Consider the following 72,089-nt stretch of genomic DNA (forward strand, 5'->3'; position numbering starts at 1 on the left):
CATTAAAAGGATGGTCAAAGATATACCATGCTAACATTAATCAAAGGAAAGCTGAAGTGTATGTACTAAAATCAGACAATTAGGTTTCAGAGCAAAAAATATTCCAAGGATAAAGAAGGTCGTTTCATAATGATAAAGGGGTCAACTCATCAAGCAGCCACAAAATAATCCAAAACATTTATGTACCTAATAATAGAGCTTCAAAGCAAATGAAGCAAAAATTATAGAACTGCAAAGAGAAATAGACAAATCCATAACTATAATGGGAGATTTAATACGACTGCCCGATAATTGAAAATTGCAATCAAAATGCCAGCAGGCTTTTTTGGAAATTGGCAAAATTATTCTAAAATGTATATGGAAATGTAAAGAACCTAGAATAGCCAAAACAACTTTGAAAAAGAACAAAGTTAAGGTGGCTAACAACACCTGATTTAAACACATTAAAAAGCTACAGCAATTAAGACATTGTTGTAGTAGCATTAAGTGAGAGAAATGGGTCAATGGTAAAAGAGTAGAGATTTCAGAAATACATCCATGCATATAAAGACAATTGATTTTTGTCAAAGGTACAGTGCGTTCACTGACGGAAGAATGGTTTTTTCATCAAATCATGCTGGAACACTTGGATATCTATGACAATGTCTTATGTTGAACCATAGGCAAATATTAACTCAAAGAACTAAATGCTAAACCTAAAACAATAAACTCTCTCAATGAATACATGATAGAAAATCTTTATGTCTTTGGGTTAGACAGACATTTCTTAGATATAACACCAAAAGCATGATTGGAAAATTAAAAAATTGATCATTCTACATTTAAATATGTTTTCAAAAGAAGTGTTAAGGGGATGAAAAGACAAGCCACAGGCTGGGAAAACATATTTGCAAACGGCATATCTCATTAAGGATTTGTATGCAAAATACATAAATGATTCTCAACAATGAGAAAACAACCTGATTTGAAATATCAATAAAAAATATAAACAAACTTCAGCAAATAAAATATACAAATTGCAAGCAGGCACATGACATGATATGCAACATCATCAGTCATTAGAAAAATGCAAATTAAAGCCACAGTGATGTACCAATACACACCGTTTAGAATGGCTGCAATTAAAAAGTCTTTCCGGGGGCGCCTGGGTGGCGCAGTCGGTTAAGCGTCCGACTTCAGCCAGGTCACGATCTCGCGGTCCGTGAGTTCGAGCCCCGCATCAGGCTCTGGGCTGATGGCTCGGAGCCTGGAGCCTGTTTCCGATTCTGTGTCTCCCTCTCTCTCTGCCCCTCCCCCGTTCATGCTCTGTCTCTCTCTGTCCCAAAAATAAATAAAAAAATGTTGAAAAAAAAATTAAAAATAAAAAGTCTTTCCATCATAAGTGAAAGTGAAGCAAGTGGAATTCTCACCCACTGCTGGTGAGAATGTAAAATTAACTAACCTCCTTGGAAAATAGTTTGGCAAGATCTTAAATTTCTTTTTAAATTAAAAAAATTTTAAAAAAGAATTTTTTTTTTGCGTGAAAAATTTATACATACCCCTTCCAGCTAATCCAGCCATTCCACTCAGGGTATTTACTTAAGAGATATCCTAGCATATGTTAATACATCTACATTCATAACAGCTTTCTTTGCAATAGTCCAAAACTGTAAATAATCTAAATGCCCATCCATGGATGAACTAATAAATTGTTATATATTCATACAGTGGAATACAACTCAGCAATAACAAGAAATGAACTACTGATAAATGCAGCAACATGGATGAATCTCAAATAATTAATGCTGAGTCAAAGACAAATAAAAAGCATTTACATTCTTTACTACAAAAGATGTTTGGAAAACAATATGTATGTGCAAAAGAATGAAATCAAACCGTTATCTTACGCCACATGCAAAAAGTAACTCAAATGCATCAAAGACCTAAACATGAGAGCAAAAACTATAAAACTCATAGAAGAAAACATAGGGGAAAGGTTCCATGATATTGCATTTGGCAGTGATTTCCTGGATCTGACACCAAAAGCACAGGCAAAAGAAAGAAATAGATATATTGGATGTTATAAAAAATAAAAACCTTTTTGCGTCAAAAGACACTATCAACATAGTGAAAAAATGACCCATGAGTGAGAGAAAGTACTGGCAGATCATATATCTGACAAGGGATTAATATCTTAAATATATACAGTAAAACCTTGTGAGCAATAATTTCTTGCAGAAACATTCTTATAATCCATTGGCTAAGTTGTGATCATGTGACATTCAGCATCACATACTACATGTATTGGAAGACATGGTTCATTTACCAAGTAAGTTAAAATTTATTAGAAATGTTTTCTCATCTTGCAGAACACTTGCAGAACAAATTACTCACAATCCAAGGTTTTACTGTGTATATGTATGTATGTATAGATATATATAGATTTTTTTTTTTTTTTAGTTTGAGACAGTACACAAGCAAGGGAGAGGGGCAGAAGAAGAGAGAGAGAGAATCTTAAGCAGGCTCCACACTCATCATGGAGCCCGATGTGGGGCCTGATGTTACCACCCTGATATCATGACCTGAGGCAAAATCAAGAATCAGATGCCCAACAGACTGAGCCACCCAGGGGCCCCAATATCCTGAATATATAATGAACTTCTACAACTCTACAATAAAAAACAAATAACCTGATTTAAAACTGAGCAATGGACATGAACATGTATGTGAATATGCAAAGAACATTTAAAAATGGCCAAAAAGCTCATGAAAAAATGTTTGATATCCCTAATCATTAAGTAAATGCATACTGAAACTACAATAAGATACCATTTCATACCCATTGGGTTGGCTATTATAAAACCAAATACAAATAGAAAATAAAATATGTTGGAGAGGATGTGGAAAAAGTGGAAACCTTGTGTACTGTTGATGTGAATATAACATGGTGCAGATGCTATGGAAAATAGTATGAAGATTCCTCAAAAAATTAAGCACAATTATCATAAGATCCAGCAACTGAACTTCTGGATATATACCAAAAAAACCCTGAAAGCAGAAACTCGAACAGGTATCTGTCCACTTAGGTTCATAGCAGCATTATTCATAATAGCCAAAAGATGGAAGAACCCAAGTATCCATGAGCAGATGAACAGATCAACGGAATGTGATATATCCATTGAATCCAACAACGAAATATTGTTCAGTCTTAGAATGAAATTCTGAAACATGTTACAACATGGATAAACCCAGAACACATTCTGATCAATTAAATAAGCCAGTCACAAAAGGCCAAATATTGTGTGGGCCACTTATATGAGTTATCTAGAAGTAGTCCAATGCATAGAAACAAAAAATAGAATGATGGTTAAGGAGTGAGGAGAAAGAGCAGAGTTTCTGTTAGTGAAGAGGAAGAAAGCTCTGGAGATGGATGGTAGTGATGGTTGCACATCCATGTGAATGCATTTAATGCACAAAAACTACACTTAAAATGGTATAAGTAATTTTGTTATCTTTTACAATTTTTTTAAAGAAGAACATACTCTATGACTCAAACCAGTCTACACATTGGTAGAAAGCAGATCATTGGTAGGCTAGGAATGTGGGATGGGGAATTATGGAAGAGAGGGACTATAAAAGGGGCTCCTCTGTGGATGATGAGTATGTTTCTTTACTTGGTAGTGGTGACACTTTCACGGATGTATACATATCCAAACTTATACAACTGCAAACCTTACACGTATGAAGCATATTATGTATCAACCACACTCCAATAGACCAGTTAAATTGATTAAGAATAAGTTGACTTTGAATCACAGATATAAATGTAAGGGCTAAAAGTATAAAACTCCTAGAATACATAGAGATAATTTTTTATGACTTTGACCTTGGCAAAGGATTCTTAGATATGACACCAAAATGATCAATGAATTAAAAAAAGAGGTAATTGAACATCATCAAAACTCAAAACTTTTCACTTCAAAGGAGACCATCAAGTAAAAAGACGGCCCAGTGAATGGGAGAATATATTTGCAGATTACACAATCAGTAAGAGACTCATGTCCAAAATATAAAGAATCCTCATAACCCAATAATAAAAAGATAACTAACCCAATTAAAAACTGGGCAAATGACCTGAGTTGACATTTCTCTGAAACATCCAAGTGGCTTACAAACAAATGAAAAGGTATTGGACATCATCAGTCATCAGGGAGATGCACATCCAAACCAGAGTAAGACACCACTTCCACAGATTAGGGTGGCTGAAATCAACAAGTCAGATAACAATAAATATTGTTATGGATGTAAAGTGTATGCAAAATAGTGGTGGGAATGTAAAATGGTGCAGTCACTTTGGAAAATGCTCCAGCAATTCCTCCAATAATGAAACAGAGAGTTATCTTTTGACCCAGCAATTCTACTCCTAGAAATGAAAACATGTCCACACAAAAACTCATATGTGAATGTTTATATAAGCTTTGTTCATAATAGCCAAAAGGCAGAAACAACATAAATATCCATGAATGAATGAATGGATAAATAAAATGTAATATTACATAATATTATGCAGCCACAAAAAGTAAGGTAGCATTGATCTATGTTACAACAGATGAATCTTGGAAACTTCATACTAAATGAAAAAAGCCATCCACAAAAAACTACATACTATATGAGTCTATCTGTGTAAAATGTCTTGAACATGGGAATATATAGAGAAACTAGATTCGTGGCTACTTAGGGCAACCTAAGTGTCATGGGGATTGGGTAGTGATAGCTAAGGGGTACAGCCTTTCTTTGTGAGGTGATAAATTGTTCTAAAATTCACTATAATGATGGTTACACATACCGTGAAAAAAACTAAAAACAAATGAATTATACACCTTACAGGGGTGAATTGTATGGTATGTGCCTTACATCTTAATAAAGCAATTTTCCAAAAGAATAAGCAGACTTGTATGTTAACATATTCATGATAAAATGTGGTTCTGCCTCTTTCTGTCTAAGAGGAGATGATCCTAAATATAGTTTCACCAGTCAGGATGTGGTAGTTGATGCTGTGGTAACAAACAAACCTCAAATCTCATAAACTTAAAATGGTAAAGATCTGTTTTCACTCACATGTCCATCACTACTTGGCTGGAAGCTCAGTTTTCACCCTCATTCCAGGATCCAGGCTGCTGGAATTGCCACAGAATGAACCGTTGTCTGGAAGAAGGAAGAAGAGAACTCTGGAGGGTCTCAATCTAATAGCTAGAGGCTTTGCCTTAAAGTTCTGTCACTTCTGCTCACAACTCATTGGCTGAAAGTAGTTACATGTCCTCTTCTTGCCAAGTGGAACCACAAAACTCAACTCCCCTTTTTCCCATAGTGTTGACAGTGTTGATCTCTGCCATAGAGATAATATTCATGAAGGATTTACTATGTATCACAAGCTGCTCTAAAGCCTTCTGTATATCATCTCACAACTCACCACTGCCCCCCCCAAAATCTTTTTAAATGGACACTATTATTATCCTCTACCCCAGTATTTTACAGAAGAAAAAAATTAAGGCATAGAAGATATTCCTGAAGTTAGTAAATTAACTAGTAATTGGTATTTGAATCCAGACACGGGCACCAGACCTACATTCTTACTTCAACACAATGTTGCCAGCAGCTATTCTCATATTTCCCTTCCTCCTACTGAGACACAAATCTATCACAAAGTCCAAAAAGGTGTAAGAAAACTGCACTAGCAGCATAGATTATTAAATGACAACCGATTAGAATTCAGATCCCCCAGTTTCTGTCCAGTGTCTTTTGAGTAGATGGATGGTTTTCCCACTGTCCTCAGTAAAGCCCGGAGTTCAGAGAAGCTTCAAACAGAGCATCTCTGCTTTATCCTTTATGCTTCCTCCACATGTTTACATTTATTTCTTGGCTGACAAAAATAAAGTTGGGAAAACTACACTTCTCCACTCGTGTCTCCATTCCTGATAATCCAAGAGACAAACCCTCTGCAAGAACAGCTTCACACCAATGTATACACCAGTCTCCTTTTCTATTTTGGTAGTTAAAATGCTTACTTTTAGGGGGCACCTGGATGGCTCAAGCATCCGACTCTTGATTTCAGCTCAGGTCAGGATCTCATGGTCGTGAGATCGAGCCCTGTGTCAGGCTCTGCACTGACAGCGCAGACACTGTCTGTCTTTCTGCCAGTCTCCTGTTTGTGCACTCTCTCTCAAAATAAATAAATAAACATTTAAAAAAATGCTTACTTGTACATCACGGTAAGGGCAACTGTTTTGATAAACACTATTATCATGTGCAGCATTGATGAAAGCAGATACTAACTTGGAAAAATTTTTAAATATACAAATCATACAAGGGCATCATTAAGTATAGGAGATAGGACTTGGCAGTGAGTTATATCCACAAGAACCCGGCTCAAGAAAACCAGGGCTTAGGAATGGCACCTTTGATCTTTCTGTACAGCATGTTTCCCAGTCTTCAAAGCATTAGTGCTGTCTGCAAGGCCTATAACAGTGCCAACCATGTAGATGATGTCTTATATTACTTGCTGCTGAATGACTGAGCACTTGGGGATTATTCAAAGGAAGGCTTTTAGGGTCACCAGGAAATGAAATCAATGGGATGGATAAAGACACAATTCCAGCGCACCACTAAAGAAACTGCATTCTCCTTACGTTCTTAGTGTTTCTAGCAATATGGATCCTGTTAATTATTCCAAGTCAGAGCAGACATTGGAACAGGTTGATCTCAACTGAGAAATTTGGACTGCACTCCTGGCATAAATTGGTACAGTGAGGGCCCACCAGGAGAAAAAAAATGGCACCCTTCCCAAAAAGCATGCAAAAGAGAAATGTCTTTTTTAAGTTGGGGTTCCTAAGCACCCCTCCTCCTTAGCAATAGGAACAAGTCTAATGTGATAATAACCTCTCTCTGGGGTGGCATCTTAAAAGGAAACAAGCTTCCCAGTTCTATGACCTGTTGGAAGAGAGATCCCAGCAGGGATCGGGAGTCTTGGGGAGTGCCCTCCAGCACTGTGAAATCTTTGAAGAGACCCAACTTTGAAGAGTGCCTTTCTCCCAGATACTGTGAGCATGCATACACAATTAGGGAGAAAACCACCTAACTCTGATTTCCAAACCCATCTCAACTTTACTCTAGATCTCTCCTTTGATAAAAGCTGCCCAAACCCCTTCAGAGAGTTTTGTGAGGCAGTGAGGGAGACCAGAGAAAGCACATTTTCATCAGGCCGTTATTACGGGAATGCTGCCAATGGGAAAAATAATGGGCAAAGAAGGAAAAATTCTGATTATCTGACCAAGAGGCGTGAAGCATCTGTGGCTTGGGGCCAAGACATGGAAGGGAAATTAAAGGATAAAATAAATCAAAGATGTTGTCACTTTACCATGTGTTTGAAGGAGAGAATGCTGCCTGCTTGTGCTGTCCCAAGGTTTTCTGCAAGTAACATATTTTGAGTTCATTTTTAGCTCATTAACACAATTTTCTTTCAAGTGTTTTAACATTCACATTTCAATTCAACTTGAACTTCTCTCCCTCCTTTTTTTCATTTTTTATTTTTTACTTATTTATTTATTTTTTTGGCCAGTGGTAATTTGAGCATTCTCTATGGGACCTTTCAGTTATCTTGGAGGCTTTTCCCTTGACAAAGATAAAACAGAAAGACTTCAAAAGACTTTAGAATCAAGGGGATGTCACCTTTCATATGGGGAAGGAGAAGAAGTTCAAAGCTGGGCTCATATAGGGCTGTCCTTCAGAATTACAAATAACAGTCACCAATGCTGAGCATGTGGGATAATTATAATAATTTTATTAATAGTACAAACATTTCTCAAATATCACTCTATTCCAGGAATTTGCAGTCCAACTTATATTCATGATCTCACTTAATTTGGATGAGCAACATGGTGGTCTGCTTTCTAAAGGATTCCACTCAATTTAAATGGCTTTCCAAACAAGAAGTAATTTGGAAATTATTTTATGGTTTACAGATGTTAGTTACCAATGTGATATGCATGTCGTGGGGTCATATTTTAATATATCAACCAATGTGTTTTTCATTCCCATAATTTCATTTTATCCTTTGGCCATCCTCCATGCAAGCAAGATTACAATGTGCTCAAGGCCTTGAAGCACAGTTAGTACAACAGTCAAGGAAAGCATTGGGTTTTTGAGCTTTGAAAGCCCTGCAGATCTGACAACATAAACAATAGATGTGGGAGAATAATTAAGAGGCACCTCTTCCACCTCCAGGCCGGAAGCCAGACAGCTTTCATCTCTGTGATCTCGAGAAGCAACCCTGGATTTAACTCCTGGGTAGGGTACGGGGGAAACCTCAGGTTAACCTGGAGAGGGCTGAGAACTTATAAGACCTGTGCTTTTTTCCCTGGTCCACCCTGGGGAAATGACCCATCATGTACAGCATCTTCACCCTCAGCACGGTTTGGGAGCTTTAATGTAGAGATGGTTACAGGGCATATCCAGGCAGGTGAGCCTGAGGCGTCATCAGAAATTTCCTCTAGGTTTCATATGGCTTCCAGGAGAAGCCAAATGTTTCTCTCATCTCTGGGCGGTCATGCAAATAGCAGAGAGGAAGCCAACCCAGAAGGCCTCAGGGTGAGGATGGAAAAGGATGAGCAGAAAAGACTTAACAGAAATGCAGACACTTTAGGGCACACCGGGGTGGGCAGGAGATACCATCTTAACTCCATATCTTGGTACTGTGTCCTCTTCCTCTCTCTGGCATACAGGCTCAACTCAGAGCGATATATTGATTGAAATGACCCTTGAATGACTGGAATTCATTCTCTGCTTCCTGGAAGAGTGAGCACTTGAAAGAAGTACCAAGCTGAGTTGTACCAAAATAAGGAAAGCTGTGTTTCTGCACATTGGGTATTCACACCTGCACACATCCCTGTTTCCTGCTGGCTCGGGGCTCAAGCGTGATGTGTGCGAGAGGAATTAGCCATCTTGTCCATTAACCCCTGAGGGAAGTAGGGTAAATTGTATTACCTTTCTGAGTTTCGGTTCCCTCATCTGCTCAGCAAGAGAACTAGGTTGATAGAAAATGTCCTGTGGAAGGGCCTCAGGGGTTTCCTGGAATAGTAAAGGAAGGTCACTTTGTGGGACCACCTTCAAGATTCCCCTGAAGCAATCATAGAAGATTATTAAATACAGAGAATAAACTGAGTGTTGCTGGAGGGGAGGTGGGTGGTAAATGGGTGATAGGTACAAAGGAGGGCACTTGGTAGGATGAGCACTGGGTGTTCTAGGTGATGAATCACTAAATTTTACTCCCGAAACATTTTTACAGTATAGGTTAACTTGGATTTAAATGAAATGTAACATACATACATACATACATACATACATAAATAAATAAATAAATAAATAAATAAATAAATAAATAAATAAATCAGCAACAACAACAGATTCCCCTGCAGCAGCCTGTAACTGGGGAAGGTGGTTTTAATCTGATTTGGTTTTTTTCTTTATGTATCAGAATGAAAATACTGAGAGCAGAGTTCATGGTTCTCATTTCATGGCATGTTTGCATCATAGGGTCATTCCTGATGTTTTTCTATTTCACCTTTTCCCTTTCTCCCTGCTCTGCACTCCTATTCTGCACAGTAATACTGACAGACTCATATACTTTCAGAAGCTCCATCTTTTAGTCTGTTTACATTGAGGATTTACGTAACATTTTAAAAAATTTTTTTAATGTTTATTTTTGAGAGAGAGAGAGAGAGAGAGAGAGAGAGAGAGAGAGAGAGAGAATGAGAGGGGGGAGGGCAGAGAGAGATAGGGAGACAAAGAATCTGAAGCAGGCTCCAGGCTCTGAGCCATCAGCACAGAGCCAAACACAGGGCTCGAACTCAGGAAAGGTAAGATCAGTACCTAGGCCAAAGTTGGACACTTAACCAACTGAGCCACCCAGGAGCTCCAGATTTGTGGGTTTTTTCTTCAAGGATTGATTCCAGCTCTATATAAAGAAGCTTAAAAATCACTTCAGGAGTTAATGATTTCTAAGGTCCTCTTCACCTTCTACAAGCTATGAAGATGTTCTGGGGTGGATTGTGACCCTCCCTCCAAGAGATCTATGAAAACTCTGACCCCTGGTACGTGGAATGCAACCCTGATTGGAATTAGGGTCATGGCAGATGTGATTAGTCAAGATGAAGTCATGCTGGAGTGGGGTGCTCCCAATAACACTGTTGGCTTTGTAGGAAGATAGCCATGTGAACACAAGAACACATAGGAGAATGCCTTGTGATGACAAGCGCAGAGATTAAACGGATGCAGAGGTATGTCAAGGGATGCAAAACACTGTCAGCAAACTCTCAGAAGCTGAGCAGAGCAAGAAAGGATTCCTCTGCAGGTGTCAGAGGGAGCATGGTCCTGCCAACACCTTGATACGTGGATGTTAGACTTTCAGCCTCCAGAACCACAAAACAATACATTTCTGTTGTTTTAAGCCATACAGTTTGTAGTCCATTGGTATAGCACATAGGTTCCTAGGAACCTAACACAGAAGGGAAAGAGGAAATAGTAATTTTCATATATGGTAATTCTGCTTCCCTGTACCCAGCTAAAAAGGAAGTGCTTTAACATGCCCCTCGCTCTTTCTTCCTTTTGCTACATTTAGTTTATTGCTCTTCTCTCTTCCTATTTTTTCCCAACCCACACTACAAGATGGATTGCCAGAAGATAGAAGAAGCCATTTCCATTTTTTTTAATGCTTCTCCTCAGCACAAGACAATCTGACTAGAGAACTAGATCTATAAATGTGCACACTCCCACACACGACAAAAGGTTGTCTCATTCTCAAGACATGTTTTGCAGTCAGCCCCTGAAGCAGGATTCCAGAATTTGATCAGCTCCTGCTATCTCACCAACTGTTTCTTGACAGTGTCTGCTTTGGTGACATCACATGTTTGATTGCCACCCTGTAGAGATACAACAAGTATAAATTCTGTGCTGGAAGGCTCCAGTTTGGAAAGCCTTAGTCCTGTGTGGAAAAAAATGGCAATGGAACAAAAGTGCCATGTGGCTGGGATGTTGCCATGGCCCATTCTCTTGTGGTGATTATTTATGTAGTGGGGCAGATGGAGGCCCTGTTTACGGAACGTGCGTACCTTCATGCCGGTTTGCTCAGTCTAGTCCCAGCATTTAAGCGGGCTTGGTATCTTATTCAGATGATTCACTTATGCATGTATATATCCATATATACAATCAAAAATATTTATTGAGTAACTGGTACTGTAATACCTTATGTGCCAGAGATATTACAGTAAATAAAACAAAAAAATCCTGCTCTCATGGATTATGTATTGATGGAGGCAGTGAGACAATATGCAAAACAAAACGAAAATATCTATCTTTTTATAAAGTGACAGCTATGAGAAACAATTATGCAAGGAAAAGAAATGACAAGTGCCTGAAGGAAGTGGTAGGGGAGAGGGGTTGCAGTTTTAAGCAAGGGGGTTGGGGAAGACCTCAATGAGCAGGTCACATTGGGAGCCAGTAAGCCTCGCTGTTTCCTGTGGATCAGTGGAAAGAGTAATGAACTTGGGATGAGAAAACCCATATTCAGCTCTTGCTATGAACAGAATTATGTCCCTGCCAAAACTCTTATCTTTAAGTCCTAATCCCCTACTACCTCACAATGCGATTGTATTTGGAGATAGGATCCTTAGAGAAGTAGTTAAGTTAAAATGAGGTCATTAGAGTGGAGTCTAATCCAATCTAACAGGTGTTGTTAGGCTAGGAAGAGACACTAGGGACACAGGTGCACTGTGGAAAGCCCACATGAGGACAGAGCATAAAGGTGGTTTCTGCATGCAAAGGAGAGGCTTTAGGTGAAAACACAGAAGTGGACACTTTGATTTTGAACTTCCAGCCTCTCGAACTGTGAAAAATAAATTTCTGTCGTTTAAGCTACCCAGTCTGTAGCATTTTGATCTGGCAGTTCCAGCTAACGGGTCTAACAAACGTGGGCACTTACCACACCTCAACACTCGGATGTTGGATGTCATAAACTGAACATGTGCAAATATGAACACTTTACCTCTACCCTCAGCAATTCTTCTCTACCCAGGGTCTTTCCCATTTCCATTGGTTTCAACTCCAACCTTCTTGTTTCTCAGAACAAAAATGTTACAGCCATCCGTGGCTCTACATTTTCTATCAAAGCCTAAATCCAGTGCACCAGGAAATTCTGTTGGCTCCACCTTCAAAGCATATCCAGATGCAGTTAGAACTCACCACCTGTGCTGCTACCATCCTGTTCAAGTCACCAGCATCTCTAAATTTCTGCAAGAGCCTCCTGACAACTGTCCTGGCATCCATTCACAGCAGCCAGGCCATCCTTGTAGCCCACCTACCGCTCCTCCATTCCAACACCTTCCAACTAGGGCAGACCTGAAGCTTCCCCCCCAACAACTGCCTGTCTTTGAGTCTCTGTCAAACACAAGAGAATGGGGGGCTGACTCTCTTTCTACAACAAACTCTGATTAAATAAAGAGGATTTGCTTGTCCTTGTTGGGGTGGCCTTCATTTATTTCCACAAAAGTCAAGTTTAAAACACTTGATAATGATGCAGGCTAGATTTATGAACCACAGTGAGTATTTTTTTAACTTTATCTTTGCTTCATAAAATGCTTATTTTGAAGATTGCTTCTGGATCGAAGTACAAAGAACATTAAGTATAAGATAACTAAGCAATTATTGGACTAGCTGGAATCATCTGAGTTTTTCTTGTGTAGTTCCCAGCCACAGCATCATACTTAATGTTAAACATTTCAATGTCCGACTCTTCTCTTTCTTTTCTCTTCATAATAATTTCTCTTTTGTTGCAGTTCAAACTTAAATGCACTGGTTCGCTTCTCAGTAGACAAAAATCAGCATATTCTATGCTATAAGCCTTTTGGACACTTGAAACATTTTGTTAAATTGGTCTTTGCTTTTATTTTCTCAATTGGAAAGGATTTGTTTTCTTCATTTATTTCTGTGTAATTATTGTTTCCTCATACACCTTTCCCCATGAAACCTGTTTTGGGATCATGGTTGTGTGTGATTTTATCTACCTACCCAAAGTATCCTATGGTTAAATAAGTACAATTGCAAGCTTGCACAGAGCCTGATATGGCAATATGCAGAGAAAATGCTAATAAGCATGGTCAATTATTAAAAAGTGGAGATATTTACACTATAATGAAGAACACATTTTCCTGTGGAACACATGTATGTTAGTGTTTCATGGGTTCTAATCCTTACATATTATCATGACACTGGTAACCTTGTCCAGGCTCTTCCCATTCAACAAGTCTTATCCCAGGACTGTGTTTGGCTCACTTCATTGGCTCAGTTCAACCAAGGGTAGTTGAAACCAGAAATCAGCCCATCCTCTTATAAATAGTGACACATTACAAGTAATCATGTGGTGAACAGGGCATTTTTGTGGTCTTATAAACAGATCAATTACTTTTGTCTTTAGACCTTTAAAAATACTACATCTTGGATGGATGTGGAGTGGAGACATATCAGTGCTTATAACCACTGGCATAACTTCTGTATTTCATTTTCCAACTAGACAAGACTTGCTATTTTAACATTTTAATTAATGCTGAGCCCAAGACATCAGTGTACACAGACATGTTTTATATTATAGAACTCTTTAATACAATTTTGATCCGATCACTTTTAGCTACTACAATCCTTGATTGGTTCTTGCTTATTTGAAACGCATGTTAGTTTCACCAACTGCTTCTCTGCGCCTCGTTGTATTTCATGTGGAATCTCCTCCGTTCTCTTTCTTCCTGAGTAACTACAACTTGAAGTAAGATGTTCATGCGAAATAAATAGGTGCATTTTTGTGTATATTTTCAATTCAGCAGGGTAAGAATTAAGATGGGTCAGTTACTATTAGGTAAATGCCCAATCTAGTTCTTGGAAAATAATAACCTCTTATTTTTGGATAGTACTTCCTAATTTTCCAAGCACATTCAGAGTTATTACCTCACTGGCATGCAATAATTGAGGTTAGAACCTTGGGCTCAGGGTCAAGGTGGACCTGGTGTTTGAATCCAGTATCAGCAGTCAGGAGGAGTCTGATTGTTGGTAAGTTACTTAGCTTTTCTTCATTTCAGCTTCCTCGTCTATAAAATGGAGCTATTAATACACTACCTCAAATAGTTGTGAGGGTTAAGTGACACAATACTGAAAGCTTTTGCTCAGTATTTAGCACATACTATACTAAGTGTGCAGGTATTTTAGGCAGTGGTAGGGGTAATTGCTTCACTTGATCTAAGAAGCAAAAATATTACCTCTAACTATGGGCATTGATGCCCAGATGGTGTAAGTGCGTTATTCAAGACCTTAGAGATAATTAATGAGTCATACCTATAACTTGACTTAATTAAACCTAGTTTAATGTTCCTAAAACTTCAACAAAGATAGCAGAATATTTGTTAATATTTTTTTGACATCTCACATAATTCCCTCTTCTCTTATCCTGATTAATTCCTGTTGCAAGAACTTTGACCAACAGCCGGAACAATTAGTTGCTTGTATTATATAAATAGTTCAAAGACATTTCTTCATCAAAATATTGTACGGTCACTGTAGTTGTTATCTCTGTGTGCTCAATTCCATGGCCTCTTCTCAAAGTAGCAGCTTGACTTCTATTTGGAAATCTAGAGCTGCCCTGCAGGTTATCAATACAGTGTCCCACCTTCCAGTGATACAGGAATTGAAGAGAGTCTTTGTGATTGGATTTGGTCAAACTCTGTCTCTCTGAATCTTGAAAACAATCCAAATAATGGAATCAATTGCCCTGTATTCATCCCCATTTTAGAGACTCACAAGTAGTTTAGTTCAGACTATCTAGATAGCTGAGGCTACTTTATCTCTATTCTCTCAGAAGGCTGATTCTTTATTTTTACCCTTCTTTTGAGGGTCCACATCTTATCCTTCTCTCTTAAAAAAAAAAAAAAGGCTTATCCAGAGTCAGTTTCTTGTACTAGGAACTCCAACTCATCGTAGTAAGCTAGTGCCACAAAAAAATGTTGCAAAACAACCCTAAAATTCAGTGGCATACAATAAAAAGTATTTATCATTCATGTATCTCCAGGTCAGCTGGGATTGGACAGATCCAAGCTGGACATAGCCTCAAGCTGCAGGCTGAGTCCAGGTTCCCTCTTATGTGTCTCTTGCCCTCCTTGGACCAGAGCTCCAGAGGGCAAGCTCACTCATCCAAGGACATTTCAAGCTTCTGCCCCATCCTGTCTGCTAATATTCCATTGGCTAGAACAAGTCAAAGGGACAAGCTCAAAGTCAAACGAAGTAAAGATCACTCTACCCACAAAGTTGGTGGAGGCAGCAGTGAAAAGTTGCTGAGTAGTGATTTAACCTACTTGAGATAGACTTATTTGCATTAGGAAGTCATCCATTTCTGCTAAGGAATTTCCATCTAAAATGCAAACACTATTAGAGAAGAAAAACATAAGGCCTTTCCATTAACAACTTATCTTACCTTTGTTTGTCCAGTTGGCTAGAATGCAGTGTCCCCATATAGCTTAGAAGAATCATCTCCAGAACTATACAGATGGATGCAGGTTACCAAGGGGGATTGGGGTTAGGACAAAGGAAAACCTAAATTCATATCACAGTATGGAGGGGCATGTGACAATGTCCATGTAAGCAAGATTCTTAGGGACTAAGAAGAAGGTAAATTTCACTGGACACATGGATGCCCTCCTATATACTAAGTGAGAAGGGGAAAAAGGAGTTTATAGATTCCTTAGGTTTGTAAGAATGGATCCTCAAATTAGGGCTTAACATTACCTGACTCCATATTATTTTTATTTCCTTATGCTCTGCTATGGCTACACCGTCAGCTTGGAGTTGTCATACAAAAGTTACCATGAATTCTGATATATGGGAAAGCTGAATAGTTTTAGATTTGTTTACTCTCAATCTAGGAGACCATATTCGTTTAGGTAATTTCTGGCTTTTAATTTCTCAGTTGTATTTTGGATGCGGTCATCAGAGTTGCCAGGCTACTCATGTCATGAAATACACAGAACTGTAAGACTCTGAGGTCAAAGGAAGCTTCCTAGGAGTGTTAATTATTCTATCAGGTGGAGTTCAAAGGAGTAAGTAGAGACCATGCCCATTTCTCAAGTTTCAAATTGTCTACAAGTATTCAAGTGTGAACATGTGTGACAGTTTGTGAGCATATGTGGAAGGCAGAGGACTGGTTCCTATAAATCGTGTTTGGATGTTTGTAAGGATATAATTCAAATATTAGAAAGCCAAATTTGGACAGGGCATAGTTCTACTCCCAAATGTATCAACATCCTTTAACTATACTCTCAGGCAGATCAGGTCAAAATATGGCTTAACAACCAACTTCTCTCAGAATAAAGCATATTTTCCCCAGGAATGTTTTAAACAAAGTGAATGACATACACTCTCATCAAGAGAGATGATTGACATTACATACTTGATGAAATTTCCCTTTTCAAAATCATGACACTTTATAACATAAAGAGATAGTAATTATATACTCTCCAACCTTAAAAAAAAAGAAAGCACTAGTGGGAAAACAGAAATATGTTCTACAAAGAATGCAATTAGGCAGAGCTAGATTAGAGAATCCACAGAGGATAAGCCACAGGACTGATTATCTTGAATTTAATTTGCTGCTTTTGATATTTCCCCCTGCATTTTAGTTATTCCATAGAGATCAGCTTGTTACAGCTTCATTTTCCAATTGGTACACTTATTTATTATTATTTTTTTGCATCAGGCATGGTAAAAGATCACCACTCACACCAATTATTAATCTTCCAACTGCCTTGTCATTTCCAAAGGGAAACAAACAATATGGTACCTGACATCTAAATCCTCTCCCCTGGGGAGGATGCAGACCAATTTTCTTTCTTTAATAGGGGCGCTTGATGTTAAGTTGTTTAAGTACTGGGATTTGTTGGGAAGGGTCTCAAACCTGTGGTTGCAATGAAACACCTCTGTGTGACTTCTCTTTCTCTTGAAATACCACAGTTTCAACTAAGGTACCAACAAGCTATAAATAGTCAAGTGAGATCATATATTTTTTTTTAACAGAACTGCCAGGAGGAATTATGATAAGGGGTGAGATTTGTAAGTTTATGACTACTTTATTTTCTTTAAATTTGATGAAGCTCATTGTCCCCTCATCTTATGTGTACTCTGTCTGCTCCATACCCAAAGGCATGCAGATTTTAACTTCATTTCTATTTTTCTCAAGAAATTTCATCACATTCAAGATGTCATGAATGCTTTGTTGCCTTTACCACAAATGTGGCAGGGAAGAGGGTGGGATTCTCCCTACAGATAGACCCTAGAACTCCTCCATGCAGCTTCCAATGTTCTCATGTTTTAATTTCTCGAGAGTTCAAATGCTTTTACTCATCCCTTATTTTCCTGTATTATTCAGCCTTGTTTTTCTTTCTTTAAACAACTGAGCTCTGAGCCTTACAAAATGCAGCATACAGTAAAACAAAAGTGTACTATATTCGAGTTTGGCAACTGACTCTTCTTACTTGAGGATGTCCTTTTTGATTTCTCCATCCTACCACCTCCAATATCCTAAGTTTATTTTTCGTTAATCACATGTAGTTATACCCTGAGAAGTAATTTGATAATAAGGTATCAACTGATTTTTATAAAGCACTTTTTCCCTGTGAATTTTGGCTTGGGAAAGAGATTGCAACAATGACAGACCTGGGGCTTCAAGGTTCAAGAGCAGAATTCTATAGACTATAGATGCTAATTAATAGCCAGCCTATTTTCTGTTCCTTTGGTTATCAAAAACTGTAGAACTTTTAGGAAACAGAAGGTACAAGGACAAGAAAATCTGGTTCCGATAGTCCTGCTGGTGTTATTTTTCTTACAATATTGTATCCTGTGTGAAAAGTGACTTAAGACTTCCTCCCCAGAATCACAAGACTAATTCCACACTGCCAATTCTTCAATCTGAAGAAAATAAGTTAAATCTTTTTTGCTATGGTCATTTTTTTTTAGGCTAAAGATAAACAATAAAGGTAATGTAGAAACCTGTCACAGCTAGTTACCAGATATAAGGCAATCCTCAGCATAAAGTCAACTTGCTTTTTCCAACAGGTGTTTTTTTTTTTTTTTTAAGTTCTGAGCTATCTTTCTATTTATAATTTTTAAATGAATACTTTATTCATATTTAAATCAATTCTAGAGTCTCATATATTAACTCTAAATCATTGCTTTTATAACCTCACATTTTATAAAATGAGTTTATTCAATCTCCTCCTAGTGACCTTCAACATGCGTATCTCTGTCATCACTAGAGCTACTTTGTGAGTCATCTAAGGCAGTTTTCTGACAATGCTGTTTCTAAGTTGTTCAAGACTTCAAATCTATGTATGAGACTGTCTCTGCAGATTTTATCCCAAGCCACAGGTTTTCATTTGCATAACCTGAGAAGAATTGGTTTCTTGTTCATACTCTAGATACAAAGTCATGCTCTCCAATTATTGGGTGGCCTTTTAAGCAATCTAAAAAAGCTTGTTTACAACAAGCATCCAACACTTGTAATTATGAGGTCACACCTGCCAGAACAATTATTAAACCTGTGTTAATTGTCTATGTCTTCTCTCCCTTGTTAACAAGTCTATTTTGTGACCTTTGTGCGCTTTTTCCAACTGGCATCAGTTGAGGTCGTTTGGGGCTAATGTGTACCTTGAAACAGTTCTTTGATCCAAAAAACATAACTGAGAGAGGTTGTAAATAAAATAATGTCTCCTTTCCCAAAGATATCCATGTCCTAATGCCCAGAACTTGTGAATATGTTAATTTATTTGGCCAAAGAGAATTAAGGTTGCAGATAGAATTAAGATTGCTAATCACCTGACATTAAAGTAGAGAGATGATCCTAGATTACACCAGCAGGTCCAAATAATCACACTGCTCCTTGAGAGTTAAAGAGTAAGGCTGACAGATTAGTCTTCTTTGACTGAGTTGATGGAAAAAGAAGCTGGAGAGATTTGAAACATGACAGGCACTCTGCACTGCCCTTGTGGACTTTGAAGACAGAGGAAGGTGGCTTACACTTGAGGCAAGAGAGTAGCTTCTAGAAGCCGGCAGCAGTTCTCAGTTGACAGCTATCAACCAAACAGGGACCTCAGTCTTGTAACCCCAAGGAACTGACTCTTCCAACAGCCTCAAAGAACTGAAGAATGGATTCTTCACCGGAGCAAGGGAGATATATTCATTTTTCTGGGGTCTCATTGTTCTACTACTCAAGGATTTGGGCCAAGGTGTTGAATTTTAACGTTTTTATCAAAATGCTGCCTTTACATGAGACTAACAAAATATCATACTTTCCTATCACTTTAAAACAGGCAAAATCATTTCTTTTTTATGTTTTTAAATGATTTAAAATATGTGAAGTAAAGAAAAGGCTAGGCATGCTGAGGAGAAGCCCATGACTTGCATGGTTCCAGTGTGAAAGGCAGAGTGTGTGAGCAGTGTGGGAGAGAGTTGGGGCAGGTAGTGGGGCCTGGGTCATGGTAAATCCTGGAAGCTACTTTTTGGGGACTGAAATTTTTCCTGAAGGGATCCATTCAAGGACTCTCTCCAAAGGAAGGATATGATCATATTTGAGTTGAGAATAATCATGCTAGAGCATGTAATGAGGTTAAAACTATTACTATAGTCTAGCCTCTCAACTCCCCAGGAAGACCAAAACACTGGTTGGTAAGGGAGGAGCCATAGCAACAACATTCATAAATGTGTATGTAATATTTTATCATAATCCTCTAATGATATCTGATTTAATTAGCTGAGCAAAGTGAAACTATGACAAGTAATGGGACTCGCCCCCCCCCCAACCCCCAAATCATGAAGTCAAGGGTCAGAGTGCTAGCACCAGCCCTTGTGAAACAAATTCATTTTCTTTCTATATTCATGGGATAGGCATTTGTGCTTCCATCATCAGCCTATCTATAAAAGAGTCAATGATTTATGTCTTAATCCCAAAGATTCTAAGAGATAAAAACTGTGTACAAGCTCAGAGCTCCATGTATTAATATCAGTAAGGTACTTTAGGACCCAGAGTAGCAAAATTAGTCTTCCTGCTCCTGACAAGGGCTCTGATCATGTTAACTAAAATTCATAAATATGAAAATAAAGGATTGGATTTTTTAAGTAGCAGGGAAAAAGTAACGAAGTCTGATTTCTTGGGAATAATATAATGAGTTTCTATTTACTGAACACTTAGGTTGTGGCAGGTTAAACACTACTCTTAACCTTGGGAGAATGAAAGGACATTGCTGTCCCATTTTACTGGAGGACAACAGAGGCCCAGACAGGTTAAGTTGTGCCCAAGATTACTCAGGAAGTAAGGACAGGGTCAGGGTTTAATTTCAGGAATTTGTATTTTAAAAGTTTCTAGGGGCGCCTGGGTGGCGCAGTCGGTTAAGCGTCCGACTTCAGCCAGGTCACGATCTCGCGGTCCTTGAGTTCGAGCCCCGCGTCGGGCTCTGGGCTGATGGCTCAGAGCCTGGAGCCTGTTTCCGATTCTGTGTCTCCCTCTCTCTCTGCCCCTCTCTCTCTGCCCCTCTCCCGTTCATGCTTTGTCTCTCTCTGTCCCAAAAATAAAATAAAAAACGTTGAAAAAAAAATTAAAAAAAAAAAGTTTCTAACCTCCATGTCACATTGCCCAATTTGTAGGAAGGAACAGGTAAAAGGGACATGAAAGAAGGTAAATGTCAAAGTCGCTTTTGGGTGATTTACATGAGGACTTAAAACATAGAAGGAGGTCTTAAACATTCAGCATAAACTCAAATTTGTTCATCTCTTTGAAAAACCTGAGCAAGTACATGAATCTAGACAACTGTCTAACTTTCCAGAGAAATGTTTCCTAACTTGTGTCCAATTCTGAAAAAAGGGTTACCCTGGACATTTAAGAGCTATCACAATAAAAGGAGTCATCCCTGAGCCTTGTTCCCCTCCTGGACTTGGGGGCTTGGTGCTGGGAATGTGGTGTGAACTTGGGTAATAAAAATTGCTTCCAGAAATCCTGAACTGAGGGATTCTTTGGTAAAATACGAAAAGAAAATTGAGCAATCTTTTAGCCAAGAAACAAACTAAATTTACGCTAAAAAATACAGTCAATATTTGTAAAGTACATTACCATTCTATGTAGCTGCTTCACTACAAAATACCTGACAGACAGAAGCTTCTGGTTGGCAGACTCATGTAAACACCATGAAGCAGGAAGGTATGAGGGGAGGAACAGAGATAAAGGACCCCCATGGGGCCAAATGCAATGGATGGTCAAGGGACTGAAAGGTGACCTGAGTGGAGGTATAATGTTATTTGCCCCACATTCTATATTGTATTTGTGAGTACCATGGAGGTAACACAGCTGTCTTTCTGGCATGAACTACACCTTAGAATACTGAAGAGTAACTATCTAAGATTCCAGGAAAGGATGAGTTTATTCTTAAGAACTGCTTTGTTGATTCAAATGGCACACTAAGTTCAAAACCATGGAAAGTTTCTCTCTACCGTTAGAAACTCTGGTTAAAGACAATTTTAGACCTTGTTAAGGTCAAACAGAGGATTTTGTTTTTTCCCCTTGTTCTGATTACTTTGAAAGGCCACCAACATTACAGACAGCCCTTAAACTTGATTAACTTTCCCTGGGAGCATCACGGCCCAGTAAACTGTGCCTCAGACATCCTGCTTTCCTCTCGGAGTACTGTGTGACTGGTCAAAAGGGACCCTTGGGACTGGAGATTCATACTGAGAAGAAAGCAATACAGGCTGCCAACAGGATACTTTTGAAAAGACAACAAGGAAAATATCAAGTGCTGAGATGTAATTGTGTTATCAATCATTTCAAAAACAGAGTCTATTATTCCTGTTCACTCACCTACTTTTTCTTTAATGGTTGCCATTTTTTTTTAACATATATGCAGTTATTCCCCATTCTGTGGAGAGGCATTTTAATTATTTAACCTTACCCCACCCCCAATTCACCAAAGATGGGTTCAAGAAGTGACAGATAAAATTATAGTTGTTTCGGGGAGCCTGGGTGGCTCAGTCGGTTGAGCATCAGACTTTGGCTCAGGTCATGATCTCACAGCTTGTGAGTTTAAGCCCCGTGGGGGGCTCTGTGCTGACAGCTTGGAGCCTGGAGCCTCTTCAAATTCTGTGTCTTTCTCTCTCTCTCTGCCCCTCCCCCACTCATGCTCTGTCTCTCTCTGTCTTCCAAAAATAAACAAACATTAAAATTTTTTTTTAAAAATTATAGTTGTTTCATGCTATTAACATCAGTGCTAGGAGGCCTACGCCAGGAAAGGTTACAAAGAATGAAAGTTCTCCTGCAATACATTTGCAAAATCTCCTTTGCTTATGTGGTCTGGAGATCTGTTCACCAGTTGCTTATTGTCTTTTCCTGAGTCTTACTTAGATCGTTAGTTTTAAAACTAAAAGGAGTCTGAGAGATCAGACAATACGTCCAACGTGTTTCATCTCCAGTGCTAACTCTTGTTAATTGGGCCTTATCATCTGAAATATTGTGTTAGGTAGGATTCTGAAGCTCAGTCTGTATTCAGCAGCAGAATAGCTTTGATTAAGGCCTACTATCTCTGCCATGGGTACTGAAATGAGGTAGAACTATACTGATGGAGACAGTGGTCATCCAGGACTTAATAATAGAACCAGAGAGAGACCTGAGTTCTTCACATCCACCATAATGGCATAAAGACAGGATGAACCTGTGAGTATTCTTTTAAATTAATTCTAGTTTCCCATCATTGCAGATTTCAACTTCTCCACCATTACATGCTTCTTCTTTTGGTATGTAACTCTTGTTAAAATATTCTGAGAAGGAGACCCTTTGACACCTTCTTTATACCCTTATGTGATGTAATTTGCTATGACAACATAAAAGAGATTGAGAGCAAAGGGCTCTCTGTCTGAGGGCAGACAGAGTGGGGCTATGATATTATTTGCAGTCTTAGTCCACCTTGAACACTCCCAGAATGCTTCAGCCTCCTGGCTTCATACTTCTTAGTCTGCCTGTAGAACTTTTCTACTATTTTCACGGCTCACTCCCTTACTTCTTTTATATCTCCATGTTTAAGTATCACCTTATCAGACTGATCCTCTGTCATCCTATTTAATAAGAGCACATCCCATCCTGTCCCTCTGTCCTTTTACTCTAACATGGTTTATTCACAGCAAGCATCCTCTTACCATTACAACTTGTTCATGGTTGTATTTCTACAACACCACCTGATACAGAATTTCACCTTTGTGATCAATGACACACTTGCTTTCTCTCCCACTGCTAGATTCTAAGTTCCATCATGAGCACAGTCTCTTTTGTTCCTGGCTTATTTCTCAGCCCAGAGAATAGTCTCGGTCACACAGTAGTCCTACAAATAAAACTGTGTTGACTCAATTTGAAGGGATATTCACATTTCAGTCAATCTAGCTTTTAACTTCTGACACTGTTGTCCAACTACAGCTAATGGGCCACATCCAGCCCAAAGACTGTGCAAATAAAAATTTTTTGGAACACACTCATTTCTTATTTATTTACATACTGTCTGTAGCTGTTTTCACATTACAAGGCCAGAGCTCAGTAGGTGTAACAGAGACTTCATGGCCTGTTTAGCCTAAAATATTTCCTGATCCCTGGCTAAAAGGGCATGAGCAGGGATGAAAGTAGTCAATGGCAACCATAGCTATCTTTCTGTAACTGACCAAGAGGATCTGCCAGAGTTGAACGGAAGGTGGATGGCTCAGAGTCAATTCTTAACCCCTTTAGCAACCCTCAAGTGCAAACTTCTGAGCAAATGCTGGACTCGCTCCACAAATTTTTCTTGCGTAGCTACAATGTGCCAACCTCTTCCAAGGCTCTGTAGTACATCACTGAAGAAACACAAGCACTGCTTGAAAATGGGCGTTCGAGCAGCCGAGACAGACAGTAACCAGTGAAAACATTAAGTGAAGGACCTCGTACATAAGAAGAAAGGGCTATTGATGGAGCCGGGGGTGGGGGGGTGGGGGTGGCAGGAGAAGGTATATAAATATATATAACACGTAGGACACACTGAGAAGACAACATTTAAGCCAACACTTGAAAAGGGTAATTACCCAGCTATAGCAATAACTTCTGGAACAATATTAAAGGCAAACAGAACAGCCAGTGCAAAAAGCCCAGGGCAGAAGTAAGCCTGCTGGTTTTGAGGGACAGCCAGGAAGCCCCTGAGAATGAAAAGAAGGAAAAGAATAGATTGGGTGTCCACAGTGAGAACATTGTTTTAATCAAAAACTCTAATTGGGAGGGAAATACAATTTAACCGACCATGGACAAACTCTCTTGGGGCATTTAATTTTGTCAAACAAGACACTGTAGAATAATTATAAAATTAGTATATTTTATTGGCTCAAATTAATTAGCTTTCCCCACATTTCCAAATGCCAGACTTTGCCCCATTTATTTGGAATCTACAAGCTGACTATCCCTTGACCTTTTGATTTCCTATGCCTCTGATCCTTGAATTCTCTCTAGAGAGTTCCTGCCCAAGAAGGAAACAGCCAACCTGAGGAGGAGACAGGTCTCTGCAGTCAGACCTGCTGGATGATGACTCCACGGAGCTCCTCCAAGTCACAGAGCCTTTCTCCCTGAACCTCTGTTTTCCCATGGGCACTGGACAGAGTAACAGTGCCCAGCTCACAGGGTGAACACTGAACAACTTAATGTGAGTTAGCACTCAGCCAAACCCTGTAGGCATTTATATACATGTTAGCAGTTATTTTTTATAATTTTTTAAATGCTTATTTACTTTTGAGAGTAAGAGACAGAGCATGAGTGGGAGAGGGGCAAAGAGAGAGGGAGACACGGAATCAGAAGCTGGCTCCAGGCTGACCTATCACAGCACAGAGCTCAGTGTGGGGCTTGAACTGACAAACCCAGCCATGAGATCATGACCTACCTGAAGTCGGATGCTAGACCCACTGAGCCACCCAGACACCCCTACATGTTAGCACTTACTATGACTTACCCTACCTGTTCTCGGCTCCAACCCCTGCAGCGCTGATGAGATTTCATTCTCTCCTGAGGCAGCTTTGGCTTCTTGGGGTGGGTTTGCATGTTAAGTTATTGAGCCCAAATCCACCTGCCTGCAATTTGCAGCACTAGCCCTGGTTCTATCCCTTAAGGTCAAATAGATCCCATCCATCTCCCACCTGAAAGTCCTTCAGTGATTAAAGGTAATCACAACATCCCTCTCAAGTCTGTCGGATCCTTCAGCCAAGCCTCATTTCACTCAGTGGTTTTCCTTTCCCCTCACCACACTAGCCTGCACATTTGACCTTGCTCCATTTGCCTTAAATCTATCTTCAATTACATTTACACTTCTTCCCAACCACTCTTCCTTGCCTGCCTTTTGATTTGATTAATTCCATTGTTATTGTGGTGGCATGTCCAGGTTTATAACACATGCCGTGCTCTCCTCTAACCCTAACACCTACCACTGGTTAGCTTTAATTCCTTTCTTTACCATAAACACCTGAGCTCTGGTTTTGACCAGTATGAAGGGCGGGGGTGGGAATTGGGCTTCCTCTGTCCCGATCTTAAACCACATTAATAGTCCAGTTTTTGCTGTCCTCCTAATTCATCTCAAACTGAAGGTCAACCAACACATCTCCCGCAACTCACTTCACACATACTGCTTCTGGGTCACATGGGCCTGCCTTGACATTTGTAGCGTAAGCCGGTCTCTTGACCCCAAAATAAGACCTTATTATTGCTTTCCCTGCTAAAACCAACTACATTAGCTTTCATTTGTCTTTCTCCAGCTTATCGTGATCTTTTGGTATAGCTGCTATCTATGAACATTGCAATGGCATGGTTTCTAAATCCTCGTTGAAGTTATCGATTAAAATATTGGGCATCGCAGGACTAAAGACAGAGCCTGGTGATGTACCCCTAGATAGCTCTCATAGGGTAAGATAATTCTGATTGTAACTCACACAGATTATATGATATAGTCTTGACTGCCCTCTGACCATGAGGGTATTGTGAGTAATTTTTCAAATTTCTTGGTCTAATCTAGATACAAAATATCTATAGCACTTTATGATTTATTAATCACATGTTCACCTGATATAAATGGAAAATGACAAAATGCTGATTAGGCTTGTTTACCAAACACCCATTAAAAAAAAAACAACAGATGATGTCTGTCTTTTGTTTGAAACCATTCAGTGCACTCTCTGGCAGACACAGTAATAACTATCGAATATTCTACGTGTTCCCTTACACTTTGGAGATCTCTTGTCATTAGGCAGGGCCTGGTAACTTGTTCTGGCAAGAAAATATGAAAGGAAGTGACATGTGTCACTTTCTGGGTGAATAGTGACAATTCCACAGATACGATTCCATAGTTTCTTTTTTCCCCTGCCTCAGTGATTGCTAAGGATGATAGTGTTCCAGATGGTGTAGTTGCAAGATGGCAGAACCCCCACTGCCAGGGTCCTTGAATAACTGCGTAGAGCAGATCCCCTGTTTGCACATGTGGATCACGCATATAGTGTGGGTACATGTTCCCATGTTGAATCACAAAGATTTGGAGAGTCGTTTGTTATTAGAGCGTAGCCTAGGCCATTCTGACCATTCCTTTCTCCTGCTCTGAGAGTAAAGCTCAGACTCCTACCATGCACTAGTGGGACCTGTGTGTTTAGACATCTGTTTGGCCCTCGGTGTCACTTCCATGTTGCTTCTCTAGCTGCACTGACCTGATCACTGGTCCTGGAGTGTGCCACACTCTTCAAAGACTTGAGGCCTTCAGGTATACTTGGCCTTGAGGATCCAAGTTTCCTCCACCTCAAATGCTCTCCCCTCCCCTCTGGACTTACTTTCACCACTTTCCCTTCAGATCCTCACTTAGGTACCACTTCCTCAGGAAACATTCCTGGACTTTCACAAACTCTGTTAGAACCCCCATTATACGGTTTCATAGCATCCTGTCTCTTTTTCACAGCACTTTGCATTCTTGCAGTTATTCAAGGTGTAACATTTTAATCGAATATCCATTTTCTTCCCTGGACTATATAAGCTGCTTGAAGCAGGGGCTTTATTTAATTCCCCAGGGTCACCTCAGCACCTCCTACAGTACATGGGACAAAACCCTCCAATTTTTGACCACTAGTGGATCTTCCCCATCAAGCTGAAAAAAAGACAAACCTGAAAGATTTTATTCATGTTCTTAAATTCCTTCCAGTTCAGTTGCCTGATTTCTTTTGATCTCAGAAAGCCAAGCCGCTTAATATTATGCTTGAAATAGAATTAACTTATTTAAATTTATTTATTGGGCCAAGAGATGATGTGTCCAACAAAGGCAGAAATGGGCGAAGAGAGCAGAAATGAAGAAACTTAGTACTCAGCTGCACATTACAGTCATAAGAAAAGTGAACATTTAAGTAACAAGTGAACTGCGGAGCTCTGTGGCCCCCGGATGGGCGGTTCCATCGGAGCCCAGGTGCCGCCAGAAGGGGTTGTGAGTGCCAGGGGTAACCACCCTCCGTCCTGGGGCTGGACACAGAGTTCCTATCACAGATTTGCCTTTTGTCGGCAGCTGTGAGCGGACGGGTCTCAGTTCAAGTATATCACCTACGAAAACTAACAGCCTCTCCCATAGTGCCCAGCTTGGTGATGGGGCGTAAAGGCTTGTAACAAACCAGAACTAAATTATTGATTGTGCTCTATAGAATCAGTAAAACCAGGTTTTGTTTTTTATTTAAAAAATTGTTTTTTATTTATAACTTTTAAAAATTATTTATTTATTTATTTATTTTTGAGAGAGAGAGCGCAAGAGAGCTTGAGCAGGGGAGGGGCAGAGAGAGAGAGGGACACACAGAATCCAAAGCAGGCTCCAGGCTCTGAGCTGTCAGCACACAGCCCTACGCGGGGCTCCATCCCACAATACCTGAGGTCATGACCTGAGTGGAAAACAAGAACTGGATGCTCAACCAACTGAGCCACCCAGGTGCCCCTAAAACCAAGAACCACTTTTTTAATCATTTGGTGCCACTGTCACCATGATTTGAAATCTCTCACTCACATCCAACTTAAGCATCTCACATCAACTCTAACTTAAGCAGGAAAGTTTCAAGGCCCTAAGTGACCTTTGTATATTAAACTCAGCCAGCGTCTGAACATGCACGTCTGCCTCTGTCAGGAATGGGGGGTCATATTTGCTTCAGTTCCTGTGCCACACACTGGAAAGCACATGATATTAGGTGTAAAGTGCTTTTACATACATTTCCATGACCTGGGGACCACAATATATATATTGTGCCTTACACACGTGTGTGTGCGTATATATACAAATACATGTGTATATATGACATAAATACATTAAAATTTTTTTATTTTATATTTAATTTCTAAATTTTACAAGTATATTGATTTTAATGTATATATGTATTCACATACATTTTAACATCCTTCCAAGCATTTTTTAATGTCAACAGCTGGGAAAAATTCTAAGCACTAACACTTTTAAAATGAAAACAAAAAATAACCACCTAATTTGTATCTATGTTTCACTATGACCGAAGTGTTCTACAATCAAAAACTATTCGTTGCTGCTCTTGTGTTACCACCTAACCTGTGGAGCCACTGTAGTCAAACCCATGAAATGTTTCCGAGACTTGGAGAAAGAGGCCAGCAGCCGAGGACTCTTGGGGAGAATGAAATGGGAAGTCAAACCTGGGAAGCAGGTGTTCCTGTCTTTTCTCCAACCACAGTCCCCTCACCTAATTTAGTTGGGAACAAGGGCTTTTGTTGTTACACATCTCCCTTATTTATTCCTCAGCATTTATCAAGTGCCTACTACGTACCTAACATTTTCTGGTGCAAAAGAAAGATACGGTAGGTAAGATTCTAACAATAACCCACAGAGATCCTCATCACTGTGGAACTCCCATCCCACCATCACTGAATGGGGCACTATGAATATGATGAGGTGACACTCCAGGAACCAGATACTGTCCTGACTTGAATCAGCTTTGATGGGGATTCTCCCCAGGGCTTCCAGATAAAAGCATGAACTAGACAACACCTTGATTTTGGTCTTATGACACCTTAAGTAGAGATCTCAGTCTAGCTCACCTGCGCTTTTCACCTACACAGCTGTGAGATTATAAATGGGACGTATTTTAAGTGGCTAAATTGTGGTCATTTGTTATGCACTGCTGGCAAACTGATACAGAAGTAAATTAAAATGAGAGAAATCAGGGGCGCCTGGGTGGCTTAGTTGGTTAAGAGTCTGCTGATTTTGGCTCATGGCATGATCTCATGGTTCATGGGTCTGAGCCCCACGTTGGACTCTGTGCTGACAGTGCAGGGCCTGCTTGGGATTCTCTCTATCACTCTCTCTTTGCCCCTCCCCTGCTTGCTCTCTCTCTAAAAGTAAATAAGTAAACATTTTTAAAAATAAATAAAATGAAAAGTTTCTTTTAAAAACAGAAACTTGAGGGGCGCCTAGGTGGCTCAGGCGGTTGAGCGCCTGACTTTGGCTCAGGTCATGATCTCAGTTTGTGGGTTCGAGCCCCACAAAGCTCAGCTCCTTTGTGTCCCTCTCTCTTTGCCCCTCTCCTCTCCCCTCAAAAATAAATAAACATTTCTTTTTAATTAGAAACTTGATCCAAATATCAGAAGCTTACTCTCCACTTGGGAAAATAGGGTTTGCATTCCCTCCATGTCAACTCCCCTCCGGGCTAAAAAATACGCCAAGTGCAGTTTTATTTTTTGAAGGGTCAAGTCAATGTCAACATTGCGTCCACTCTACTCTGGTTTTAACAAGTTCTTACCATGTACTCTACACTATGCTGGGCCCTCAGGTCCACAAAGAGACTCAGTGTCTGTCCTCAGGAGGGCTCTCAACTGAGAACATGAATAGGACCACAGGACAGGTGCAGAGCCCAGTGCCATGAGAAACCACAGAGAACTCTGGGACACAGAGAACTGGCTTTTACCCAGCATGGGCACGAACAGCCCCCTGAGGGGAGTGACAACAAAAAATAATCTGGAATTTCAAAAGTCATATGAGGTCAACACGTCTTACAATATTTTCAGACAATTTCACCCAATGATTGCACTTTAAATTTTGTATTGTTCACTGGACATCGTGATGCATTTAACTGCCTTCTTAAAAACTGTGAGGACAATTATGCAAAGAAAAAAAAAGTCCATATACTGCTTCCATTAGGTAGTACCCACCACTGCCCCTGAAGTCATTTTAGCCAATTCCTTAGAAAGTCAAATGTAAGCAGTCGAGGAATCTCGCAAGTACTTGTTGCTGATGAAAATTATAATGTATTTTCCTCCTTTCCTCTTAAATACATTTGGAGTGGATTTGAAAAAAATAGACTCTCAAAGAGAGAGGAAGTGATTACATTTCCAAGTGTAAATGTGTAGCGAGGTGATGAGGATCACAGAGAAACTCCGCATTACGACCTTTCACAATAATTTTTAAGGGGGTCAGGAGAAACGATGGAGTTTCCCTGTCTGTATAAATAGAGGTACAACTCAAATTCTCATTTGAAACCTTTGATCTTTAGAAGAAAGTGATACAGTTATATTTGCTCTCTAATTTTCTCTATTTGAAATTCAATTCCATATTTCTTTCTTGTGAATTGCAAATTGCCCTTCAATGTTATGAGACTTTTAGAATTGTCGCACCAGTTCAAGAACATGAAAAGGAATTATCGTACAGAGACCATGTATGTGCAAAATCTATGTGTACACACACATGCATATACATGCCTCCTTCTTTGTGGTGACTGATTTATGTCCGTGTTAATTTAGAAGTGAACAATCTGCAATCTGGAATTTTGACAGATGATGTTTTTCCAGGTTTCTCATGTTTAAGAACCAAGAATAATGACTATTGATCTTTGGTCTACATCATAAAAAGAAATGCACTTTATCCACTGGCTCATGATTAACGGTCCTCACATAATAATAGCCAGTATAACTCAAAGTGCAAATTGATATTAAAAGGGCAGGAACAAAAGACCGTAAAATATAATTACAATAGAAATGAATGAAAGCACATCAACTGAGTGAGAGGCAAAGAGAAAGAAGGGAGAAGGGAAGTGTGTATTACGTGTGAGGCTTTATGATAAATGCCAGCAAGGAAAGCTTTATTGAAGACCTGGAAGAGATTTAATTGCTAAAAAAAAAAAAAAAAAAAAAAAAAAAAAAGGACAAATCCAAAGGGTCATGCTACTTGTATGCTACTGTAGGCTACTCAGCTACCCTTTACAAGCCAATTCAGCTTGGTTGGGGACCACAGATGGAGCAGTCAAATGACTCAGCGCGCGTGCACACACACACACACTAATTATCTCAATCTGCATCTCTATCTGAAATTCTCACCATTAGCATTGCTCTTCCAGTAGTTGTTTTGATGTCATTTACTTTAAAACTGGTTAAAGATTAAGGCATCCAGTTTCTTGAGGAACACACAGGTTAACTAGGGAATACATTAGCAAAGGGGAGTTCTTTTGATTTGCTTTTAGCACTTTGAGACAACTAGCAGACAACATAGCACCAGGGAAATGACACATGAAATAAGTTCATTTTGTTGGGAGCCAAAAAGCAGAATGGGTGAGACCAGCTGTATGACACCTAGCAGTAGGAGAGCTGGCGCATGGCAGTTCTGAGCCCTGAGATCCTGACAGCCAGAGAACTGGGCAGGGGTGAGGAAAGGCAGCAGTAGTAAGAACACTATTTGCTGGGCATTCTTTTGAGTACTTCAGATGTGTCAACTCATTTAGTCCCCCAAACTTATGCAGTGTGAACACTTAATCCCTGTTTTACCTATGAACACACCCACAATCACCTCAAAAACTGGTGCTATTGGGGTCAAGGAGTGCCTCTGGTGTCCCTGGGATCGACCTCAAGAGTCAGACTCATGCTCTTTGTTCACTACCTATCTGGGAGGGAGTGGTGTAGAGAGTCACTGGGAACACCTTGACACTCCTGAGGGTTCAAATCTCAGATGTGCTGCCAATGAACTATATGGCTTTCATCACTTATTGACCTAGCTTACCTTCAATTTTTTTTTTACCAGTAAATTAGGAATAACACCAGTATCTACACCTCATGGTGTAATTATGAAATTTAAATGGGATGTTACATGTAGGTGCTCTGTGGCACAGGGACCCTAGATATGCACAATAAATCCCTAATAACATCGACGAAACAAAAGGCAAAGAGGTTGTGTACTGTGCCGATTTGGTCAGAAAAGCACAGCTTTTAGGGGTGCTATGCAACAAGGGATTTATTATAGCACTAGCCCTTGCATGCTGTGGGAGCTAATGGGGAAGTCTATGCAGGCTGTGCTCTTTGTGTCTAGCGTTGAGTCCAGCATCACTGGAGGTGATACGACTGGCAGTCAGGAAGGAGAATGGGACACAAATGAGTGAAAGAATGACGTGGACCCCATGCGGGCAAGTAGAACCCATGTTCATCCCAATGCCCCCACACTCACCCCACGTTGATATGGCAGTTAATCCGCAAAAGGAGCTGGTGCCCTCCGCAATTGCCCCTGGGCTCAGAGAAGCTGGTAGAGGAGCTGTGGTCCAGGTCTTGCCTCAGCTCAAATACATACACAAGCAACAAAGTATGCAAGCTCCACAGCATGTGGTAGCGTACCTAACCCTCAGAGTATAAAGATATATCTGCCGCATCACATTTGCCTTCCGAATAGTACGCAAAATTTCTCTTGTGGCTAAATTTCACAACATGGCGGAGGGAATTCTGGGAAACGGAGTTCCGGATTAGCCAAACTGACACAGTACAAAGCCAAGGGACCAGGATCGCATACCTTATTTTCTCAGTATTGGCTAATTCCTTTATATTTTAAAATAATGGCTGTAGCTCTAAAACAACATTCTGACTCTCATTTGGAGCCGCTTCATGATGGTCACCAGTAAATTTAGACCTATACATTTCCTCATCTGTACCTCTGGAGTCAAAGACTGTGCTTCTTACTAGCTTTGCTACAGTTAACTGCTGCTGTGGTGCCATGTTCTTCAGTGCTAGGCATTTACACTTCTAACACATCAGGTTTACTGACCACTCCTCTGTCCACTCCATGGATTCCCATTATAAGATGACTGATTCCAAACTCCCTATGTTGTCCTTCCCATCTACTCCTAACTTGTTCGTGCAGATTTAGATTTCACTAGCTTTGCGTCTCCCCATCATTCTGCTCTACTTTTAATGTTGCTCCTCCAGATCATACTGTAGTTACCAGTAGGTATGTCACCCATTAGACTATTGTCTAATGCTAATTATGGGTAGGGACTGGTTCGGTAAGTGGTGGGATGTACAAATAAATAAAGAACAAAAATTGTATATGTCTCTTTTTCCATTCACTTTCATACATTTACACAGTTATCTTACAAATTTATATTGATAGGCTTCTATAGGCCAAGTACTCTCTCCACCATAAATACAAGGAACAAAACAGCCATGATCCCAGCTGCTGTGGAGCTAACATTCTAGTCGGGAGTCAGATATTAAATAAAAAGACACGTGAATCTATGCACAATCGATCATTGTGATTAGGGGCTGGGAGTAAAAATAAGATAATTGCTACTGTTATTAAATTAATATATTTTAAAAATGACTGATTGGATCAAGAAACTTAATTTGTGCACATAAGAAAGCAACATGAATTACCCCAATGGAGAATAGACAAATTAATGTGGCCTTGTCAGCACAAGGCTTGAAATAATTGAAGGAACCAATTCAATTCATCATTTATCAGTTGCACAGCATCCTTCCAGGCACTGAGTGAGTGCCCTTGCCTCCCAATTGCCAGCAAGCTTCAAGAAAACACAAGCTAGGCTCTCTGGCTGTGTAGTCTTCCTGGAGAATGTTGCCCTTAGAGAGTGTTTATCTTTGGAGAGAAAATCAACTCCCACAGATCAGGACCAAGTTGTAGGACTTTAGGGCAGTTCTTATGAGACTGAGGCTCTCAGTAAGCACATAAGATATCAAACTCTTCAGACAACAATTTGATAAAAACAACAGTTGAGTTTAGGGCATTGAATTTTAATAATGGGATGTTAATCATTTATTTTGTATCCAGCACATAAAATTCCCAGATGTCAACTCCAGTGCCAAAAATGGACATGTGGAGAACAGCAGGTATGAAAGGATAAATCTTGTGATTTATAGGCCTTGCTTGCTGAAAGTCTCTAATGATTCATTTCATCACTGTGGAGCAATTTCCCCAACAAAACATGTCTTTCCCATCCCTTAATCCGAGCGACTCATTTGCTATTCACTTTGTTTGTCTTTCTGTATGGTCTTTGTCAAAGCTTCCCTCTGAAGAATTTCCTCCTTATAAACACTGCACCTTTGATCACCGCCAAAACATGTGAAAGATTATGAGAGGTAAGAACAAAGAGGAACTATTTAAGACCTTCCCAACCATCTGATCTCTTTGTTGATTACACCTGTTTGGGAATTTTTTCATGTCATATTTTTATTCCAGGCTGTCATAGGTTAGACAAGATATTATAAATGCATGTGAACATTGTCCAAACAGAAGTTTTTATATATTATGCCATGTTTAGTAACATAAATGAATTTCAATTAATATAATGGAAAATACAGTTGGTATTCAATGCCATCTATGTTTATTCAGCTATTCAGTTATTCTTTCATCAAAACATCTATTCCATCAAGAGGTATTCAGTACATTTTAGGTACCAGATATTAGGCATTTAGTGGTGGGCGAGATAGGTGTGGTTCCTGCTATCAGAGTAATATGGTTATGAAGGAACTGACACACTTAATACAATACACTATGTGCCTCTGTACTTGTGTGTGCTCGCATGCCTGCATACACATGTGCACACATGCATGTGTGTGATGGGGACACAGTAATATCACAAAAAATGTCTAATGTCATGCCTCTGAGGGTATGACATTAGAAGTATGATTTAAGTCATGAGAAGAAGCCAGCCCTGCAAAGATCCAAGGAGAAATTATTGTAGGTTAGAGGAAGAACAAGTACAAAGTTCTTGGGCAAGAGTGAGTTTGGCATGCCTGAAGACCCAAAAGAAATCCAAAATGGGGGAAGTAGAGACAAAGTTGCTAAATTTGGTACCAGATGAAGGTGGAAACTGAGCAGGAGAGAAATCAAAGAGGATTTATTTGTATCAGAGTTTCTTCATTTCCAGTACTACAAATCTCTGGATTCTGAAGATCCACAAGGCCCTTATTAATTGCACTAAAATTTTCTTCATTTATGCATCTGTGCATTTTCAAAGTAGTCTGAGACTCAAGGAAGTCTAAGGATTAAGACCTGGTCTATGGAATATTGATAAAGTTTAAAAACTGGTCTAATGCAGTTTTAATAAAAATATTGGGTAGCTACATCATATATTAATGATTAGGTTCTTTTAGACCCTCATGATACCTTGTGTCACTGATTTAAAAACCTTGGTAATTACACATTCCAATCCTAAATGGTTCATCCAGCTGCTGTTTGAGGTTCTGTTCTTTTCAGGTAAGAAAATGGAAGTGTTTCATTAAATCATGCCAAGGTTCACAGACTTAAACTTTTTTGAGAATAAGGACAAAACTGGATTAGGAATTGTTTTATTCTTCTTGAACTCTACATTAAGTGAACACTGCCTGGGATGGATATGATAGATAATTTTTAGCCCTTGATAATAACTAAAAAATGTAAACCTTTTCCATCATCATTTTTCACCCGTGTTTGATAACTATTGTGTGAGAACAATGGAAGCAGATATATGATACTGTATTCAATATCCCAAAGAGATGATGAATGATAACACTTACAGTTTAAAAGAAAAATGGCCCAATTTCAAGTGTCCTTTCTGGAAGTTCTATGACTGTTTTGGGAAAACTTGCTAAAAATACTAAGGCAGTAGAGACAAGAATGAAAAGAGTAAAATATAGTCTCCATCCCTTTTTTTTATGTTAAGGATACTGTTTAACATACATCATTTTGACAAAGCTGACTTATTTATTAAATAAAACTTAGGATCATTAAATAGCTTTCCAGATGCTGTGTCCATGAATAGTGGATTCTGAGAAAGTTCATTACATGAATGAAAACATTGAAAAATATCACTTTAAATGTGATAAATGTCTTTGTCTACCTTGCCTCATAACTTTGACTGAAATGACCTGACACATGAATAAATATTTATATCAGCTTTTATACTAAAAAAGAAAAGCCTGCTGGAAAATGTTGTGTCGCAATTACTCACGGGTATTTGCCTGATGATTATTTGTCTCTAGTACAGAGCATATTCTAAAATAAACAGAATCTGGCATAGAACTGTTATAGAATATATTTATACATTAGCCAATTCACAACCAGTTGAAAGGGATGAGTTCAGACAAGCCTCTGTTTGTCTGCATTGCTCTGAATACTTGGTTTGATATTCCCACTCAATGACTAGTTTTAGTTTTGCAAAGTTGCAATTATTGTGGTTGCAAGGAGACAGTGAAAGGTATCTTTCTCTATGGTGGCTGTTGGAAAATTATCCTAAATACTTTCTCTAGTGTGTAGTAGAGGGGAGCAGAATTTGTCATTCCTAAATACATCTATTTGGCATAAAGATTATTTTAGGCTGATTATTTTTAAGAAACTAAAGATTCAGGAAAAGCTCTTTACCTCCCTCTCAATTGCCTAAATTTGCATTGGAAAGAGGGTCTCTACCAAGAAGAGAGCTCTTACCAGAAATACCTGTTTACCTAAGAAACTTACCTGCATAACAGAGCAACCTATGTTTTCCAATCATCTCTTCCCAACTTCCTATGAAAGGCTTCTCTTCCCTTTGTATCCAGAAACTTCTCCCCTTTCCTTACCTCAGGAAGTTATAGAAGCCTCAACTATCTGGTTGCCCTTTGGGTCTCATAATTATATAGGGCTCCCACACACACAAATTTATTTTTTCTCCTGTTAATCTGTCATATCAATTTAATTATTAGACCAGCCAAAGAACCTAGAAGAGAAGAAGGAACCCTCCCCAGCCTCCTTTTCGGTAGAATCAGACACAAGTCTGGAGTATTTAGGGAGTTGGGGAAGGGCTACCTAGAAAGAAGAAAAAAGACGGTAAAAATTGTCATGTTAAGTGGGGATATAGCCCAAAAGACCCTAAATATCAGAGGATGGTGTACAGCTTTACCTGTGTACAATGAAGAGGCCACAAGAATTCTTACCTGGAGGAATAACTTAGTGAAATTGACTTTCCTGAATGATTTGTCTGACCAGAGTCTGCAAGATAGGCTTATAAAAGAAAGTGCATTTCCTTTTGCAGTGTAAATATGACCTCCAGAAACTACTTCCAGCAAGAGATGGAAATTCTTTCCTCTCCACTTGACTCTGGGTTGGCTATGTGACTTGCTTTGACCAACAGGACAGTGCAGAAGTCTGCCACATGAGAGGCCTGGAAGTTGCTCTATGCTCTTACAGAGCCCAGCTGCCATATGGCAAGGAAGCAAGTGCTATCCTCCAGCACAGGAAGAGGCTCTGGAGAAAGGTGCCATCTGATGAGCAGATGAAGGCATGGAGAGGAAATGAAGTGTCCCAGACAACAGGAAATACTAAGGCCCAAGACATGTGAGAGAAGCTTTCATAGCACCCCCACCATCACCCCCAGTCCCAGCCCACCGGCCAAATGAATGCAGCCACACAAGAGGTCTACAAGACAAGCATATGCATCGCTCAGTCTACCAAGAGAATCTCAAGACTTGGCAAATCGTTGCTGTTTCAAGCCACTAAGTTTAGAGGGGGGTTATTGCATAACAAGAGAAAAACAAAATAACATCTCACTAAGTATCTTTCTCATAATCAAACTCAGGAAAGATTCATTGAGTCAGAAACATGGAAACCAGTTACAATGGTATTTCAGAAAAGTTAGCATGGGGTAATGAGAAGGTGGCCTAGGTGAAAAGACTGGGGTTTAATTAATGCTCACATTCCCTCCTCTCATCAGGAAAGGACCGGACCATAAAACATGCAGATTAAAATGTTGAGTTTAGAAGTGACATAAAACTGGGCTCCTCCCCTGGTTCCAACATTTAAACATTTCTTTCCCCAAGACTAGGTCTTCTCACCTAAAACACAGAGCTAATAAGAGCCCGCAAAGAAGGAACTCATTATGAAAATCAGCTGGGGGAGGATATGAAGTTACTCAGCACAGTGATTTGCAGACACTGAGTTCAGGGTCGAGAGCTAAGGTACTATTTGGAAACAGGACCAGGCATTCCTTCATTTCCAATACTTCCTCTTTACCGTCCTGAGTTCTGTCTTCTGTATCTCCAGGAGGGATGTCAAAGAATAAATACACGGAGAATAGAAAATAATAATTCTTGATTATTGGGTTTCAAAAGCTTAGAGAATTTGTGTTTCAAAAAGCTCTGCCTTGAGGCCAGTCTCCGGAAGTTGAGAGAAAGGGTCAACAGCCTTTTACTTGCTTCCTCCCACCCCAGGATCCAGATTCTGATGTAAAACCCCTAAGATGGAATCTGTCCTCTGTCTTTAGCAGGATCCCCCTCCCTAGGCCATCATCAGGCAATCCACATTTCAAAATAGGGGTGACTATGAAAAACCTTGGGTGATTCTAAGATGTCTTAGCTTAGGAGACTTGTGTCCCCTTTACTATTTTAAGAGAAAGCAGTAATACTTCAAGGGTCCTCTGTGTCCAGAAGCTGAGCTTCCATAAGGAAAAGTTGAAGAATATTTTGAATGGGTAAAAAAAGACTTCTATATATCCTGTATAGCATATCTTCCTGGGCTATCTCTCCCTTATATTGTCTTTGAGCTATGTTACAGCTGTGTAAGTTACAGAATACTGACAGTAATGCAAATAATTCCTTTTCATAGAAATGCAAACTGTATCCAGTTGAAGAAGTTGGCTATTGCCCCATGAATATTGACCAATTTGGTATATACCTGTAAATTAATTTCAGCCTTCCTGATAACCCATAAGTGTGCCTGTTCTTTTGGATTTTCCATGAAACTGGTTATGTGTTTCTTTCAGATTTCAATGAGAGTCATAGTGACACCTCTGTATTACTTTGCCAGGTCTGCCATAATAAAGCATCACAGACTGTATGTACACCAGAGAAATGTGTTTTCTCATGATCTGGAAGTTTGAAGTCCAAGATCAAGGTGTTGGCAGGTTGCTTTCTTCCAAAGCCTTTCCTTTGCCTTGGCAGATGGCCTCCTCCTCTTATTCTTCACATGGCCTTCCCCTTGTGCTTGTCTGTGTCCTAATCTCTTATAATGACACCAGCTGTACTGGTACTGGGTTAGGGCCCAGTCATGTAATATCATTTTATCTTAATCATCTCTTCAAAAGCCACATCTCCAAAACAGTCACATTCTGAGGCACAGGGGGTAGGACTTCAACATATGAATTGGTGGTAAGGGGGTACACAATTCTGTCCCTAACAATGTATTTTTAAAAATTAAAGTATTCTTTAATACTTCTTGGGTGATAATATCCCCAAACATACCCATAAAGGCATATTTAAAATATCAAAAGTGGGCCAACATTATGACTAAAGATTATGGTCTCTCTTTTAACCACATGTACGAGTATTCATATTCTATCATTCCTGAGGACTTTGCAATAAATGTTTTCTCTTTATTATAGGCATATTCTACATCTCTATCTTCACATTTCATCAGATAATTAAGGAAACATCAAAGGTATGGCTCTCTTCACTAGTCCTCACCCCTGAGCTCCTATGTGTGTATGCATTTTCAAGAATGTGCAGAATGAAGCATATTGTGCTGAACAAAATTTTCAAGATAAGGTAAGCTGAGGATTTCAAAGAGTGCAATGAAAGTAATAAAGGTCTAGATTTTCAGAAACCCAACATGTAACTCTACCTGGAGAAAAAGTCACATTGAGTTTCACCATATAGTTTTCCCAGCATTGCACTATGGATGAAAAGAAGTCACAAGGAACCCCAAAGGATAAGAAAAGTGAAAACCCAAAGCACCAACAAATTCTTCTAAGTTTTCATTGGTAAATTCTTTTGGCATATTCCAATGAGTCTGATTTTAGAGTATGAGAAATTTCTGGCAGTGTGACAAACAGATTTGGGAATTCTGGTGTGAAATGACAGCTCTGATCCACATGGCTGAGTGAACACAGATGGCTTTCATTCATCGTTTTGCTTTTCTTATTTACTGCCTGACACCTTACCTGCTCCTAAGAATGCGAGATCTTAGGAGACAGAGACCTGGTTTCTTGCTCTTGGCTATATCCCTGGAACAAGGAAAAAAGGCGGGAGCATGGTAGGTGTTCAATACATATTGTTGAGGGGAGGAGCCAAGATAGTGGAACAGCATGGAAGTTTTTTGTGTGTCTTGTGCCCATAAAATACAGCCAGACCAACACTAAAACATCCTGCCTACCTAGAAAACTGATCTGAGGATTAACACAACAATCTGCACAACCTGAACCACAGAATCCAGCAGGTATGTGGTGTTGAGAGGTGAATTGGGGGAGAGAGAAGCCCCAGAGGGCAGGAAGCCACTTTTGCTTATAGAAAGAGGATAGAGATGAGTTCAGCAAGGGGGGGGGGTGGGGGGGATGGGGGGAGGAAGAATACAGGAAAAGAACTCCCCCCCCCAAAAGCAGCTGGATAGAAAGTGGAAAAATGGAAACTGCCACAGGGACTGAACTACAAAGGGAGAAAGGAGAAAGGAGAGGGTTTAAATTCCATTAAGACTATAAACAGGGGGAGCACAGAGTCTAGAACTCCACAGCTTGATACCTAGTGGTGCTCTGGTGGGAAGGGCTAATCCCCAGGAACAGAGTGGAGTCCGGGGTTCTTCAGGCCACATGGGGAGAGGCAGTTCCCCTGCTGGGAGGACACCAGGTAGAGGCTGTGTGGGTCCCCCAAAGGCAGAGCCCCAGTGGACCTGAGAGAAGAACCACATTTGCTAGTGCTGGAACACATCATTAAGGGTGAAGCCTGGTGCCAGATGCGTGTTGAGATTTTCCGTAGTCCCTGAAATGCTGCTTCTACGCTATCTCACAAACTTTTTCTGGGGCGGGCTGGCACCAGGGCACAGTCTCTGGGCCTCGGCAGCAGCACGATCCCACAAATGTACCTGAATGGAGCAAGCACCCAGCCATTTTTCAGAGAGACCCTCCTGCAGAGGGGCAGAAGGGGTCAAAGCTGCAGTCCCTCAGGAGTAAAGCATTGGGAAAAACAGCCGCATCTGTGACAAAACTCAGGAGGGAGGTGCTGCCTGGGGCTTGGTCACAGACTGTGTAAAGCAGGGAGTGGACGGAAGCTGAAAACAAAGGACAGGTGTGCAACTGCTAATCAGGAGAAGAGTTCCAATACTAGAGACTGGGTAGCTGGGTGATGCCATTTTCACTGCTCCTACACATGCGCATACGCACCTATGAGTGACGCGATAATCCACCCCAATAAGCTAAGCAGTGCCATCTAGTGGAGAATAGAGTCATTACACTAAGCCCCGCCCAACTGGGCCAACCTTGCTCTTCAGGAACACGAGTCTCTCTGCCTGCTTAGTTTATGAACTATAAAGTGCTTCATAGTTTGACTTTTAGGGGAAAACAAAGTAATTTCAGCCATATTTCATTCCATTTGCCAGTCTGTCTATTCAATTTTCGTTCTTTTCTTTTTTTTCCTCTTTTTTGTTTCTTTTCTTTTTCTTGAATACAGAAAGAGAAAAAAATCATTTTTATTTTCAATTTTTATTAAAAATATTTTTCTTTAATTTTTTTCTACTATATTTTTTACATTTGTGTAAATTTTTTCAAATTCTATTTTACTTATATAATTTCATTTTAGTCTACTTCAGTGTATTAATCTTTTTCAAATTTTCAAATGATTTTCTTTTATTTTTCTTTCCCCTTTTTTCTCTAATCTTTTGAAACTCTTTCAACACCCAGACTAAAACACACCTACAATCTAGCAACATTTATTTGATTTTTTCTGTGTGTGTTTTTAATTTTTTAATTTCAATATTTTTTTAATTTTAATATTTTTTTAATTTTAAGTTTTCACCTCATTAATTCCTTTTCTCCCTTCAAAATGATGAAATGAAGGAATTCACCCCAAAAGGAAGAGCAGGAAGAAACGACAGCCAGGGACTTAACCAACACAGATACAAGCAAGATGTCTGAACCAGAATTTAGAACCATGATAATAAGAATACTAGCTGGAGTCGAAAATAGATTACAATCCTTTTCTGTGGATATAAAAGAAGTAAAAGCTAGTCAGGATGAAATAAAAAATGCTATAACTGAGCTGCAATCTCAAATGGATGCCGTGGCGGCAAGGATGGATGAGGCAGAACAGAGAATCAGTGGTATAGAGGACAAATTTATGGAGAATTATGAAGCACAAAAAAAGAGGGAGATTAAGGCAAAAGAGCATGATTTGAGAATTAGAGAAATCAGTGACTCATTAAAAAGGAACAATATCAGAATCATAGGGGTTGCAGAAGAGGAAGAGACAGAAACAGGGGTAGAAGGGTTATGTGAGCAAGTCACAGCAGAAAACTTTCCTAACCTGGGGAAAGACAAAAACATCAAAATCTAGGAAGCACAGAGGACTCCCATTAGATTCAACAAAAACCGACCATCAACAAGGCATATCATAGTCAAATTCACAAAATACTCAGGCAAGGAGAGAATCATGAGAGCAGCAAGGGAAAAAAAAGTCCTTAACCTACAAGGGAAGATAGAACAGGTTTGCAGCAGACCTATCCACAGAAACTTGGCAAGCCAGAAAGGAGTGGCAGGATATATTCAGTGTGCTGAATCAGAAATATATGCAGCCAAGAATTCTTTATCCAGCAAGGCTGTCATTCAAAATAGAAGGAGAGATAAAAAGTTTCCCAGACAAACAAAAATTAAAGGAGTTTGTGACCACTAAACCAGCCCTACAAGAAATTTTAAGGGGGACTTCTGAGGGGAGAAAAGATAAAAAATAAATACATGTAAATGAATGAATGCATGAATGAATGAATGAATACCAAGCAACGAAGACTAGAAAGGACCAGAGAACACCACCAGAAACTCCAGCTCTACAAGCAACATAATGGCAATAAATTCATATCTTTCAGTAGTCACTCTAAATGTCAATGGACTCAATGCTCCAATTAAAAGACCTAAGGTAATAGAATGGATAAGAAAACAAGATCCATCTCTATGCTGTTTTCAAGAGACCCACTTTAGACCTAAAGACACCTTCAGATTGAAAATAAGGGGATGGAGAACCATCTATCATGCTAATGGTCAACAAAAGAAAGCTGGAGTAGCCATACTTATATCAGACAATCTAGACTTTAAAATAAAGACTGTATCAAGAGATGCAGAAGGGCATTATATCATAATTAAGGGGTCTATCCACCAAGAAGACATAACAATTGTAAACATTTATGCACCAAATATGATAGCACCCAAATATATAAATCAATTAATCACAAACATAAAGTCATTGATAGTAATACCATAACAGTAGGGGACTTCAATACCCCACTCACAGCAATAGACAGATCATCTAATTTAAAAATCAACAAGGAGACAATGGCTTTGAATGACACACTGGACCAGATGGACTTAACAGATATATTCAGAACATTTCATTTTAAAGCAGAGGAATATATATTCTTCTCCACTGCACAGGTAACGTTCTCCAGAACAGATCACATACTGGGACACAAATCAGCCCTCAACAAGTACAAAAAGTTTGAGATCATACCATGCATATTTTCAGACCACAACACTATTAAACTCGAAATCAACCACAAGAAAAAAATGTGGAAAGGTAACAAATACTTGGAGACTAAAGAACATCCTACTAAAGAATGAATGGGCTAACCAGGAAGTTAAAGAGGAAATTTAAAAGTTCATGGAAGCCAATGAAAATGATAACACCACAACCCAAAACCTCTGGGGTGAAGGAAAGGTGGTCATAAGAGGAAAGTATATAGCAATCCAGGCCTTCCTAAAGAAGGAAGAAAGATCTCAGATACACAACCTAACCTTACACCTTAAAGAGCTGGAAAAAGAACAGCAAATAAAACCCCAAACCAGAAGAAGACAGGAAGATTAGAGCAGAAATTAATGCTATCGAAACCAAACAACAAAAAACAAAAACCAAAATATGGTAGAACAGATCAGTGAAACCAGAAGCTTGTTATTTGTGTTTTTTTTTTAATTTTTTAATGTTTATTTATTTTTGAGACAGAGAGAGACAGAGCATGAATGGGGGAGGGTCAGAGAGAGAGGGAGACACAGAATCTGAAGCAGGCTCCAGGCTCTGAGCTGTCAGCACAGAGCCTGATGCGGGGCTCGAAATCACGGACTGTGAGATCATGACCTGAGCCGAAGTCGGACGCTTAACCAACTGAGCCACCCAGGCACCCGAGGAAGCTGGTTCTTTGAAAGAATTCACAAAATTGATAAACTAATAGCCAGTTTGATCAAAAAGAAAAACGAAAGGATCCAAATAAATAAAATCAAGAATGAAATAGGAGAGATCACAACCAACACAGGAGAAATACAAACAATAATAGGAGAACATTATCAGCAATTATACACCAGTAAAATGGGCAATCTGGAAGAAATGGACAAATTCCTGGAAACATATATACTACCAAAACTGAAACAGGAAGAAATAGAAAATTTGAACAGACCCATAACCAGTAAAGAAATCGAGTTAGTAAACCAAGAAAACAAGAGTCCAGGGCCAGATGGCTTTCCAGGGGAATTCCACCAAACATTTAAAGGAGAGTTAACACCTATTCTTTTGAAGCTGTTCCAAAAAATAGAAATGGAAGAAAAACTTCCAAACTCTATGAAGCTAGCATTACCTTGATTGCAAAACCAGACAGAGACCCCACTAAAAAGGAGAACTAAAGACCAATTCCCCTGATGAACATGGATGTGAAAATCCTCAACAAGATATTAGCCAACCGGATCCAACAATACATTAAAAAAATTATTCACCACGACCAAGTGTGATTTATACCTGGGATGTAGGTCTGGTTCAATATCCACAAAACAGTCAATGTGATTCATCAGACCAATAAAAGAAAGGACAAGAACCATAAGATCCTCTCAATAGATGTAGAGAAAGCATTTGACAAAATACAGCTTCCTTTCTTGATAAAAATCCTCAAGAAAGTAGGGATAGAAAGAGGATACCTCAAGGTCATAAAGGCCATATATGAAAGACCCAACACTAATCCCATCCTCAATGGGGAAAAACTAAGAGCTTTCTCCCTAAGGTCAGGAACAAGACAGGGATGTCCACTCTCGCCACTGTTATTCAAAATATTATTAGAAGTCTTAGCTCTGCAATCAGACAACACAAATAAGTAAAAAGGCACCCAAATCGGCCAGGAGGAGGTCAAACTTTCACTCTTTGCAAATGACATGATAGTCTATATGGAAAACCCAAAAGATTCCACCAAAAACTGCTAGAACTGATTCATGAATTCCACAAAGCTGCAGGATATAAAATCAATGCACAGCAATCGGTTGCACTCCTACACACCAACAATAAAGCGACAGAAAGAGAAATCAAGGAATCGATCCCATTTACAGTTGCACAAAAATAACCCATAAAATACCTAGGAATAAATCTAACCAAAGAGGTGAAAAATCGATACACTGAAAACTATAGAAAGCTTATGAAAGAAATTGAAGAACACACACACACACACACACACACACACACACACAAAATGGAAAAAGATTCCATGCTCCTGGATAGGACGAACAAATATTGTTAAAATGTCGATACTGCCCAAAGCAATCTACATATTCAAAGCAGTCCCTATCAAAATAACACCAGCATTCTTCACAGAGCTAGAACAAAGAATCCTAAAATTTGTACGGAACCAGAAAGACCCCAAATAGCCAAAGCAATCTTGAAGAGAAAACCAAAGCAGGAGGAATCACAACCCCGACTTCAAGCTATACTACAAAGCTGTAATCGTCAGGACAGGATGGTACTGGCACAAGAATAGACACCCAGATCAATGGAACAGAATAGAGAATGCAGAAATGGACCCACAAACCTATGGCCAGCTAATGTTTCACAAAGCAGAAAAGAATATCCAATGGAATAAAGACAGCCTCTTCAGCAAGTGGTGCTGGGAAAACTGGACAGCGACATGCAGAAGAATGAACCTGAACCACTTTCTTACACCATATACAAAAATAAACTCAAAATGGATGAAAGACCTAAATATAAGACAGGGAGCCATCAAAATCTTTGAGGAGAAAACAGGCAAAAACCTCTTTGATCTTGGCCACAGCAACTTCTTACTCAACACGTCTCTGGAGGCAAGGGAAACAAAAGCAAAAATGAACTATTGGGACCTCATCAAAATAAAAAGCTTCTGCACAGGGAAGGAAACAATCAGCAAAACTAGAAGGCAACTAACAGATGGGACATATTTGCAACATATTTGCAAACGACATATCAGATAAAGGGTTAGTATCCAAACTCTATAAAGAACTTATAAACTCAACACCCAAAAAACAAATAATCCAGTGAAGAAATGGGCAAAAGGCATGAATGGACACTTCTACAAAGAAGACATCCAGATGGCCAACTGACACATGAAAAAATGCTGAACACCACTCGTCATCAGGGAAATACAAATTAAAACCACAATGAGATACCCTTTACACCTGTCAGAATGGCTAACATTAACAACTCAGGCAACAACAGATGTTCATGTGAATGCGGAGAAAGAGGATCTCTTTTGTATTGCTGGTGGGAATACAAGCTGGTGCAGCCACTCTGGAAAACAGTATGGAGGCTCCTCAAAAAATTAGAACGAGGACTACCCTATGATCCAGCAAATGCACTACTAGGTATTTATCCAAGGGATATAGGTATGCTTTTTCAAAGAGGCACATACGCCCCAATGTTCACAGCAGCACTATCAACAATAGTCAAAGTATGGAAAGAGCCCAAGTGTCTATCAATGAATGGATAAAGAAGATGTGTGTATACACACACACACACACACACAATGGAGTATTACTCGGCAATCATAAAGAATGAAATCTTTCCATTTGCAACTACGTAGATGGAACTAGAAGGGATTATGCTAAGTGAAATTAATCAGTCAGACAAAGACAAATATCATATGACTTCACTCATATGAGGACTTTAAGACACAGAACAGATGAGCATAAGGGAAGGGAAGCAAAAATAACATAAAAACAGGGAGGGGGACAAAACAGAAGAGACTCAAATATGGAGAACAAACTGAGGGTTACTGGAGGGATTGTGGGAGGGGGGATGGGCTAAATGGGTAAGGGGCACTAAGGAATCTACTGCTGAAATCATTGTTGCACTCTATGCTAACTAATTTGGGTGTAAATTTAAAAAATAAAATTAAAAAAATTGTTGAATGAAATGAATGAAAATCACTGAAATTCTTTGGATCTCACTTTCCTTGTAATTTAAACCTGGAGTGGGTAATAGAATTCACTGCACATCGTTCTTGTAAGGAATAAATATGCATGAAGTTCCTAGATATACCAGGCCCTTAGCAGAAATTTTGTGCCAGAATACTCCCCAGCTCCTCTACAACCTGACTTCAGACTGACCACTAGTCTGTGAAACATGTGCATAGGTGTGGTTCCCAGGTTAAGCTCTAGCTCAGGCCCCACTGCAGCTCCGTGTAATGTACAATTAGTCCATACTCCCCTTCCCATTGAGGATCCAGACAAAATTACCTAAAAGTGCCCCTTATTCAAAGATACTTTCCCCTAGTACTTTTCATGGTATTTACCTTTAATTACCACTCAATAAATGTGTCTTGAATGACTTTTACTCACAACACCTATACACCCTCTTCCTTCGTCCTCAACATTTCAGAAGCTTTTCTTTTTGCGGATTTATGCCATGGCCAAAGATATTAATTCCTTTTTTAACATGGCTAAGGTATAATTCTAAATTTTGGGGGAAAAAAGCTTAATGGCCAAATGGAACATTTAGATGTGCATCAATTCACCAAAAAACCTAACAGCTCTAAGTAAATTCTCCTAAGTCAGACCGCAGGGTGACCTCTAGAAAGTGACAGCATTTACCCTGATAGCTGCTGGCAGACCTACGTTAGCATCAGCATCTGGAGGGATGGCCAAAGACTTCCTTCTCACTTACCTGGAGTGTTCAGAGAGCTTTCACTTGACAATTTTAGCTGCAGGAGAATTCTGAGGAGAGGCACAACAATGACCAGAAACTGGAAAATCTCCCAGAGCAGTAAATAACCCTTTGGGGGTACAAACCTCTTTCTTTCTCATATTAGTGTCTTCATGTAGAAGAACTCAAGAGTCCAGCAGCATTGGCGCCAAGTAGCAATCAAGACTCTGGATTTGGGTCATTTTTGTGATTCTTATTCCTGCTTCTTTCCCTCCTTCTCTGACAAACATGCCAAATAGGGAACTGGGATATATGCAGAATAGCACTCAAACTGGGAATCTAGAGGAAAAAAAAAAAAAAGACAGATACAGAGACAGAGAACGTCTGAAAATCTCCACCCACTCCCCCAACCCGAAACACCTTCACAAAATTCAAGGTCCTTTTTGTTTTAATTAACTATTTCTTCTGCTTCAGAATCACCCTCAGGAGGAATTTAAAAACCTCAAACTTCAGAATGTGCAGATTCCCCTCAAGCCCCTTATGTCATTTTTCATTTGGTACCAAACATGATCATACTCTAAAATGTTCAGCAGGAATTTTTTACAGTAAAAAAAAAAAAAAAAACCTGAAAAGGGCAGCTACGGCACACACATACCCAGCTTTTGTCTCTTTAAAAGCATTAGAAATCAAACCAAATGACAACAGGGACTACTAGTACCTTAACTACTCCCTGGGAACAGGTTGAGGGTCTTTGGAAATTGCATTAACTCTTTCAGATGAGGCTTGGACACTGATTTTCATGCTGCTGTATTAGCTTGATTGGATCTCCGGACTTGTGGGTAGTGCTGAGATCTCAAAAGGTCACAAAGATATTTAAGATTTCTGTTTGTGTTTGTCTCAGTGACATTTGAGATGCAGCCCATTATTTTTCTTCTAAAATTATTTTTTTTATGAAAAGAGAAACTCTCTTTCTTCAAGGAGCTGAAAGGAAAGGTTTTTGCCTTGGGATTGGAGGTCAGTTTTAGATAATGAAGTGAGAACACAGGAAGAATATTTTGAAGTTATATGAGGTATATAGCCAGGTCCTATCTTATGACAAGGTCAAGTTGTCAAGTCAGCAGAAGTCCAGTCAAAACTACTCTTAGAGAATACTTGAGAAGATGCCACACTGGAGATATATATATATATATATATATATATATATATATATATATATATATATATATATTTGTATATATATATATATGTGTGTGTGTGTGTGTGTGTGTGTGTGGAGAGAGAGAGAGAGAGAGAGAGAGAGAGAGAGAGAGAGACAGAAATGACTGCCATGAATGAAGTAATTTACTCAGTTTCCTAGAAATTATAAGCACAGCAAACCATGCAGGACCACATAGGATGGCACCAGGGTCATTCACAAGATAAAGTGACAAGGGGAAAATGTGGTCAAGAGGGTTTATGGTGGTTTATTTTAGAAGGAATGGGTGAGGCAGGGTAAGCAGGCTTAGTATTGGTTAGTTTGAATAATCTCAGTGGGCTCTGGGGCTTAAGGGTTGTCCCTAGTTGTCTATACCTGGTCCTGGGGGTGATTAAGCAGGTAGACAAAATGGGCCAGAGTGAGAGCCCAATAAAGAAGGTGGTTGGGAGTATGGGCTCTGGATTTGTTGATTTTTATATCAAAGGTGTGCTCCTTTGCTATCTCTAGAAATTAGCTAACCCTGGGAGGTTCTGTGCCTCCAGGGTCAGCAAGTCCCCAAGATGTCATAGCATGAAAAATGCAAAATAAAAGAACATTATATGTACACACACACATGCACGTGTGCATACACATATGTACTCTTGTGCTGTTTTGATGCCCATCAAACAACTTTCAAATTTTCCTTTCAGTGCATTTGTTATTTTGGTCTTCCCATAATGTAACACCCACCTCTAATGCAAGCTGTATTTGAAGGTTCATCAAAGTTCTCTGACTTTCCCTGACAAGGGGTGAGCTTTTGACCCAAGCTATAGCCAACTTTCTCAGTCAGAAAGTTGAACTTTGGATGGAGTGAGTAAAGACAAGAAAACCACTGGTACACATTCAAGAAAACTGTACCCCAACACACCAACACGTTAGCAGGCAAGTAATTTCCAGAGCTACTTTAGTTTTTGTCCTCTCTGAAACCCCGTTCTTCATTATTTCCTTAAACTGAGCTTCCCTATATGTTTTCATTAAATTCGCTTTTAATATAAGCTGGTCAGAGTGGATTTCTGTTGCTTACAGACCAAGAAACTGCAATGAAGCTGTCCACCTGTAAGTAGAGAAAGTGCTGGTGATTTGTACTCTTTAGTACTTCTTTTCAATTTATAGTGATTCAACAAAGTTTTCCTCCAACAATGATTGTGCTTTCTATATCATAGGAAGCATGAAATAATCATGCAGGGGGTTCAGTTTTCTGTGACAGTTATATTTTCTACTATGTGCTAATGAATCGGCATCCTGTTTTCCACCTCAGCCTTCTGCATCACAGTTAGCATGATGTCTGACATTTCTCATGATAGGTGGTCACTGACAAGGGCTAGACCCTGAAACCTCAAAATGGAAGGCCAGTGCCAGTCACCTACTTTTAGACATCATTGCTCACTGAACACCAATGCCAGCTACAAGCTCTTATCATCCTCTACTGATTTTTAGAGGTCTCAATGACACTTCAGGGGCTGAGGTGGAAAGGTTAACACAAAATTACTTTCTGGAGTTTGTGGTCATAGCAACGGGAAGAGAGCTGCATCAGTGGCTTCTCTGGCAGCTGCCAGGACAATCTGCTTACTGTCTCTTGACATTAGAGCAGTTTAAGCCTCCTTCACTAGCCTCATCTTGCCTGCCAGCCTATGTGGATTTCTTCTCATTGGTGACTAGGTATCTTCACTCTCTATTCACACAAGGGCCACATTGTCTGGTCAGACAATGGCTGGATTGGGTCTTGGGGCAGAGGGGTTTTGACAGCTTGAATACACCGCAAAATAACGTCAAAGCAACTAAGGGCATTGAATGATACACTCAGTTGTGTTGTCCTCTGCCCTTTTATTACTCCTTGAAAAAGGGAATATCTTCTCACGCAAAAGGTCATTCAAGATAGGGGGATCATGCCTCTTGGAAAAGCAACAGGCGATTGTAAATTCAAGCTTAAGGATGGTCTTTCCCAAAACACAGTATTGTTGAAAAATGAGTGCAGGGGCGCCTGGGTGGCGCAGTCGGTTAAGCGTCCGACTTCAGCCAGGTCACGATCTCGCGGTCCGTGAGTTTGAGCCCCGCGTCAGGCTCTGGGCTCATGGCTCAGTGCCTGGAGCCCGTTTCCGATTCTGTGTCTCCCTCTCTCTCTGCCCTTCCCCCGTTCATGCTCTGTCTCTCTCTGTCCCAAAAATGAAATAAACGTTGAAAAATGAGTGCAAATATAGTGGAAATGGGTATCATCAGAAGGCCTCTGGTCACGGGAAAAGGGAGCATAATATGGTATATTGTGCCCTTAATCCCCAAAATAGTACATACCATTCCTCCCCCAAAAAACCTATTATCAAACAACATATCAAAGAAATGAGAACATGAATCCTGAAATCCCATATTTCAGGAAAGGTAAGCAAGGGCTCTCAGGCTATGGCAATATACCAGTAGCATTAGTTGATGCTGACTGTGTGGCACTGGCTTATTGCCTGGAAAACAGAGTTTGGGGTATTTTTTATGGCAATCAAGACGGTTTCATTAAAAGATAATTAGTAAGAGACAACACTGGGAAAGCCTTTCATCTGATTCATCAAGCTCATAAACAAGATAGTCCCAGCATGCCACAGTTCCATGAAATGAAAAGACATTTGTTATCCTGAATTACGATCAGTGCCCGTTCAACATAAGCCTCTGTGGCCTGGAGAGTCCAGAATGCTTGGTTGTTCTTTGCCAATGTCCATTTGGTTTAACATTTTCTTCTCTTTCCTTTACGTAGGAAAGGCAAGGACGTCCCCTGGCTAAACTTGAGCAGCCAAAACTTTTAATCTACTAGTTACAAAGGGCTCAATATATTTCAGGGACTGCTGAGCACTTTTCATGCTTTACTTCATTTAACCTTCCACCACTCCCAATAGCATCCCATTTTCCAGGTGAGGAAACTGAGACCTTGCAATCTCCCTGCTGAAAACACCAATGGCAACCCCGTATGTTTAAAATAAAAACTTCAACTTATGGTAGCTGGGAAGGTCCTGCATAATCTGGCCCCTGCCTACCCTTTTGACATTATTTCAGGATAGGCTTTTGCTCATGCATTCCTTTTATTCTATTTCTTGAACTGAGTATATATCCCTGCTCCGTAGCCTTTTCTCTGGCTGTTTCTTTTGCCTGCAATGCTCTTTCGCCAGATTTTCATAACTGGCAGCTTCCTATTATTCACATCTCAGGACTAATGTCACTCATATGGAGAGTCCTCCCCATCTATTCTTTTCTTTTATCTTTTTCTCAATAGCATGTATCACCGTATGAAATAATCTGTTCAATAATTTATTTTTATATCACATTTGCCCAATTTTAACATATTCTCCAAGTCAGATACCTCAGTGTTGTTTATCACCCTCTACTCACTCACTTGGGGTATTTAGTTTAGGCGTATGATAAATATTACTGATTAAATACAGGTGTGAATGAATGAGTAAACTTCAGGGTTTATAGGTGACTTACCAAAGGTCATATAACTCTTAAGTGACACAGGACTTCCTAATTCCAGAACTCAAATCCAGGTCCTCCTAATTCCAGAATTCAAATTCTTAATCACTGTTCTTCCTTGTTTCTCTGTGGAGCTTTAAACTGACAACTTTCATTCATCATTTGAATATGTGCTCAGAGAAATTGGGCTCCAATGAATTAGGGGATGGAGATCATAACTAAATATGTGAAAAACTGCAAGGTTGATATTCAACTGGTACACCATAGCATTACCATATTGGTGTTAAAAGTATTAAAATGCTTTCCATAGTGATTGGCGTGTGGCCATTGCTACAATATCCCCAAGTGACCCTCTCAGTCTCTCCCTTGAGACCTCCTCAAGATTTGGAACACCCTCCTGCAGGATCTGGACTTGATACAGTACCTAAAAGATTTATACCTGACATGGCAGCAGGCTTCCAGGACCACTTTCATCCATTCTGATTAATCATACCCACTGATCACCACTGTTGGAAAAATACTGAAGACAGTCATTGTAAAAGCCAAGTTCTTAACTTGGTCTACCTTTTGTCGAGATAATAAGCCTAAACCACATTAGCTCAGCTGCAGAAGAATAAGCAAGAATGTTCTTTTCCCTTTTATCTCATCAAATTCACATTATAAATTTAATAATTTTAAATAAATTACATAAAAATTTAATAAAAAAAAGAAAAGGGTAGGCAATAGTGAAGGGTATCGTGAACTAGTAATTGAACTGGCAAACCTAAAGTGTCCTGAATAAGATTTAGGGTCCTATAAGGGACCATGATAATCATTTTACCTGCAACTTTAGCTTTTACTTCTCTTTTTGTCCCAGGCCTCCCATTTATATTGAATGCTGAAGAGTAACCGGATGGATAAACTAATGCGAAACTATCTGCTGGATACAGTTAATGGCCAACATTTACTGGATATTTACCATGTCGGGAATTGGGAATAATGTTCAATCTTTTATGTCTGTCTCATTCATTTATTCAAATTCCAAGCTACCAGATGTAATCCTCACAATACAATTCTGTAAGGTAAACAGTAACATCCTTCTGTTACAGACAAGAAAACTGAGCCTTGCAGACATTTGTAACTTAAGTTGTCTTAAGTTAGCTAATTGTCTTAAGTTGTGTAATTACTACTAAGTGTTGGAGTCCAAATTTGAACCACGGTCTCAGTGATTGCAGAGCCTCTCTGCAGAACTCTCTTTATAAAAGACAAACTTGACGGGTTTTCCAAGTTTCTAGTTAACATCTCTGCCAAGAGAACAAAGTGAAAGTAGTTTGTCTGGAAGTTCCTGTTAACACGAAATGATTAACTCTTACATTTAAGCAAAGAATGCAGCAAGGGTTACCTCTTTTTGCTTTAACTTTTCCATATGTTTCTGTTCCACTGGCATATGGTAATGTTGAGTTTCAGTCAGTTCCCACTGAAAAATAATTAAGCCTCAGGACGAAACTAAATCCTAACACAGGCCTGCAAGTCCATTTCACTAAGATGCTGTTCCTGGTGCATTTTTCAGTCTAACAGATAAAAGACTATATTAATGGCTTCTGGGGCTCTGAGATAATCCCTTTGCCTTCTCTGACTTACGACTACCATTAAGAGACTTAATGCAGCAGTGGTGTGGGCAGAGAAATCCCGCCCAATAAAGAACACAAAATGAAGTCATAGGAGGGGCTGTAGTGAGAAAAAAAAAAAAGCTTGTAAAGTATTGATTAACTAATTAGTCAATGTTTATAAAGAGCCTTAACAATTAGTCTCACTATATATATCTTAAGGATCTTTTTATTGATAGCTGGGCAATATAGAAAGGTTCTTTTTTTGGTAGTGGAGGAGAGTGTAAAGAGAATGGAAATAGGTACTGAATGGCAAAAGCCTAATGATAAAAGCACAGTTTTACCTCATTATCCCTCCATCTTTCTATATTTAAAACACCTAATATATTCAATCTGTCAAGTAAAACAATCAAACTACATGAGTTCACAATTATGTGGACACTAATCATTGGGGCTGAAGATAACCCAGGTCTTCAATCATCTCTCATAGATTGAATTGGGTTTTATGCTTTTCACACACATTGGCAATTTATGAGAATATATGTAGGTTAGTGGGAATGAAATACGACTCCACATCTTTGCTTTCAATCCAGTCCTTTTGCCTTTCCACTTTTTTTCTTTATGTCCTAGTTTCTTGACTTGTTATCATTTTAGAAGTCTGCGTGGATGCCAAATAAATCATGGCTGTTGCCTTAACCATAACTTCATATACACACATGATAATTATAAGGCAAAGCAAACTGGTAAGTCAGTAAGTGCTGTAAGAGAGGCACTCACACACACACAAAGGCAACTGTAGGAAAAAAGATGGAAATGGCATGGAAAAGCAGGAAAGTACTGATTACTGAACACCTAGTACATTCTAGACCCTGTGTTAGGCCTTTAATCTACGCAATTTTATTTAACCTTTGCCATAACTACATGAGATACACAATCCTTTATACTATTTTATAGCTACTCTGAGTCTTTGAGTGGTTAACTGGCTTGCTGAAAAGCCCATGTCTTGTGAGGGACAATGCTAATGGACACTGCTAGGTTAAGAACTCACATCTTTGGCCCTAAAGTGTATCTTTCCATTCCATAAGAAGCCACTCAGAAACAGCTCTGTCAGTCTCATGGTTCTGAGAAGACCTCAGGAAGAAGACAAAAAGTGTGCAAGTCCTTGAAAGGCGGATTGAACTTCTATAGGCAGGGGGAGTGCTTGTTTCAAGATAAAGAATTTGTACAGAGGACAAGAGTATCGGGGCACGTGGTAAAGGCTGAAAGGCAAAGACCTGTGTCAGATCTTGAAAGACCTCAAATGATCATTTCTGAAACAGAGTGACATGTTGTAAGTGACCTCAAAGAAAATAAACCTTATGCACTAGTGGCAGTGTTGAAAAGGATCTGTCAGAGGGAGAAGTCTGCTGCCGAGGGATTTAATATGAGAGCCATTATGGGTGAAACTGCATCCCTTTAAAATTCCTTTGTTTAAGTCTTAACTTTAGAACGTGATCCTATTTGGAGAAAGGGCCTTTACAGAGGTAATTAAGTCAAAATCTGGTATTATGTGTGCACCCTAACCCCGTATAACTGATGTCCCTATGAGAAGGGAAAACAGAACACACACACGTACAAGCGAAGATTCCATGAAAACACAGGGAGAAGAGGACCATCTTGAAGCCAAGGAGAGAGCCCTAGGACAAATCCTCCCTCATAGCCTTCAGAAAGAATCAGTCCTGCTGACACCTTCATCTTGGACTTCTAGCCCTCAGACCTGTGAGAAAATAAATTTCTGTGGTTTAAAAGACCTCAGTCTGAAAGACTTTATTATGGAGGCCCTGGCAAACTTATACAAGGAGTAATGCCTAATTCTTCATAGGTCTCAATGTAAGCAAGTCAGTACCTTTCCACTTTAGCCCACATAACATCAGTGCCTTTCTGCTCTGTCCTCGCTACCTGGTCTCACCGTTCACTCTTGGTATTTTAAAACTCTCTCCTACAACACTCATATCAAAACCTCATTATATCAAGAGTGGAATGAATCTAGGCACCTTTCTGGGTCTCTTCAGTCTTGGATGTACAATTAATCACTTCCCTTTTTGCACTTCCTTTCTTCCTTATTTCCTCCTTCCTCTCATTTCAACCTCAACACCCCTGCTTTAACCCGCTTATCCCCAAATTAAGAAGATAAATCTAGGACAGTCAACTCCATGAAATACACAAACATGACTCACACATTGCACAGGGGCTCATGAGTTGAATAGTTAAAACATATTTTTGGCAAATCCTGAATCACAGAGATTCCTTTTTGTCCTCAATATCCCAGATGACAGTGTTCCTATTACAACGTAACTATACACCTGCGGGACTGTGCAATTAAAATATATGAACCATAACTTTGTGTCTTTTCAAAGGTACTGAGCTCAGTGAAGATCTCAGCACTACAAACCGGGGTCAGCTTCACATATTTCAACAATGAAGCGAATTTTTCAGTAATTCATGTCAAAGAAATTAAATTCACCTTGTTTCATTTTTATATTGCTGTATTTAAAATGAACTGTTTGTGGGTGCCTGGGTGACTCAGTCAGTTGAGCATATCACCCTTGATTTCGGTTCAGGTCATAATCCCAGGGTCGTGGTATTGAGCCTTGTGTCAGTCTCTGTGCTAACAGCACGGGATTCTCTCTCCCCCTTTCTTTCTCTGTCCCTCCCCACTTGTGCTCTCTTTCTCAAAATAAGTAAATAAACATTAAAAAATAATAAGATTAATGAAATGTTTCTTTCCTCTCTTCCTCTACTGTACTGGAAGTTGCAAAAGTGTAGGTATATTGTCAGTGTTCACTGTGGTATTCCCAAAAACTAAAGCAGTTCTCTGAGGATAGTAATCATTCCATAACGTATCTGTTCAATGAATACAAAGACTCCTTATGACTTCAAATAATGGGAAGCTGATGACACTGCTTCATCTAAACAGATTAATTGGCTGGAGTTTGGCTAACAGTTAGGGATGTATCTGTAAGTGCTCATAATTCGTGGAGACTGGAACCATGTTAATCTTTGGAGGTGTGGAGAAAAGCTAGTGCTTTGAAAAGTGAAAATATGTAGAAATGTTAGGATGGAGTCTCAAGTAGGATCAAATTTTACTCGGTAAAAGATCAATCAACTTTATTGCTTTCTATCTTGTTAAAAAACAAGACAACAGGTCCAAAATGAAGTCATTTATGTTAACCCCACATCACCAAACCAAAACTTAATTATAATTTTGGCTTTCCCAGACATGGCACCTTAAACCAGGGAGTCAGGAATCTCCTGATCATTGGTTGTTAGGTAATATGCCTAATAGACACCTGCCATCCCCTACAGGCAAGTCATGTCGCGATAACCAACCTGTTTTTATTTTCCTTATTTCCCCTCCTTTCTGCCTATAAAAACCTTTCATTTTATACAGCCCCTCAGAAGTCTTTCCTGTCTCCTAGATTGAATGCAGCCTGATTCAGGAATCACTGAATAAAGCCAATAAGATTGTTAACATTTACTTAGTCAAATTTCGTTTTTTAACTTTCTGATTAAAAAAGCGATAGACTCTCCTCCTAGAAATCCAGGGTGGGTGAAGATAGTGGGTACTCACATATTAATGCTTTTGTTCCCATTATATTGGGACTTAATTTTACAGAATCACTGAGTTGATAGGCATTTAACACATTTCTTACAAAAGCAATGGGAATAGTCAAAACACATCAATGTCTTGGGAACATTCACGAGGTAGGAAATTCTTAAAAGCACCTACAGAGACGGGCAGGTGGTATAACGAAGCTGTCAAAGACAGGGCCAGCCCAATACTAGCTTAAGGCACACTGACAACCAACTGGCCCCAGCTGGTAAAATAGCCATATATTGAATTATAACCACAAACTTGCCAGAGTTGATTGGGGCAAAGGTGAGAACAGAGCCAAAGGCAGCCTCCTTTTAGGTTTTCTTGTGACAAGGCATGAGGGGGACATGAACCAATGTATTTCCCTCTTCCAAGTGCCTAATCTCAAAAATACCAAGAGAATGAGGCAGATCACAGAGAGATCAAGGCTAACAGATCTTGGCTGAGAAATCATAAAGGTCTGAGCTGAAAGTATCTAGGATCAGATGTGATCAGAATACAAAAACTGTGAGACGGAGAAAAGATATTTGTAGTCTAATAAGTCAAAACTGGCCTTTCCTGAGCCTTTGTGCTACCATGTCTATGTATTTTTACTCTCTAAGGCTCTGGTACTTATTCACACCCCTAGCGAGTATAAAATGGATTGCTAGCAGAGAATACTGAGCTCTCTGCGTTCCTATTACTTTCAACTCCAGGTCCTAAGTCCAGCCGCACAATTAACCTCATCATCCCTAGAGAAACGTGAATGAGTCTTTCCCAGCAATCAAAAAGTATTAGGAAGAACAGAGTGTGAGGTCCAAGTGGTTTCTTTCCCTAACAGACATAGAAGTACATCTGAACAGTCACTATAAGATAACAGATCTATTGTTGAATCATTTGCTTTTCTTTATTCCTACTTTGGATAAGGACCTCCTTCATGTCCTCTTCTGTGCTACAACTGTACTTTTTTCATATTCATGACATAATTTTTACTCATGCTTTTGGCCTGGTAGGTTGTTTTTCTTTCCTGTCTTAGGCAGACAGGACACACACCCCAGACACAAAAAGCCCTGACCGAACATAATGATTTATAGCCAGATGAAGGAATGCTACAGGGACGCCAAAATAAATAATACCAGGAGAACTCATTTGACTGTTTTGGAAATTTCAATGTTGTATTTGTTCTCAGTAGTTTCTTTGTTTGGGTAAATAAGGTATTTTCTATCTTTTTCCCAGTCTTCACAGTAAACGGCACTATGAATGCAATGTGTGGGTCAGGGATGGAATAAATAGATGAGAGAAAGAGTAAAAATCGCCTTTGCTCTTATATCTGCTCCTATTTTGTCTATGATTGTTGAATTGCTTGTGAATTATTCTATGGATGTTTTTCTCAAGGCAAAAGTAAAGAAAATAGAACGGGTCCTTCTTAAAGGGGAGGGACTAATAATCTCTTCTTTTTAATTCAGATACAGCAATAATAGTTGCATTCTAATATAAAAGACAGGAAGTGAGGAGGGAGTGTTACTATTTCATGGAAAATATTATTGATTCTGTTGCTTACTGAGGCTTTACTATTGTTTATAAAGTTGGGGATTTAAAATAAAATAAAAAAAACCTTTTACTTGTGCAATTCCTAGGGAAAGAAAACCAAACAACTTAAATTAGACTCCTATTTGAGAGCGGAAATCTAAACGAGTATCTGGACACTCTCTACAGTTAGATCATTGATTTTGTGTGCTCAGAGGCAAAGCTAAATTATAGCATCTTAAAATTATCCCATCTGTGAAAAACTTAAAAGATGAGACTTCATAGACAACGCCACAGTCACATTAGTCACACAGGTAGTCCTGTGCCAGTCTGATTCTACACATGCGGGAACTGTGCATTTAATTGATGCCGGCACCCAAACTGACCCTGTTGCTAAGTACTGGGTATTTCCATGGGTTGCAATGTCATCTTCGTTGATTTTGTTATGTATTCTGGAGTAAGCAGGAGAAAAAAATATTTTTGAGTTTTATCTTGTTTGGATTTTGTTTTTGTTTCTAAGGGCAGGAGCTTCTGGAGAAAACAGAAATAGTGATAAGAACAATACTGTAAACTAGTTGGCTCTGGTCCCTTTTACCCTTCCTAATGGATGTATTTTCAGTCCTGGTGGATTATGGTCGGAAGCTCCAAAAGGCAGTTTCTCAAAGTCTTTGTGTGATTCTAGGTACCAGAGGGGTTACTTCCGGATCCAACTCAAGGTCAGCAGAGAGTAGGAAGAAGGGCATTCACCTATTTTCTTGCTGTTTCCTGACAGCAACCCCCGTGAGCATTATGGAAAAGAAGAGTAGCCTCCGTGCCCACTGTTCCCAGCAGAGTGACCACGAAGCAGTGTGTTCATCGCACCAATACCAATGGCCCCTCAAATACCTGGGGCCAGCCAGCTTGCACGGGGTGGAAGAGCATTAATGGATTTCCTGCATATGATAGTCCAAATAAGGTCTGAATAAGGTCTTTGGGAAGACGGAAGCCTTCCAGTCAAAAGAGGAGGGTCTGAAATCTGGTGACTTTCAGGATGGAAACCGATGTGAGCATAATTAATTGTACTTAATACTTGTTAATGACTATAGGCTACTTAAGTTTATGTGAAATCCTTGACTTGGAAACAACAACCACACAAAAACTTCAACGGGCCTTAGGGAAAACTGTGTGTTAGAGAAGATTGTTTGCATATCATCCCCCACCCATTTCTACTTTGCGGTCCTTTTCTCTTCTTTCAGTAGTTCACCACTCTTGAGTTCCCAGTCATCTTAGTGAGTAAATACCCAGACTCCTTACTCTGCCAATCCACCTAGTTTGCTGCATGTTTTTCTCGAACTTTCTAACTCCTTATTCCTCTCTCCCTCAAATCTTGCAGTCCCAGGTAAATGGAACAGCAGCCAGAGTCCAGACCCAAATACATATGGTAAATTGGTATTAGTATTTGATAAAACAGGTGCAGCATGTCGGTGAGGAAAAATGGAAATCTTTCTTGGAAATAATAGTGGTATTTCTCATTTATTTCCTATAACAAAATAAAACCAAGGAAGATAAAGAATTAGACATAAAAACATAAACATGTTTGAGAATAAAACACGGAAGAATGTTTAATACAAAAAGATTGGTTGTATTCAACTTCAAGTAATAATATTCTATGTGGGAAAGTTACGAATGAAGTCAAAGGCAGTATTTAATAAGCAAAATTTGCAATAGAAATTATGAAACAATGGTTCAGTTTTTCTTCATATCAAAAAGAAATAGGGTAACAACCCAATGAAACTCTGCAAGAGACATGTAGAGATAAATCACAAACAAGGTAAAAGTAGTATTTTAAATATTAAAAAGCTTAGCTTCACTCACAAGAAACATGAATTGAAATTATTGTCACCTTCACCTATTAAATTGGCAAAGATATGCTAGCTAAGTAACATTCTCTGTTGTGAGTTTTGTGGACCAAGAGATGGACGGTCTACTGAGCTTTGGTGGCAGCATAAATGGGCACAACCTGTACTGAGGACAATTTAGGGATATCTTTTAAGATCACAAATGTTTATATCCTTTGACCAAATAATTTCACTCCAAAGAATTTTCTTTTCTAGGTAGTCTCAGATGTGTTAAAACATGACTATAAAAGTAAATTCTTAGCTGAAGTCTTAATAGCAAAAGATTAGAAATAACCTGTCAATCTGTCAATATGGATCTCATTAAATAAATTATGGTGCAGGCATATAAAAGATTATAACAACAGCATTAGAAGATCCACTTATGCATATATGATGTGGAGAAATGTCCAATATATATTATGAGGTTAAAAGAAAGCAAGCTACAGAATAGCACACACAGTGAGCCGTCATTTGTGAAAATTCCTATGTACGCATATGCCTACACCCTCTCCTGAAGAATGCACAGAAACAGGCAACAGTGATTGGTTTTACAGGAGAGAGGAGACAAGTGGGTTGCTGTGGAAAAGAAGAAAGAGATTTTCCTTTCACTGTTGATTTGTGGTACCTTATGAATGTTGCATCTTGTACCTTTATGAGTTATTCAAAGAGAGTAAATTACTTAAAGCACTATCTTACTAGTTCTATTTCTGTACTCAGAAAGCCCTGTGTCTTTTTTTTTAATATTTATTTATTTTGAGAGAGAGAGAGAGAGAGACAGAGAGAGCATGAGCCAGAAAGGGGCAGAGAGAGAGGGAAAGAGAGGGAATCCCAAGCAGGCCCGGTGCTGTCAGTGTAGAGCCCAAAGTGGGGCTCAGTCTCACAATGACAAGATCAGGACCTGAGCTGATATGAAGAGTCAGACACTGAACTGACTGAACCACCCAGGGACTCCAGCCCTTTGTCTTTTATAAAGGGAAGTGACTTCACCACATCCCATTCAGCACTTAGTAGGCCATTACTATTTGCTGAATGGATGAATAAGTAGCTGGCCTTTTGCCAACAGATATTTCAATGACTGGTTCACCCAAAGGAGGCAGGCAACCTGAGGCTTGTACAAATGCATGGGGCTTCAGTTACCTCTTTGAGTCCAGGCACTGCCAGTCATGTCACCTCCCATGAGCATACTAACTTCCATCATGGCCCTTTGCTCTATAACCACCTATTAACAGGCTTATTTGTTTATTGTAAGCTTCCCCCATGAGACTCTTCTTTTTTTGTTGAATCTGTCCCTCCAGTATTCAAAAATTATCTACCATTCTCCAGGCAAATGGAAATGGATATCAAATACTAGTTTTAGGAAGAATGACTGAATAGAAATGTATATAAATTGGGGTACCTGGGTGGCTCAGTCTGTTAAGCATCAACTTTGGCTCAAGTCATGATCTCACGGTTCATGGGTTCAAGCCCCGAGTTGAGCTCTGTGCTGACAGCTCAGAGTCTGGAGCCTGCTTCGGATTCTGTGTCTCCCTCTCTACCCATCTATCACTTGCGCACTGTCTCTGTGTCTCTCAAAAATAAACATTAAAAAAAAAAAGAAAGAAACATGTGTAAAGTGAGTTACCAACTTTTCCTCTTAATATGGTGAATTTTAGATAGACCCAACTCAGTTTTTCCAATAAATTATTTCCTCTTTATAATGCTCTGGATCTCCTAAGACCAGCAGTGAAATGATGCACAATGAGAGGAGCTTTCAACCATAATGGCACATAGACTCACTCATACAAACCAGGATTTTGATGCTCAAGCCCCACGTTGGATCTAATGAAAAAAAGCCCTAGACATTGTATCCCCATAGTTTTCTAAAGCATCTGGATGACCTGGATGGATTGTGAGAATTGAGAACTATCGATCTATGAATAGACAATCACACCGCACATCCTTATGCTGCATCATTCAAGATGGAAATAAGGTGCCCACAAAACCAAAAGCTAATAAGAGAAAGGCAAATCGTTGGGAAGTAAATAAGGTATTTAATTCTGAACTGCTTCAAAAGTTCTCCCTTAATGGTGGTAATATCTGCATGCAGCCTGGAGTCATTTGGAAAGAAGACTGTGGAAAGCAGATGCTTCACCCACAGATCTTTTCATTCTAGTAACAGTGAGACCTATTAAACCAGCTTAAACAATGAAGGGAATGTACTGACTCAAAATTGAAAGATAGTCCTGATTTCAGGTAGGCCTGGATCCAGTTACTCAGATTACATTAGTAATGTTAAAAAGAAGGTACTAATGTCACTTTTTCTACCTCCTTTCCTTTCTCCATGGTGGCATGTCAATCCTCAGGCTTCATACAGTGAATGTCACTACAGAAACCTTTAGGCTTCCACTTGAGACACTAAATGACCACTATCCAGACATTATATCCACACTCCTACATTACCCAATGGAAGACAGATACTTTCTTTTGGTTGCTTTTGGAGAATACAGACAACCTTATATTCCACGAGCTGCACTAAACATTAACCTCTTCCTGAATGTCTTCACTTTCATTGGGTCACATTCCTATGTCTCGAACCAATAAAAATCTTCAACAATTTTGAATACATTGCTTGGTGTCAGTACAGTAAGAGATGACCAACCCTGGAGCAGGGGTAGATTCAGTGGTGATCTAGAGCTGGCTTGTACTGGCTTACAATGGCCAAATGTTAAATTAACAGAAATTTTGCAAGCTGGTTGTTTGACAGACACGACTAAATACTAAAATATATAAAATTACCATGAAATCAATATTTAAAACTAAGGAAATAAATAAATCACTTGTTAGTCTTTTTACTACATTTTACTACTATTTATGCCAGAGGTCAGTACATTACAGGCCTTGGGCCAAATGGAATCTGCTGCCTATTTTTGTAAATAAAGTGTTAATTGGAACATAGCCATGTTCATTCTTTTACGTACTGTCTGCAGCTGCTTTTACACTAGATTCCCAGAGGTGAATAGTTGTGACTGAGAACTTCTGGCTCACAAACCTAAGGTCTTTGCTATCTTGCTTTTTACAAAAATTAAGTTGTTCACTCTTAATAGATACTCTTGAGATTGTTTAGGTCTAACGTGTCTGTATGGTGGAAAAGTTACAAAATGGTGTCCTACTGCACATGTCTTCCCAACCCTACATTCAGTGACCTCTAGCTTGAAATTGGCCAGGGGAGTATTGACACCACGGATATTAGCAAACATTATAAATCAGGGCTTTTGTTCTTTTTCTACACCCAAAAGCATTTTGTTAAACACTTCCCAGTACATGACTACATACAATTAACTTCATCCAAAACATATGGCTGTGAAAGATGGCTTCCTAGAGAGGAAATGAATGTTGGGTGATACAAGGTAAGTAAATGTGCTCTGTAGTTAGCATCTCTGGTCTTTTAGTTGAGTGTATTTAACCAAATGATTCTATAAGGTACAGAAAGAAGATACCTAGGATTTCTCAGCTGAAGAAAGTTCAAAGAGCATGGCTAGAGAAGATAGAAGTTGTAAGAGGAAGCAAGAAAGGTGAACTCTAATAATGGGCTCTGCAAAAAGATGACAGAATCTGGAAGAGCCTAAGATGAGAAGAGGGAGAAGGAATACAAAAAAGACACACAGCAGAGGAAATAAAGGGATATGCTGTATGCAGCAAATAGCCTCAGAACAGAATCTATTTAGAAGGTGAACATGAGAAAAAATTGAAAGAGCTTAAGACAAGATTCTGACAAGAAACAGAGGCGAGGAGAGCATCTTAAATGAAGAAGCTCAAATGTGTCCATGGTCAGCTTGTGGGTGTCAGCCAATCTGCTGTTAGGTGGGGTTCCCACTACCAAAGGTCGGAAATAACACTTTTTGGGGATTGCTTCATTTCCTGGTTCATTAAAATTCGACTGGGTTTCCTCCTTTCAAAGTTCAGAAGTGGAGGAGTACCTGGGAAAAAGATTTCTGATTAAGCACATAAAACGCACAAAGCTCTCTCTTTTTTTTTAAATGTTTGTTTATTTTGAGAAGTGGGGAGGGGCAGAGAGAGAGGGAGAGTGAGAATCCCAGGCAGGCTGGGTGCTGTCAGTGTAGACCCTGATGTGGGGCTCAATCCCACAAACCGTGAGATTATTACCTGAGCCAAAATCAAGAGTCAGCCGCTTAACCAACTGAGTCACCCAAGCGCCCCCACAAAGCTCTTCTTAAGGTCATTGCTTGAGGGCCTATTTACCCCAGGGGGACGTCAAGCCAGCTACAAGTCCCAGGCAGCTGGTGTGCTTCCTAATGTGCACAGAGAGAGCGCATGAAGGCAGTGTCTGTTCACACCCAGTCATCTCAATAAAAAATGAACAAAATATATATTCTATGGATTCTCACATGGGGCCAGCAAGCAGCTCTTATCAAAAATCACAGGAGGCTTTGTGCTGGGCATCAAAAGGGGGAGAAAAAAATGAAACCTGTTGGCAACAGAGTTAGCCACAATGGAGCGTCTAGGGAATACAGATAGCAATGCATCAAAGGGTTGGTCTTAATGATACCTTCAAAAAGAACAGAGCTGTGCTTAATGGCTTCCTGAGGTACTTATGTTCTTTAGAGCAAAGACGTGGAAATAATGTTCTCAAAAAGTGAACTGGGATGTAATTTAGTGGAGTGAAATGAAAGAAATAATTCCAATGTACATATGGGAGGATTTATATTATCTCTATAAGCTACAAAATATTGATAGCACTTAAAAACAATTGAAAATAAAAGAAGTATTACCTTTTTGAAGGTTTCTTTTGTATAACAGAGTTTGTTATAAGGTAAAATCAGCAATTATCATGAGTTAGGGTTACTACTACCCCTTTTGGCAAAGGTTTTTTACTTGACCAAACTTTGGTCAGTTTCCTGAACCTTCTAGGCCCATCTAGGTATATGTCCTTGTGAAATTCAGTTTTATTAAGAACCTTGCTGACTCAAGGGCACCTGGGTGGCTCAGTCCGTTAAGCATTTGACTCTTTGTTTTGGCTCCGGTCAAGATCTCACAGTTCTTGGTTTCAAGCCCAGTGTCAGGCTCTGTGCTTGGGATTCTCTGTCTCCCTCTCTCTCTGCCCCTCCCCTGCACTCTCTCTTTCAAAAATAAACATTTAAAAACAAAAACAAGGGGCGCCTGGGTGGCGCAGTCGGTTAAGCGTCAGACTTCAGCCAGGTCACGATCTCTCGGTCCGTGAGTTCGAGCCCCGCGTCGGGCTCTGGGCTGATGGCTCAGAGCCTGGAGCCTGTTTCCGATTCTGTGTCTCCCTCTCTCTCTGCCCCTCCCCCGTTCATGCTCTGTCTCTCTCTGTCCCAAAAATAAATAAAAAACGTTGAAAAAAATTAAAAAAAAATAAAAACAAAAACAAAACAAAAAACCCTGCTGCCTGAATTTAACCAGAACCACCCACTCAGTAGCTGATTATCCTCAGTATCTCATCAGATTCCCTGTCCTCTACCCACCCACAGATGATAATCCAATCATCTGACCTGTCCTCAACAAGCATTTTGTTAGGTTGGTTTAGCCAGAATCCCACTTACTCCTGATTTTATCTGTTCATAACTTTTCATCCACTAACCCCCACTGTGCCCCTTGGCTATAAATCTCACTTGCCTGCCCTGTATTCATAATTGAGCCCTGGTCTACACTAAGGTCTCTTTTCCTCTGGTGCAATAGTCCTGAATAAAATCTTTTTTTTAATACTTTGACTCCTACCTAGCTCTGGTTTTCTTTGACAACTTTCGCAGTCTGCTGTATCCCCTGACAACTGAATAACCACAGATTTGAAAATAGGTATTATTTTTTGCATACATCTGTCTTGGTTTTAGGGAGTCTACTCTGGTTTTCAGCAACATGCTTCATAATTAGTACTCTGATTCTGATATCATGTGCAAACTCAGAAAACCCCAGACTGTTTCATCCTGCAGCTACTTAGTCAATTTGTCAAAGAATGGGTCAGTTCATGGAAGAAGAAGGAGAGGAAGAGGAGGAAGGAGGAGGAGGAGGAGGAGGAGGAGGAGGAGGAGGAGGAGGAAGAGAAGGAGAAGGAGAAGGAGAAGAAGAAGAAGAAGAAGAAGAAGAAGAAGGAAGAGAGGAAGAAAGATAAGAACAAGAACAATCATAAAAACCAGTCTGGAATTCCACCAAATGAAGTCAATAAATCCACAAGTATTTTCTGAGCTTTCACTTTGTGACTTGCTGAGTCTGAAGACAGAATTGAGAACTTACTGTCTGGTGTAGCAGAAAGGCAAGAAAAAACTTTTTAAGGAAAAATTGTAGCTAGTGATAGTTATAAAATAAACAGGGTGCTAGAGAATAAGAGAAAGATAATTTGTAAATTCACTGGGTTGTAAATGACTGGCAAGGGGAGTAGTAATGGTTCCCACTGATGTTTGCTTTTCACTTGGGCTAAGTGCCTTAATGTAAAGAAATGGTATTTTTATAGTTCAGTGGTTCCTAAAATTGTTCATGTGTAGAACCACCTGGAAGTTGTAGTTTCCCCTCAGAACATAATGAAATATCATTATATGTAATAATAATATCATGAATGCAGTTAGCACAAGCTTACATAATTTGCTTAAGTTCATGGAACTTAGGGATGCTCAATTTAATTAAATATTCACACTACAAAATGAAATCTTTAAAAAATCACAATGATAAACAAATATGTCCCTAAAAATGAAACTACCACTGTATATTAAGTCCACCAATTTCAAATTCTTCTCCAATGCTTGTTTTGCTGCAATTACATCACAGCAGATGCAAACAATTAAAAAAAAAAAAACTTTGGGGAGGGGGAAAAACACCTTAAAATTGAAAAAATTCTATTCATTTGTCTTAATTTTCCTGCTCTGTTCTTCTCTGACACAATGAGAATATCTGCTGCCCAACACTCATTTTTAAAATATGGACTCTGAAGGTAGAATCCAAGTGATCAAATATGGTTTCTTATATTCCTGAAATAATGCCAAGAGCTAAGTCATAACAATAAGTGAATTCTGCTGGTGCCCACAGTCCTGTAGTATTGCTTTACTTAGGTGTACACATCTTCCATGTGGGGTGTAAAGGAAGGACAATTGTCAGAATTTATTTCAGGTACGTTTCAGGAAAGATGGCAATTTTTGAGTCTGAACTCAAAATATCAAAAACATTTGGACATGTATTTCAGAACCTCAGAGGTTGATTTATAGAGTATCATGCAAAAAGGAGCTGGTTTCCTTGAACCTAACGTGCTTATTTTCTTCTTTTTACATATACTGAAATGTGTCTAATGAGCTGCTTCTTTTAATGAATACCCTTGGACAGCTTAGAAATGCTGCTTAAATGTAGCAGTAGCTTTTAGCCATAGTTGGAGGCCAACCTCTATTGAACTGTTATCATTATAAATACATATGGGTAATCTGCATTAGTTCTTTCTTTTGTGCATATGTTATTGCAAAGAAAGCTTTCCAAAGACCTTTTCAACTTTTCTGGAGTGCTAGGTATCAAGAATTTTAATGAAAAAAAAAATCAATTATTGTGAGGCTCCCCAGAAAGCTTTTAGTTTGCAAATGATCATCTCCCTCTTAACATCTTAACAGTAAAAGACATGAGCTGATAATGAAATTCTCATAGGTCAGGACTACTTGGAAAGAGAAGCGCATCTTCTTGCTCATTCTGCCAATTTTCCTCATGTATCTGCCCTGGAATCTGAGGGTTTTTGCACTCTCTGCTTGCGTGGTGATTAGCTCCAGAAAACAGGAAGTCCTGCACATGAAATTTCTGAAGCAGCTCACTTTTATGTTAGTATTCAGTACATCAACTCTTCGTAGGACCACACGTAAGTATCTTGGCTACAGTGTCTTCATCATCCTTAAAGAACCAACTTCATTTTGATTGGAAATATTTGTTATGTCTGAGGACCGTTGAGGGATCTTTCCACATGAAAACATGATACCTGGTCATTATAAATCATAGTGCTATACAGGCAGGCTTATCAAATCCATTTACAAACATCTAAACTACAGGCCAATTAGTAAGTTTGACTGTTTATATTTGTTCTTCTATGTGCAACTTTTCACATATATGCAGATATCCTTCAAGTTTATGAAATTTCAATGAGTAAAACATTCTAATCTGGAAAAGAGTATAGGTTCATCAGAATCATAGAGCTATGTCCATAAATTAGACTGTAATATAGTATTACAAGTTTCAAGATTAGACATAGTCACTGATGTTAATGTATAGTCATAAAAATAATGTTAAAAATGTGTGTGTATATGTATGTGTGTGTGTGTATATATATATATATATATATATATATATATATATATAATCAAGACCCATGTTAAAAGGTGTGCAGGTATGTGTGTGTATAGTTCATAAGGTATATAACATTGTTTGCCTGCTTTCATGTTTGTGATTAATTTTTCCTCATTTTATAGAAAGAATATCTTTTGGAGCATTTTATTTTTTAAATGATCATAAATATGTATTAAGATGCAAAGTGTTGGGGTACCTGGGTGGCTCAGTCAGTTGAGCATCCTACTTTGGCTCAGGTCATGATCTCACAGTTCATGAGTTCAAGCCCCGCGTTGGGCTCTGTGCTGATGGCTGGGAGCCTGGAGCCTGCTTTGGATTCTGTGTCTCCCTCTCTCTCTCTGCCCCTCCCCCACTCACACTCTGTCTCTGTCTCAAAAATAAAACAACTATTAAAAAAAAAATTAAAAAGATGCAAAGTGTTTTGGGGCCTCTGGGTGGCTCAGTCGGTTAAGTGTCGACTTTGGCTCAGGTCATGATCCTATGGTTTGTGAGTTCCAGCCCTGCTTCGGGCTCTGTGTTGACAGCTCAGAGACTGGAGCCTGCTTTGGATTCTGTGTCGCTCTCTCTCTGCCCCTCTCTTACTCATGTTCTGTCTCTCTCTCTCTCTTTCTCTCAAAAATAAACACTAACAAATTTTTTTTAATTCAAAAAAAAAAAGCAAAGCCTTTGAGTTTCCAAACCTAAAGCATTAGTCTCATTTCAAATGTAAACATGTGCTATGCTCAAGTTTTAAAACTTGAATATTAATTCATTAATTTATTCAGGAAAACTTTTTGACAATATAAATTAAGCCAAGTAATTTCCCAGGTGCTTTATCTGTAACAATGGTAAACAGACAAACAAATAAAACCAAACATAAGATAATGAAAATAATGAAGGACATTGTGTGTCTACCCTTATTTTATTTTATTTTATTTTATTTTATTTTATTATTTTATTTTAAGTTTATTCATTTTTGAGAGAGAGAGATAGAGCATGAACAGGGGAGGAGCAGAGAGAGAGAGGGAGACACAGAATCTGTAGCAGGTTCCAGGCTCTAAGCTGTCAGCACAAAGCCCGACGCGGGACTCGAACTCACAAACTGTGAGATCATGACCTGAGTCCAAGTTGGAGGCTAAATCGACCGAGCCACCCAGGCGCCTCTGTGTACACTTTTTTTTAAACCAATAAAGTAATAAAAACAAATTACAAAAACAAAAATGAACAATGCCATTAGATTGAACAAACGGTAATTTGTCTTGAAAGCAAATTCAAGTAACACTTCTTGAGAACCAGCTAAGCAATGTGGTCTGAGCTAATTATTAGCACAATAGCCTCAAAGAGTCTGCATTAACCCCATTTGCAGAATGGAGACATAGAAAGATTGTTTTTTAAAGTCACAAAACTGCCCTTTGAAAGACTTATGATATTTGTACCTCTAGTGCCTCATTCCACTTCTTAACTACTTAAATTGTAAAATGTGTCATGCGTAGGGTGATTACAGAACATTTGTGTAGTTTGGAGAACAATAAAAGAGACACCACCAGAAGATGAAAGAACATTACCAGTACCTCTAAAGTGCCCATATGCTGCTGCTGCTTCAGTATAAGGTAAGCACTACCCAAGCTGGGGCATCAAATAGTTTTACCGCTTGTATATGCCTCACTGAACATTATTTGTTTCACTTTGTTAAGCTGAGAAGCAAACTCCTATGCACGTAGGAATATTCTGGCTTTCAGGGGAAGCCACTATTAGGTAAAGGCTGCCTGGAGAAAGTAAGGGGACAGAGACTTGAGGTAAGAGTCCGCTTTCGACATTCGTCAGTTTAGAAGCGCTCAGTATGGGACCATCAGTGGGTAAAGTCAGGGATACTTCCAGGGACTACAACACTCACCGAGGGTGAGCCGTCCAGCAGACTGGCCAAAACCTGGATGTCTGGAAGAAATAAAACTCAAGAGTAGTTGTCTCTATATTTGGTTTTTGTGTTCAGAACATTTCTTTTTCAAATTATCCTGTTTTTGTTTCGTGGATGCAATATCTTCCTTAATCTTGAATTTTTAAATTTAATGTTCTTTTTTGAGTGGCCTGTTTCCTTCAAGCTGCTTTATTTCTGTGTGTGTGTGTGTGTGTGTGTGTGTGTGTGTGTTTCTGGTTTCTATTATCAATTTTAGAAGTTTTCCTCAAATATCTGAAATCCAGAGCATCTATTTTAGGTGAG

The 72,089-nt window shown here is 39.3% G+C and overlaps 1 long non-coding RNA gene across 3 annotated transcripts; it reads left to right on the top strand.

Annotated features, from left to right (window-relative positions):
* Positions 1-14,059: 14,059 nt before the first annotated feature.
* On the top strand, positions 14,060-53,960 carry LOC109496685. Of its 3 annotated transcripts, none has more exons than XR_006593910.1 (4): positions 14,062-14,124; positions 16,031-16,160; positions 39,775-39,937; positions 53,824-53,960. It is a non-coding gene; the product is annotated as an uncharacterized LOC109496685 (long non-coding RNA). The 3 variants fall into 3 exon arrangements; XR_006593911.1 differs by having other exon boundaries at positions 39,775-39,830; XR_002152910.3 differs by lacking the exon at positions 16,031-16,160 and having other exon boundaries at positions 14,060-14,124; positions 39,775-39,830.
* Positions 53,961-72,089: the final 18,129 nt, after the last annotated feature.

The sequence above is a fragment of the Felis catus genome, chromosome A2, assembly GCF_018350175.1.
Source record: "Felis catus isolate Fca126 chromosome A2, F.catus_Fca126_mat1.0, whole genome shotgun sequence".
Taxonomy (NCBI): Eukaryota; Metazoa; Chordata; class Mammalia; order Carnivora; family Felidae; genus Felis; species Felis catus.